Source organism: Lathamus discolor, chromosome 4 (assembly GCF_037157495.1).
Source record: "Lathamus discolor isolate bLatDis1 chromosome 4, bLatDis1.hap1, whole genome shotgun sequence".
NCBI classification, from domain to species: Eukaryota; Metazoa; Chordata; class Aves; order Psittaciformes; family Psittacidae; genus Lathamus; species Lathamus discolor.
In genome coordinates this window covers 125,755,582-125,826,907 of record NC_088887.1, presented here as the reverse complement: position 1 = coordinate 125,826,907, position 71,326 = coordinate 125,755,582, and the positions used below count along the sequence as shown (strand labels likewise).

Below are 71,326 nucleotides of genomic sequence, written 5' to 3'. Positions count from 1 at the left end.
ACAGCATCATAGATTCACAGACTGGTTTGGGTTGGAAGGGACCTGAAAGCTCATAAAGTTCCATCCCCCTGCCATGGGCTGGGACACCTTCCACTAGAGCAGGCTGCTCCAAGCCCCTGTGTCCAACCTGGCCTTGCTACGCCCCCTGCACCCCAAGATACCAGCTTGAACCACTTCGTCCCACAGAAGCATGGAATAGTTTGGATTGGAAATGATCTTCAAAGCTCATTCAGTTCCAACCCCCCTGAAATGAGCAGGAGCATCTTCAACTAGATCAGGTTGCTCAGAATCACACCTCAACCCATCCCCTTTGGTTAAAAGGTCAATTCCAACCAACTCCTATTGCAGTCTTCTTCGCCACACATACTATTTGCCACCCCAAGAGCAAGAAGTGCCCTCTCATTGCTGCATCAAGTGCTCTGTCTCTAACTCCTGCGTGGATGCTTAATGACAGCTTTATCCTCTAGTGCCCATGCTATTATCTTGTACACAATAATTTACTGTAAGTCTGCTCTATGAATGGTATAATGAAGCTCCTGGTGCCCAAGATTATTTCCCTAACATTAAGAACCAACCTCTAAGCCATGCACACACACACAAATACATACATAGACAGGACAACTCTGTCTGGACAAAGCCAACATCTAATTGTGTGCAAAGACTACAACAATGTCATATATTAATGCTTGGATTTGAAACCTGCACAATGCACAAAGGAGTAAGTATGAGCAGGATGGGAGGGATCAGTATGTGTGGATATCCCTGGTTAGAGCCCATCGCACACAGCACTGGCACAGGAGAGGAGGAAAGTGCTGAGCCTTCAGCAAGGCAACTTTAGCACTGGCTGCAGCAAGCTATGAGAAAGGTATGATTAATGTACTGAAAAGGATGAAGTCACTCATTTGGCAGAGCAGAACCATGCTGTGCTCCATTTATTAAAGTTGCTTGAATCAGCAGCCCACAAATCATGGATTTGCACTGCCTGAGGACCATGGAGCATGGCCTTCCAAGGAGGCAGAGTTATTCCACATGCCGTCACACCTCCAATGTCGTAAGTACATGGCTGAAGGTGATGGTGAACACTGCAGAGGGCCAAAGAGCTGAAAAAGCAATGTAGTTGTGGGACAGCAACCCCAAGAGTAACAGCCCTGCCACTGCTCACGTCTCAGCACAGAGGGATAGGGGAGTTGAGGACCATCCGTGCTCCATCCCTGGCAGTGTTCAAGGCCAGGTTGGACAGAGCCTTGGGTGCCATGGTTTAGTGTGAGGTGTCCCTGCCCATGGCAGGGGGTTGGAACTGGATGAGCTTTAAGTTCCCTTCAACCCAAACCAGGCTGTGATTCCATGAATCCATGGCAAGAGGGGAATCTGGTGCAGCGAGAAGTGCTGCCTAAGGATGTGGAAAATGAAGCTTTTTAGGTCAAACGAAGCAATTGCATGTCACAAACTCACAGTGCGATCAGACCTGCAGCAGCAGGGTGGGAAGGGAACATAAAAGCATCACCTCTCATCAACGACAGGCCGAATGGTTACAGAACTGAAGAGCTGCTGCCCAAGGAGATGAAGGCCAGCACATCTCATTGACCTGCTCTGCTTCACAACAGATCTGGTCCAAATTGCTCCATTCACACTGCTGGGGGGGTTCAGGAAGACCATTTACCCTTCTAGTGCTGGGCAGGGATCTGACTTTCCTGGAAGCTCTGGTACTCACGGCCAGCTCCTGTTCTCTAAATCCTGGCCCTTCTCCAAGCTGGGGATGCTTTAGTGGTGCTGCAGTTCAGCTGCATTGGAACTGCAAGGTTTGCCCTTGAGGCAAATGACGGAGATGGGTGGTACTGGCAGATAACAGATAAGATTTTATCTTAATGTGGTCAATGATCATCCAAATCAGGGATGCAGAAGGATGGGTGTCCCCAAAGGAAGGTCAGGCCACAGCTGCTTGACACGAAATAGCTTTTCTGTTGCAGCAATGTTATTTGACTGGCTGTATTTTCTCCTCCCTTCAGGGAATCATCACTTCCCTTCTTTCTGTGTTTCTAATGCAAGTTCATAATCAGCGTGGCTCTTTGCTTTCATTCCTAGTCTGTGCGACAGCGTAACTGCTCATCCTGGCACAGGAGTAGGAACAGATGCAGCAGTAAAGGAGGTAAAGGAGGAAGATGGTGATGCTTAAATAGCAGCTATTGTTTTGCCACTGCGTTAGTCACTTTGGACATTATTATTTGCTCCTTGCTGTAGTAGTTACTATATGACTATACCTGAATATCCTCCCTATGCTGATTGGGCACCAGGTGTCCTGAAGCTTCATTGCACACATGAAAAATGAAGCAATGAGTTAGCCACAGTGAGTTTCACTTCATACATGAAAGTAATTCTGCTGTGGGCTTTAATAGGAGATGTAGTAACCGGATTTCAAAAGGTTTCTATGTCTGAAATGGCAGCAAAGCAAATGTTAGGAAATCACGGATCAGGATCCCCATGACCATTCATGGAGGAAGCATTGAGGAACAACTACATTGACCACTAAGTAGAAGAGAACTAAACCCAGCCCCAGGGCAAAGTTGGTGCCCAGATACGTGGTATTCAAGTTTTCCCTTGCAGTATGCTCCTGACAACCCAGTGCAAAGAAGCTCCTGAATAACCACATTCCTTTTTGTAAGGGCATCACCAGCAGAGACAAAGATATCCCTGTCCCACTCTGCTTGGTGCTGGTCAGGCCACCCCTGGAACACTGTGCTCAGGTTGGGTCCTGCTGTACAAGAAAGATGTGGCCGGACTGGAGAGGGTCCAGAGAAGGGCCACAGCGATGGTCCAAGGGCTGGGCAGCAGTGAGGAAAGGCTGAGAGAGCTGGGACTGTTCAGCTGGAGAAGAGAAGGCTCAGGGAGACCTGATCCGTGTGCCAGGAGGTCAATGTGGCTGCAGAGAAAGTGGAGACTCCCTTTGGACATCAGAAAGCTGAGGGGTGATGGGCACAAGTTACTGCTGGGGAGATTCCAAATGGACACAAGAGGAAAACTTTTCCCAATGAGAACAAGCAGCCACTGGAATAATCTCCCTAAGGAAGCGGTGACTCCCCAGTGTTGGACACTGTTAAGACCGGGCTGCACAGGGTGCTGGGCATCCAGTCCAGGTCATGCTGTGCCTGGAAAGGCTGGAGCAGGTGATCCCTGATGTCCCTTCAACCTGGGATTCTGGGATTCTATGATTTCTTGTGTACATACAGCCTATGCAAGCGAATACATGATTTAACCCCATGGTCTCCTAAGCAGCATCCCCCCTCCACCTTCAATGATCCTGCACAGCTGATGGAGATACTGACGCAAGGTCACAGCTTCAATGGCTGCTCACACCAATGTCTCCCGGATGACTACAGCACAGAGAAGCCTGCAGCTCACCTTAGAGACCCAGCAATGAGGATGGCCTCATTTTCTGTTAGACCACTGAAAGCAGGGTATTGTAACAAGCAGGTATGTCCCAAGTGACCTTACACCTCAACAGCTCAGCCAAAATATTGCCTGAGAAAGCAATGCACACGCATATGCTCAGGCTCCAGAGACACCCGAGTTTATCCTATATTGGTACACAAAGTAAAGCATAGAAAATAGCATAAAACCAAATGTCTTTTATATATATATATATATGCATATATATGCATATGCTTTGGATGCATCTTCTTTTCAGAACAGGAAAGAATTCAAACCCACAACAGTTTATACATCGCAAGGCCTGTCTGAGTGGCATTCCCGCTGCACACAGGTCTGTGCTTTCCCATGGATGGGTGCAGCTCTTTCTTACAAGAACCACTCAGAATCCATCAGCTGGGTACCAGCTCCAGCAGGATGAACAGTTCGCAGCTGCGTTTCTACTGTGCCCCAAGAGTAACAGCCACAGAGCCTCCAATAACGCAATACAGAACACGGATGAATATGGATTAACCCACGTTTAGTCCCATCACTTCTGCTGTGCCTTTGTGTGTGTATTTGAGCTCGTGCTGTTTCTTTACAAGATTTTATATGCATAATGAAGCTAAAGTATTCTTTTAGCATACAAAAGTGACAAGGCAGTTGCTGGCTTTGACAGTGGGCTGAGTCCTGCTTTCCTTTATACACCTTCCCATGCAATGTACCCATTGAATGTTTCTTTAGTCAAAGAAACATTAATTTAGTCAAAATTAAGAGGTCGTAATGCTTTCCCAACTGAAAGAACCACAGCAGAGCTGGGTGGGAACTAAGGAGATGAAAGAAGAGAGCACGGATTATAAGATAAAGGATTACCGAGCAATGAAAGGCAGAGTCGGATTTTCCCCTTTACCCTTAATACAGTCCTATTTCAAGGGCTGCAGAATCAAGATGTAGATTTGATTTGTGCAGTACATGGTAAAGTGCAGAGAATCCTGCTCCAAATCTACGTAGAATGACTGGGGAGGAAATGACACTGAAATTGCCCTGGTTGCTGCGGGAAGGATGCTTTAAAAGCACCATGGACTAAACTGCACTGAGCGGATGGGCACAGTTTAGGGGGAGAACTGGGGGGTAGAAAGGCTTCTTTGGGAAGAGGACAAAGCTTAATATGCCCATGCATCCTTATAGGATACCATAAAACACACTACAAGTGACATGGCTATAACAGGAGTAGAATGAGGTCCATTAAAGCGCATCACTAACAGCGTGATACCCAAAGCCATGCCACTTCCAGTTAGCCCATCTTCCTTTAGAAGCCTGCCTGCAGGAGGCACAAGAATAAATTTAATTGTTGGGAATGAGAAAAATAGCACAGGAAACTCTCTCCATTTCCTCATCCCATCTCTGTGAGCTTGGGAAACCATCAGCTTCACTTGTGCATCCTTAACAGTGTAATGGGGAACGCTTACCCCGGCTCCCCAACAACTGGATTGATCCCGTGATACTGAATCAGTAAATCCTGGGCCCATCAAAGCTGTCTCGAGGGAGTCTGCGAAAGAGACAGCGCAAGGCAGGGGAGCAGATGGCCGCATTGTGAAATCTCCTTCTAATTAGGTGAAATGGGGACCGATGGGAGTGAATGCAGCAATTACTGGTCACTGCTGGTACCACGCTGCCCACACGAAAGCCATCATGAATAAAGGAGGATAAGGAGAATCTGTCAGAAAGCTTTGTATGGGAAATAGTGAGAAAGCAGGTTCTGGAAGGTTACTTTATGATTAATTGGTTGTTTTTCAAGGGCTTCTCCAGTGCTTTTAAGGAGTGGAAAGCCCTGAAAGCAAAGCATAGACCAAATGGGCTCTGGCTTTACAGCAATGGTGCTCGTGTTCAGAGGCTTCACAGTGCGTTTGATCCAAACCATCACCCCAGGCACACTGAAATGAGCAGGGAAACACACCCTGCACTCAGCCCTGTGTTACCAAGGCTGTGCTCTGCTCCAAAGGAGAGGTGTGGAGCTGAAAGAAGCCCCAAAAGTGGAGAATCTGGAACATAAAGGCACGGCACGTGGCAATAAGCAGCTTGCAATGGGTAGGATTTACTCCCTTTGGAGGAGAAAGCTGAGTAGAGACGTGGTTTTCTGCTTCCAGATGCAAGCAGCCTGTGTGTAACATGCTCTGGGGAGCTCAAACCGAGAAGAGATGAAAGAAAACCCCAGTGTATGTGCATGGCTGCCTGGGCCAGCAAAGGAGATTTAGAAATGCTGCATGCAGGGAACAAAGCCTGAAGAGCTGAGACCATTCCCATTTTCAGGAGCATCTTGCATTGATGTAGTTTTGGAAGCCAGTAGGATGTTGCCATCCAGGGGTCTGATGTCCTGGGGTCTTTTGGTACCTCTAGAGCATCAGGAGGAGGTTGCAAAAGGACCGCTTGCTTTGACACAGTGCTGCATGGATGCTCATGGGTCCAGAGACGCACAATCTAGAGGAAAATGTGGCCATAAACAGCCCTAAAAATACATCTGATCGTGGAAACCCACTTCCCAAGCAGCATATTGTTAATGCACGACTGAATAAAAGCATCCCTCTCACTGCACAATCACTGCAAGCATCTGCAATCACAGCCCTACCTGCAACCACAGGGCTGCAATCACAGCCCTACCTGCAACCAAAGGGCTGCAATCACAGCTCTACCTGCAACCAAAGGGCTGCAATCACAGCCCTACCTGCAACCAAAGGGCTGCAATCACAGCCTTACCTGCAACCAAAGGGCTGCAATCACAGCCTTACCTGCAATCACAGGGCTCCAATCACAGCCCTACCTGCCATCACAGGGCTGCAATCACAGCCCTGCCTGCCAAACCCCAACCCCAGCTGCCAGCACACAGAGATGTGCTCTGCAATCCCTTTCCTAAAGCCAAACCAAAAGCTCCCAGGCAATAAATCAAGGGCCTGGAAATTAAAAGCACTGGTTTTATAAGTGTGCTGCGAAGCACTGAGAGGAGGATCTGTTATTACTAAGCACTTCTGTGTGCAGAGCAAATGTTTACAGCCTCCCTGAGCCATGTGTATCTAGTGGGGAAGTAAGATGTATTTAGAAAGGAGACAATCTGCAAATACTTCTTCTTCTGGAGCTGTTCCAAGCTTAATGAAGAAAGAAGACATGCTAGGGACAAACGTATTAAGGTATTTAATCGAGAGAGATGAGGGAAGGAGGCACTGTGCTTGTCTCCCAGGCATAGCATGTTTTAAGCACACTCCTAGATAGGTATTTATTGCAGCTGACAGAGCAGAAAGGCTCAGGAAAAGCATTCCTTCCCCTCCCATCAATAATTCAGCCCTTGCAGCAGCTCATAAAATGTTTATATTAAGTAATAACTAAATATTGCATTACAAAAAGAATAACTCACGTTCCAGCCAAGAGGAAAATCAGCCCAAAGGAGGGTGGGGAAAATGACTGCCTTGAAGCTGGCACATTGGGTTATGTCTGCTGAGAGCAAAGCTAAAGCAGTGAAAAGGGGCTGCACTCAACGCTCTGTTGGATCAAATCCTGGTCCTGCCCCAGTGACAGGGCTTTTTCCATCAATATCCACATGGAACTTGCTCTCGTGTCCATGCATGTTCTCCCCATGCCATGGTTTTCAGCCAGGCAGGGCAGGGGCAGCAGTCCCATATTAACCTCTGGCATCAAGCAGTGATGCTGCTTTTGATTCTGTATCATCAGCGATGTTGGACCTGCTGGAGTGAGGCCAGGAGGCCATGGAGCTGCTGCGAGGGCTGGAGCAGGTCTGCTCTGGAGCCAGGCTGAGAGAGCTGGGCTGGGGCAGCCTGGACAAGAGAAGGCTCCTGAAGGGGAGACCTGAGAGCAGCTCCAGTGCCTAAAGGGGCTGCAGGGAACCTGGAGAGGGGCTTGGGACAAGGGCCTGTAGGGCCAGGCCAAGGGGAATGGCTTGAACCTGCCCGAGGGGAGACTGAGCTGAGCTCTTAGGCAGAAGCTCTTCCCTGTGAGGGTGCTGAGGCACTGGCACAGGGTGCCCAGAGAAGCTGTGGCTGCCCCATCCCTGGCAGTGCTCAAGGCCAAGTTGGACACAGGGGCTTGGAGCAAGCTGCTCCAGTGGAAGGGGTCCCTGCCCGTGGCAGGGGTTGGAACCGGATGAGCTTTAAGGTCCCTTCCAACCCTAACCAGGCTGGGATTCTGTTAGGAGGCTCTGAGCCCACTAAAAGGTTATCGGGTCTCAGTCACAGCACCACACAAGGCCCAACATGGAATAAGTCTCCAAGAGTTGGACCCCAACAGGGGACAAAGGACCAGGAGCACGGTGGAGAGGAGAGGGGGTAGCAGGGTAATGACTGAGGATCAGATGCTATCAAGATGATATAAATCAAACGTCATCCCAGATACACCCAGGCACCTTCTATTAAAACTATAATTGCTCGATCCCACCTGTGCCCTGGGGAGCATAAAGAAAAGCAGCAGCACCAAGGTCACTGCAGACAGAAAATCAATGCAGGGAATGAATGGTAACGACTTTTTTTATCCCCCTACTATGGAGACCTCCTACTGCCATCTCCAGAGATGCACAATATCCCTCGGATCTGCTCCAGCAAAGCACTTTGTACCATTTTAACTCGCACCATCCAAGGCTTGCTCCTCTTGACTGTGACTACAGCAGCCCCGAGCATCCCAATGGACCATTAGATCTCATACGTGCAAAGGCAAGTATCCATTTCTCCGTGTCATCCTGTTCTCTACCCAAAACCATTCAACACTTCCCAGCTTCCTGCAACGACCACATCTCCTGCACTCCTGACCTCTCTAATGGGTGTCCTCAGGACTTTCTCTGCTCCATAGACCAAAGCCAAAACCTGAGTAACAGTCTACCTAAGGCTTTACTAACACGGAACGGTGTCACATCTTACACGTCCAGTTCCTCTCAGCACATTGCTTGTCCAAAAGTACTTTTTCAATGGGTTTGCTGGTTGAGTTTTACTTTAAATGAACTAACATTGCTGACACGTGATTTATGCTTCGCTGCAGAATTGCTCCTGCACCAGCTGCTCCCATCCGCACCGGTGCTGCTGCCGATTCCTACCTCTATGTCATACCCTGTCCTCACCTCTCCTGAACTGCTCCCCATTTATTTCAGGCTGTTTCTCCAATGTATCAAGCTCCCTTTGGATTCCAATTCCAGCATCCAGAAGGATTTAGCCAGACACAAGTGGAGGGCTGCGCACAAGATGACATGGATGAAATACAGCGCTGTACAGATGGGGTGGTCCTAATGCCCCTTACAAATCTCCTACCTGCAATAGGGTTTCAGTTACAACCATGGGATAAAGCAGCGCTGTACATTTAAATTGCCTATGGGATATCAAAGGCAGGTTGCAGCCTGTACAGAAGGGATGAAACAGCTTCTCTTTGCTGTGAGCTTGAGCAGACCTGCTCTAGTGGAAGGTGTCCCTGCCCACGGCAGGGGTTTGGAACTGGATGAGCTTTAAGGTCCCTTTAACCCAAATCATTCCACGATTCCATGATTCCTCCTCCATAGGTAAAAGCCCTTGGCAGCACCATGCAATTGCAGCGGTGTTGGACCAGGTTGCTCCAAGCACACCGACTTTCAATGACAGCATCTCCACGCTCTCCGCACAATGATGCTGCCGAAACCCATCCCATCTCCCCAGAGGGAACACGTGGTTTTCCTCATGTCCTCCCTCTGCCGGGCTGCTTGCCAACACATCCCTCTCCAGGCATCCTCCATGCAAGTTGCCATAGCTACTGGGCAGCACTGCAACAGCCTTATGAGGAGTGGCTGAAGGAACTGGGGTTGTTTAGTCTGGAGAAGAGAAGGCTCAGGGGGGACCTGATGGCTCCCTACAAGTGCCTGCCAGGAGGATGGAGCCAGGAGGGGCTGGGCTCTGCTCCCAAGGAACAAGGGATGGGACAAGAGGAACCGGCCTCAAGCTGCCCCAGGGCAGGTTTAGATGGAGCTGAGGAACAATTCCTGCCCCAGAGGGTGCTCAGGCATTGGAACAGGCTGCTCAGGGCAGGGCTGCAGGACGAGGCCTCAGTGCCATGGGGCAGGGGTGGCCTTGGCAGTGCTGGGAATGGTTGGATTTGATGAACTTAAAGGGCTTTTCCAACCCACCTGATCTGATTCTGTGAGTCTAAGCTCTGCTGCTTGGCTGAGACTGCTGTGCTCATCCTCTGGATGCACAGGGTACCTGGTGGGAGGCTGTCACCCAGCCACGGCACATCAGCCCCATGCAAACCAACCCAGGAATTTCCATACCTCCATAGGGTGTTGCATGGGTAACCTCCAATCCCCCCTTTCTTCCCCACCTCAGACCCTTTGTGCATCCATTCTATATGCAGACAATGACAGTGCAAAGCATGGTCAAAGCCCTGATCCACAACCCAGCATGCTGGCCTCCGAAACTCCAGCAAAGTGGAAAAATTAGAGCTTTGAAGCCAATTCCCCCCTTAGTTTCAGGAACTTCACCAATGGAGTTTGTTCTGTTGCACTGATAGCAAAATGTGACCTAGGCTGCAAGAGCTTACAAGATATTGAGCATCATTTCAACCTCCCATTGGGTCACAGGTTGATGGAGCTCCATAGGAGAGGAGATGGGAAAGGGATACCCTTTGCAGTGAAACAGCACCTGCAGCTTCTCCTTGAACGTCTCAGCCAACAAACCAACCATTGCTGCCCAAATCTGGGAACGGGATCAGTCAGGGTTCACATCCTTGCCTGGTTTTCCAGCCCATTGGAGCGTGATGCACTGATTTCTTTCTGGCCAAGTCGCCTGCCCGAGAGCTGATGCTCAGCCTCCTTCAAGGTGAAAGGCAAAGTGAAGGGCAGGAGGAAGTCTGAAGCTCAGGAACACGGCTGATCCTGAAGAACATCCCTCTCCCGTGTCTGATAACCCCTCCTCTTGCCATTCACCCAGCACCCAGACACAACACTGAGGTTTCTTTACTGCAACCCTCCAGCCTAACCAGCCCCAGCCTTCCCAAAGCCAAGTTTTAAGCTGGTCTGCCTGGGTTTCTGGAAACCCAGACTGTCCAGCTCCCCATAAATGTGTGCTTTCAAAGGTGCCTGCTCATCTTTGCTTTGGAAGAAATAGATTGGATTCCCTACTTTGGGAGACCGAGCTCTCTGCCCATCTTCCCCTCCATCTGTGCGGCCACAATAGCTTCTGTAGGTGGCTTAATGGGAAGGAATGAGGAGAAAAAGGACAGAGTGAAGGAAGATATTAACTAACTCATCTAATGACTCATTTCACATAATCATAATAATGGTCAGCTGGACCTTACACACAGGAATCCCACAAGGAGAACATTGTAAAGATGATGGAACAACTTATTCTTGACTCCATCACTAGGCATATCAAGGATGAGGGGGTCATTAAGAACAGCCAACATGGTTTTATGAGGGGGAAGTCATGTATGACCAACCTTATAGCCTTCTATGAGGAAGTGACTAGGTGGAGGGATGATGGTAGAGCGGTAGATGTAGTTTTTCTTGATTTCAGTAAGGCATTTGATACTGTCTCCCACAGCATCCTCATAGATAAGCTAAGGAAGTGTGGGCTTGATGATCAAGTAGTGAGGTGGATCGAGAACTGGTTGAAAGGAAGAAGGCAGAGAGTTGTGGTCAATGGCGCAGAATCTAGCTGGAGGTCTGTGACTAGTGGAGTTCCTCAGGGGTCGGTGCTGGGACCGGTGCTGTTTAATATTTTCATCAATGACCTGGATGAGGGAACTGAGTGCACCCTCAGCAAGTTTGCTGATGACACAAAACTGGGAGGAGTGGCTGACACACCAGAGGACTGTGCTGCCCTTCAGCGAGACCTGGACAGGCTGGAGAGTTGGGCGGGGAGAAACTTGATGAAATTTAACAAGGGCAAGTGTAGAGTCTTGCATCTGGGGAAGAACAACCCCATGGACCAGTACAGGTTGGGGGTTGACCTGCTGGAAAGTAGTGAAGGGGAAAGGGACCTGGGGGTCCTGGTGGATAGGAGGATGACCATGAGCCAGCAATGTGCTCTTGTGGCCAAGAAGGCAAATGGCATCTTGGGGTGCATTAGAAAGGGAGTGGTTAGTAGGTCAAGAGAGGTTCTCCTCCCCCTCTACTCAGCCTTGGTGAGGCCGCATCTGGAATATTGCGTCCAGTTCTGGGCCCCTCTGTTCAAGAAGGACAGGGAATTGCTTGAAGGAGTCCAGCGCAGAGCCACAAAGATGATTAAGGGAGTGGAACATCTCCCTTATGAGGAGAGGCTGAGGGAGCTGGGTCTCTTTAGCTTGGAGAAGAGGAGACTGAGGGGTGACCTCATCAATGTTTACAAATATGTGAAGGGTAGGTGTCAGGATGATGGAGCTAGGCTTTTTTCAGTGATATCCAGTGATAGGACAAGGGGCAATGGGTGTAAACTGGAGCATAGGAAGTTCCACGTTAACATCAGGAAGAACTTCTTTACTGTAAGAGTGACAGAGCACTGGAACAGGTTGCCCAGGGGGGTTGTGGAGTCTCCTACACTGGAGATATTCAAGGCCCGCCTGGACAAGTTCCTGTGTGATGTACTGTAGGTTACCCTGCTCTTGCAGGGGGGTTGGACTAGATGATCTTTTTAGGTCCCTTCCAACCCTTGGGATTCTGTGATTCTGTGATTCTGTGATTGTCCGTATCTTGCACAAGGGAAGCAAGACTGGGATGAGCACGGAGGAGATCTGAGAGATCTACACCAGGGCATGAGTTTTTAATCCTATGGGAAGGCAAGGATTCCTGCAAGAGGGCATGCTGATCCTGAAGGGTTTTGGGGAGGGAAAGGAAATTGGATCTGGGCTTTGGGCTAGGTTAGTGCCAACACTGTCACTCTTGGGAACCATAGAATCCCAGACTGGTTTGGGATGGAAGGGACCTTAAAGCTCACCCAATTCCAACCCCCTACCATGGGCAGGGACACCTTCCACTAGAGCAGCTTGCTCCAACCCCATTCAACCTGGCTTGAACCCTTCCAGGGAATAGTCCTATAGGATAACCTTGCCATTTGCAATTAATACATAGCTCCACTCCACAAGACCACTGTTTTCTTTAAACACCATTTTCTATCCCCTTTCTGAGCCAGATAAAGCAGAAAAACACTTGCACATCCCCAAACACCTCCACCCCTTTTAAAGAACAAGAAAAGCAGCAGCCAAGCAACGTTAATAGAGCACCAGTGACCTTGCAAAGTGTTTCAGTGAGGAATCTGGCTGCTTCCCAAGCAGGCACCTGCAAGGCTGGGCAGATAAACACCGTGCAAGAGCTAATTGAGATGGGGAGGATGTTGCCATGCAGGAGGAAGCTGCCTGCAGTCAGTGGGAGCCCTATGGATGGATGCGGAGCTGCCAGGAGCCAGCCCACAGCTCCCAACAGCCTGGCTTTCCTTGCCCGCTCAGTGGAGGTGGAACAAGTGATGCTGAAATGGTTCATTTATGGCTCTGTGGTGGTATTCTTAGAGTTAAAACCAGCTCAGTGTAAAGCTTGGCGTTAAGCAACCACGCAGCAGCCAAACGTCAGGGTTTTACAAATCTGCTGGCAGCAAGGAGATGCTTTTATGATCATAAAACAACGAAGATCCCTGCTGGGGATATTACTTTGTGCTCCTGAATTGCAGCCTGAAAGAGAGACCCTGGAGAGTCCCTGCAGATGGGGACGTTGGGTCTTTGAGCTGTACCCCAATTCCAGCCCATCCCTGCATTATCACCACCTCTTGCACTGTCCCCAGCCACGCATCCCAGGATGTGAAGCAGGAATACCTGCTCCCCAGCACAGCAGTGTAAAGTGCTTCCTGAAACAAGCTGCTCTCCCGGTCTCACTCTGAAACCGGGTGAGTTCTCCATTTCAAGGCAGGTTTGTGCAGTGGGATGCCCAAGGGCTGTGTCCTCACCTGCAGGTAGATCTGCTGGTGTCATAGGGGCTGCAGTGGCACTGAAGCCAGCCCCCTGCTTTCCTGCAATGAGGTCCATTATTTCACATCACCTACTCCACTAATTTTTGCATTATTATTACCATTACTATTTTATTATTATATATTATTTTATTATAATTACTAGTTATTATTACTATAATTACTATTACTACTACTAAAACAGCTTCCCCACCTTCCCAGCACCAAACCCCCTGTTCCATACTCAACAGCCCAGCTCACAGCCAGGTCCCCAAAGCAGCAGGACTCTCTCCATACACACACAGTGTTTGCAAAGTGCTGCGGGGTCCCTTCAGATGAAGGCACCACTGGAGCAAAACGAGTTTATTAGTAGAAGGCAAAATGCATTTGCTATGTAACACCTGTGATGTTCGACTTGGGGAGGAGACATGGTTGGAGGTTAAAGCAGTAACTTGGTGAACAACACAGTTTGGGTACACATATATACATACATATATATATGTACATGTCGCATAGCAGTCCTTATCAGTCTTCCAATACCTAAAGGAGCCAACAAGAAAGCTGGAGAGGGGCTTGGGACAAGGGCCTGTAGGGCCAGGCCAAGGGGAATGGCTTGAACCTGCCCGAGGGGAGACTGAGCTGAGCTCTTAGGCAGAAGCTCTTCCCTGGGAGGGTGCTGAGGCGCTGGCACAGGGTGCCCAGAGAAGCTGTGGCTGCCCCATCCCTGGCAGTGCTCAAGGCCAGGTTGGACACAGGGGCTTGGAGCAAGCTGCTCCAGTGGAAGGGGTCCCTGCCCGTGGCAGTGGTTGGAGCTGGAGGAGCTTTAAGGTCCCTTCAACCCAAACCAGGCTGGGATTCCATGATTCTATCATATACATATATATGATAGAATCATATATATGTCCTTCTATATGTATCTATAAAGGACATCAGAAATATACCCAGAATGCCAAGCTATAAATAATGAGAAATACAGCTTCCATCCTATAAAACTTCCCCTAAAACTCCCTTTCCCCTCCTGGCTGGTGATGGTCCTGCTAACAGGAAAGCATCCATGCCATTGCCCTGATGTGACTTAGCTGAAGATACCAGCATTAGTGCTGTGAATACATTCAGCTAAGAGCAAAGAGAAGCAAGATTGATATAGGAGAGAGTGCAGAAGTACTTAGAAAGTGAAGGCTTGTTCAGGCAGCGGGAGACAGGAAAAGCAAAGGTCATGCTCTAAATGTGAGAGAAGGCAAATTTACAATGGCTGTTGGTGATTTATTTGGCAAAGGAAGGACAGCGCCAAGTCCTGCTGTCTAAATTAGCTGATCCCTCTCCTCTTTATTTATTGTTTGGTACAGCAAGAGCTCGAAGTCACTACGTTAAAGTGGAGTTTGACCTACAGCATCTGCTCTGGCATCCAGGAGAAGCTGTGGTCCCAACAGGCACAGCAGTATCCAGAAGGGGAGAAGAAGAGACGTTTGACATGTCCTTTGGTATGATAACAGACTTAGCAGACAAAAGAAACGTGCAAATCCATCTGCTTTCAGTACAGCATTTAATACAGAGCCACGTGGGACATTATTAATTAAACCAGTGAGCATGTACATCAGCAAAACGGGGAACAGGGCAGGGAGATGACATGGATGAGTGCTGGAAAGCTGAGCTGCAGCCTGGAAGGAGGTTAGCAGTGCTTACCATTTTTAAGGTTGACTTTGGCAGTAATAAGTAGGGCAATGTCCTAATGACATGTTGTCGGCAGCACCGGTAAGGAGGAGCAGCAGGGATATCACAGAGGAAGAAAGGGACTGACCTTGATGCCATGGGATGACAATTAGTATTAGATTCTAGGCTCGGTATTAATCACTAACATTTTTTTTTTTGCTATAGGATGGGAGCTCCAAGGCTGTAACAACCTAAGGAGGACAATGACATGGAGGTCCTGGTTATTAAAGGGTGATGGATTCATAAAGCATCTGTGATGCCCAAACGTGACATGAGTGTCTCAGCAGAAATGGGGACCTCATCTCCAAAGGGTAACAGTCTGCATCTGTCTGTAAGAAACAGTGATTTCCTTTAGGAAGAGCTGGAGAGAAATGGTTGATCCAGGGAGTAAAAAAGGAGACCGAAACACTTTGCCTTGCTAGCGACAGAGCCAAAGGATGTGGATGCTGGATGCTGGACTTGGAGACACTGAGCAGTGACCTCCAGATAGGAGAAGTGCACTGAGTGCCAACAAAAGACCAAACCATAACTCATCCACTGACTCAGACTGGATATGGGATGATGGCTGCAAACCATCAGAGACTAAGGACATGATAAGGACCCTTCCAACTGGCAACATGGAACTGAAAATTCCCTATTTCCAAGACAGAGCCTCAAGTGTTCCTCATAGAGACTAAATAACAAACTGGACTTACTGGTTCAGATGGTCCCATCCAGTCTCATGTACCTAAAGGTCTCTGCTGAGGTGACACAGCAGAGCAGGAGCAGAGGAAAAACTGCTCAAATACATTGACTCCATCACCTGAATGCCACCTCCACCTCTTCATCCTGTTCAGCCGCATCCTGAGCACATACACAGCCCAGCTCCAGCTTGCACACAGTTGAAGCAGCAAACTCAGTGTTGCTTACACTGCTGCGCAGTCAGCTCAACCCCCAGTTGACTTTCGGGGCTGGATATTGTCCACCTTAATGTGACTGCAGTGAATATGCAGGCAAATACTGCAACTTGGGAGATACTACCGAGTAGTTGGAGTACAACTACTCCAACTTGGAGATACTACTGAGTAGTTGGAGTACAACTACACCAACTTGGAGATACTACTGAGTAGCTGGAGTACAACTACTGCAACTTGGAGATACTACTGAGTAGTTGGAGTACAACTACACCAACTTGGAGATACTACTGAGTAGCTGGAGTACAACTACTGCAACTTGGAGATACTACTGAGTAGTTGGAGTACAACTACTCCAACTTGGAGATACTACTGAGTAGTTGGAGTACAACTACTCCAACTTGGAGATACTACTGAGTAGTTGGAGTACAACTACTCCAACTTGGAGATACTACTGAGTAGTTGGAGTACAACTACTCCAACTTGGAGATACTACTGAGTAGCTGGAGTACAACTACTGCAACTTGGAGATACTACTGAGTAGTTGGAGTACAACTACTCCAACTTGGAGATACTACTGAGTAGTTGGAGTACAACTACTCCAACTTGGAGATACTACTGAGTAGTTGGAGTACAACTACTCCAACTTGGAGATACTACTAGCCTTTCTGAGTCTGGTGGACTATATCCAGAGGAGATCAAGATGCAGATGAGGGCAGGATAGGTGCCTGTCTCCAAAACCCACCCCATCCTCTTCATGCCTTAGTAAATACAAGGCTTTTCTCCACACACAGTTATTACATACTCATATAACTGGGCCTTGTGGTACGAGCAGACATTGTGTCTCCTCCTGCTGCTAAAGGTAGGTATCAAGTAACTGCTGAGCCAGAGCTCAGCTAAAGCCACCAAACAGCTCTTTGAACAGCCCTTTCTGGATGGAAGGAAACATCCTGCCCCTTCCCTTCCAGCTGAGAGCAAAACTGGATCCATTTGCCTACACAGGTTACCTCACTGACACTGTTTGGAGCTGAAACACTGGGAAATGGTGTCTAACCAGGAATGCTCTCTGGAGCTGAAGTATGGGATACCCTTCACTCACACTATTAAAGTCCTTTAGCTCCCAAATCAAGGTGGTTGCACCCAAACTGCTTGCTGGGATAAGTTCTTGGCTCATACCCATTCCCAAACTCAACTTGGGAAGGGGGCTAGGGACTGTTTGAACAACTGAAGAGTGTTCCCATGCCCAGGAATGCGTCCTGACCCGTTTCATTCACTAATACAGACCCAGCCTATGGATCTGATTGGAAATTTCAGGAAGCATTGGAAAAATCCCCACCAAATCGGACACAGCTGCCAGCATAAGCAGTATTCCAAGTATCTCACCAAGGTGGGACATGTCCTCCACTGGAGATCTGCAGGGATAGGCTAGATAAAATCACCCTGGTGTGGTGTAGATATATGATTCCCTCCCCCACAAATGGGATGTGGCTCACAGGAATCCCTTCCATCCCTATATTTTCACAGTTATAATGATGGAGCATGAATTCCTTGCCTTTCCTTCCTGCTCCAGCCTTTCTTTATACACATCCCTCCCTAAATTCTCTCCTCTGTATCTCAGGAAACCACACAGCAAGTCCCCAGCACTGACTCATTCATCTCTATAGCTACTACAAGTTCTTATTTGCTCCGCATCTTTAGTACCTCCAGGGCTTGAGATGAATGGCAAGAACATTAACAACAGGCAACTAATGCTAGAGGCAGGCCCAAGTTTTCCATCGAAGCCTTTCCTGGTTTGTTTCCTCTGGTAGGAAAGGAGATTGGTGGGGAAAAATAATTGCTTTGGTTAAAAGAAAGCCCATAAAAGACCTTTTTTTCGGGTGAAGAACATGAAACCTTGGCTTTGCAATATTACTTCTCGAGGGGAAATTCATCACCTCCCTACTCACTTTGACACTGCAAAGGGGGTGAAGTTCCCCTTTCCCTTTTATATCTTTTTTCTTCGGGGAATAATATAGCAAAAGGAGAAGAGTGCAAGACAAAGAAAGAGGAGGGGGAAAAAAACATCCGGAAAACACCTAATTCTACCAGTTTTTCCAAAGAAAAATGGGAAATAGTCATTCTTCCTTGCATTCTTTGCCACTTCCAGCAGCAAACGCCACTGTCTGTCCATTTTATCATGGATTCTCTCTGGTCTCAGACCCTCAGAAGGGCTTCATCTCCCTCCATCCTTGCGTGCGAGGGGGAGAAGAGCTCTGCCCATCGCTTCCAGGAGTGCAATCCCAATCACTTGGGAACTGGGGCCACCAGGGCCACCTCTGTGCCCAGATAAAACCCTAAAGGATGCCATCAGATCCTCCTATGGGACATCAAAGAACTGAACACAAAAAGGCTTCATCCAGCAGCAACAGCTTTCCAAGGAGCTGAAAAAACCCCTAGGTTGGGTCCTGAGCCTTATCTAGAGGTCAGGTCAGTCACATAGACCTAGTGTTCCCACTCAGCTTTGTCATTACTTGGTCCATAGGCCACCACGAGGAGCAGGACTGCAGGGTGCCCAGGGAAGCTGTGGCTGCCCCATCCCTGGCAGTGCTCAAGGCCAGGTTGGACACAGGGGCTTGGGCGACACAGAACCATTCTATGATATAAAGAAGTTGGAAAAGGGGATCCCTCTCTTCCGCATGGATTTCCCTGATGACCTTGGGCTAGGGGCTTGCTCTATCCCAATCTCTGTTCCCTCACCTGGAAATAATACTCAGGCGGATAAAGTGAGTTTAAAACCCATTACTGGTGTGCTCTTTGGTTTCACCAAGGAATTGCTTCCCAGCCTTGGAGCATCACATTACACTGATGTGCAGTGGTAACAAAGGACTGTAAGGAAATCCCCCCCATCTCTTCTGCTGGGGAGCCTTCATCCATGCAAAACCCAGCAAAGGCAATGGAGGACAAGCCCCATGTGAGCCATGGAATCCCAGCCTGGTTTGGGTTGAAGGGACCTTAAAGCTCCTCCAGCTCCAACCCCTGCCCCGGGCAGGGACCCCTTCCACTGGAGCAGCTTGCTCCAAGCCCCTGTGTCCAACCTGGCCTTGAGCACTGCCAGGGATGGGGCAGCCACAGCTTCTCTGGGCACCCTGTGCCAGCGCCTCAGCACCCTCCCAGGGAAGAGCTTCTGCCTAAGAGCTCAGCTCAGTCTCCCCTCGGGCAGGTTCAAGCCATTCCCCTTGGCCTGGCCCTACAGGCCCTTGTCCCAAGCCCCTCTCCAGCTTTCCTGTAGGACCCTTCAAGTATTGGAGCCATCCTACATCACTAGGAGACGATTTTGGCTGCTGTTTAGCCTCAAAGGTTGCCCACATGGAGTCTCCCATCCTTGCAGATATTGGAAACCCACGCAGGAGGGACTCCTGCAAGCAGAGGGGTCCTTGATAGTAATAAGGATTTGGAGAATTTGGCTTTTAAGAAGAACCCAAACAACAAACAGCACTTTAAAAGATGCCTCATTTGAACAGAAGATGAGAACAATTAAGCACAACATCACTTCTACATTAATGAAGAGGCGCTTATGCTCTAGGGCTGAGCGTCAGAGCAAACACTTGTCCTCCAATATGCTGCAAGGAAGAATAAGTGGGAGAGCAGATGAGCACCCAAAGGGGAAAGAGAAACCTCAAGGGTGTCCTGACAGCCAAGGGGCAACACAAGGAGGGCTGAATCCTTCTTAGGTTTAAGATCTGAGCTGACCCAACCCCTTTGCTTGGGAACAGCAGGCGTATAAATAGGCTGGAGCAGGTTGGAGGGATGGGAAGGTGAGAAATCCATGTTTAAATCCTCAAGGAAGTGTAATTATCCCTTGCACCAGTATATGAGAGCAACACAACAGCTCTGCAGCTCTAGGACTGCCTCAGTCCTGCCATCACCAGCCCTGAGCCCACACCTTGCAAGGTGATAGGAGGCTGAGATCCCAATGAAAGGACTGTGTCACTGCTGGAAAAAGCCTTTCCTTACACCTTCTATCCCTGAAAAACACAGATCCCGAAAATCCCTGGCTGCTTTCTCACATCCCAGTCACCACCATCACACCTGGACAGAGCTGAGCCCGCAGCAGAACTCACATCCCTGGTAAGAGCCAGAACTGATGCCAAAATGCAGTAAGAAAAGGGCAAAATCTCCCTGTTTAAACCATTTCCCCCCCAGCAGGGACCATGCCCAGCGGGACAGAGGAGCCAAATCGCAGCTTCATCTTAAATCCATATGAATTTAGTACCTGTTTGAGGGCAGGCTGTCACCTCTACCTCTCCCTAGGGAAGAAAATAAACCATTCCAAGGCATAAAACCCCCTTGGAATTCACACGGAGACAGGGACTAAAGGCTGTGATTCCGTTTTTGTCACCACAAACCCCAGCTCTGCTCTCTGCCACCTCCACGGCAGCGGTGGGATCTGCCAAGGAAAGCTCTGGAAAACACAATCACTGCAAACCCTCCTCACACACGTACGTGCAGAGCAGCAACCCCCCCCCCTCCTCCCGGCTCCCATCACTTTTGTTTTGCATTCCCGACACATCCAACCCCTTCAGAAACAACAGCATCACCCAGCGAGGAGTTTCCCCGCTCCGAATTCCTCCAAACGGGGTCTTGTCCTGGGGTGAAATAAGGACACCCCCTTTCTAGCCCCGGATGGGGATAATGGGGGGGGGGGGGGGGAGAGATGTGCCACCCCCCGCCGCGCTGCGTTAAACATGGCAGCATCCAAAGGCTGCCCCACCCAAGCGGCCTAGGACGTGTGTCAACCGCATCCCGCTGCATCCCTGGGATGCTTTGTCTCGGGAATAACACCAGCCTAGGGGGATGCGTGGAACCCTGCCGTGTGTGGGGCACCCCACTCGTGTGGACCCCCAGCTGCCTGTGGGACCACTGGGATGCAGGGATGCTGGTCCCAAGGACCCTTGGGATGCAGAGATGCTGGTCCTTGGGACCCCTGGGATGCAGGTCCTTGAGACCCCCTGGATGCAGGTCCTTGAGACCCCCTGGATGCAGGTCCTTGAGACCCCCTGGATGCAGGTATACTAGTCCTTGGGACTCTTGAGATGCTGGTCCAAGGACCCTCAGGATGCAGGGATGCTGACCCTTGGGACCCTCAGGATGCAGGGATGCTGGCCCTTGGGACTCTTGGGATGCAGGGGTGCTGGTCCTTGAGACCCTTGGGATGCAGGAATGCTGACCCTTGGGATGCTGGTCCTTCAGATCAGCCTCCCCACAACAGCCAGGGATACACTTGGAAAGGACCAGGGTTGACTTGCACATCCCAGAGAGGTGACCCAAACCTTTCCTGCTGAAAGCCAAGCTAGGGCTGCATCTGAATTTTGGGATATGAGAGGGATGGGTGATGGGGAACCTGCTGCAAGCCCACCCGACATAAAGAACCCGTGTATTCAATGCCTGAATAGCAAACAGCACAGCACACACCACCGACACCCAGAGAGGTGGGGAATTTTTAAGGACGTCCCCTGGGTGGGAGATGAGCAAATCCCCCAAAACAGTGTTTGTAAGCTGCATTCACCCAGCTCCCAGGGTGGGATGTCCCTGCTGGAGATGGGCAAGGGGGACTGAAGAAGGGGATGAGGATGAGGATGGAGACGGGGATGAGGATGGGCATAGGGATGGGGACGGGGGAGTCTCACCTGTAGGACGAGCTGACCCCCGCCGCCACCTCCTCCTTGATCTGCCTGTTGAGGGCATCAGCAGCCGCCCTGCCCCTGCCCACCTCCGTCTCCTCCACCTTCTTCCGAGCCTTGTCCCTGCCATCCCCGGCCCGCACCGCTTTGGGATGCTCATCCTCCGCCTCTCCATCCTCCTCCTTCCTCTCGGCACCGGGCAGCACCTTCCTCCGCTTCTCCTGAGCCGGTTTCTCTGGGGACCCACGGTCCAGGGCGAGCACTGGGGAAGGTCCCGGTTTAGGGATCCAGGGATGATCTCCCCGCTTGGGAATGGGCCAAGCGCGGAAATCCTTCTGGTACTGCGTCTCCTTCTCGAAGGGCGTATCCGAGGGCTGGTACTCGCTCTTGGGCTTGCAGCTCGGCTCCGGCCGCTGCACCTTCCACGGCTTGTAGTCGTGCCGCATCACCGAGTCAGCCGGGGGGGACCCGTGAGGGGCCGGGCCGGGCCGAGCCGCACCGGGGGCCGCTTCCCCACCCCCGGCACCACCAGCACCGGCACCTCCGGCCGCCGCCTCAGCGCCGGGCTGGGTGTCGATGGGGGCGGCGGGGACCGGGCGGGCCGCGGGGTGCTCGGTGGCCTCGGAGTACTTGGTGAAGACGAGCGGGACGGCGATGTCCGCCTTGTCCAGCTGGCTCCAGAAGCGGGCGATGCAGCAGGCGCGGCTGATGCAGGGCCACGCCATGGCGGCCCCGCGCCGCCGGCTCCCCGCACGGCAGCCGAGAACCGGGACCGCCGGGCGGGATGCGGGATGCGGGATGCGGGATGCGGGATGCGGGATGCGGGGTAGGGGGGGACCGGGCACGGCACGCACAGAGCACGGCCGCGACGTAACGGGAGATGGGCGGGGCTTAAGCGGAGTGGGCGGGGCTTGGGTGGGGTCGGGGGAGCGGAGGGGAACACGTGTGTGGGTGCATGTGCAACGCGTGTTCATGCACACGTGTGCACGGTGACTCGCCTCTGTGTGCATATACATGTACAAGGCACGCACGCCTGTGAGACGCGTGCACACGGCCGCACACGCATGCACAAGCACGCACCTGCATGCACACCTGCATGCATGAACACATGCACAGTCACACATACATGTAAGACACACCCATGTATGTACACCCACATATGCATGCACGCGTAGCTGCATGCCTGTGTACAAGGTATGTTCATGCACATGTGTGCACACACTAATGCGCGTATATGTACACACGCATGAACAATCACACACCTGCACACACACAGGTGAAACACATCCATGCACGTATGTGCAGTGTCACACACCTGCTTACACGTGTTCAAGACACACACATACATGCATGCACACACATGCACAGTTACATCGCTTTACACACACGAGATGCACCCATGCATGCATGAACACATGCACAATCACACATAGTGACACATACATGTAAAACATGCACACATATGCACACATGTACATACACACATACATGTGCAAAATACACCCATGCACGTGTGCACAATAACACACTAAGGCACAAACATGTGCAGGACGCCCAAGGATGAATGCTGACACACACGTATACACATGCGAGACATGCCCATGCATGCACACACACACACATCCACCCACATGCGATGTGAACACACATGTACCTAAGTGCACACTTACACTCACATACATGGATGCACACATGCAGACCTGCACAGATGCAGACCTACACACATGCATACAAATGCATGCAGCACACATGGACACATGTGGGCAACGCATACACATGCAAACACATTTACAGGCATGAGCACACAGTGTGTGCACATTGCTCTGCGCACATGCATGCATACATACCTGCACAAATACGCATGAATGTGGTCACCCACATACCTGCACATAGATACGCAGTACCCATGCAGACATTTGTGAGCATATATGCATGCATGTACGTGCACAGCATACATACATGCATGCACACTGATATCTGCACATACATGTGCATACATATGTATGCAAATACATATGCAATACATTTGTGTGCAAACACCTGCACACATATATGTGCACATGAACACACGTGTACTCACACAGGATGTACACCACACATGCACGCACATGCACTTGCACATAGACACATGCACATACACACACACAAACTCATGTTCACACATGTATGCGCTCATGGAAGTGTGCACACACATTCACGCTCACTCCTGCACACAGAAATGCACATATATGTGTGCACACACATCCATGCACATGCAAACACACGCATGCACACTCACACCTGTACACACATGCACTAATGCATGCACATGAACAACCATAAAAACTCTCCCATACGCACACACACATGCATGACATCTTGTCATGGGTTCAGCTGAGTGCCCTTAGCTGCACATACATAAACATGAACACACATGTAGAGGGACACACACAGAATCATAGAAACACAGACGTGTTTGGGTTGGAAGCTCATCCGCCACGCACAGATACACACACATGGGTACACACGTGCGCACCCGTTCTTCCATGCGTTTTGATGCCTACACATACACACGTGCACACACATACATACATGTGCACAGCCACACATACACACACAAACACGTACATCTATGCCAACACACGCACACACGGACCCAGGCATCCCAAAACACACACGTATGCACAAACGCACATAGACACCTTTAGTGAGCAGTTGCAGCATCACCCTGCTGAACTCATTTCCTCTCCCTACTGGGGTTTTAAGGACAAAGCCACACACGTGTTTTAGGGATAAAGCCACACACATGCCATTATTTGATTTATTATTACTAGTTTATTATTCTATTTTCTCTGTTTTCCCCCTATTTCATGTTTTAACAGATATTTTTTCTCCCTTTTTGATAAGAAAGGCCATGGATGAAGCTGCTCCGGGAGGTTTTGCAGCGTCAGGAGCCTCCTCACTGCAGACCTGGATGGAGTTAGAAGCTGCGGAATGGGAGATCAATGGCTGAACGCTGATACCGGGTGATACGAATCCTGATGCTTGCTCACTTTCAGGAACTGGCTATGGAATAGGCAAGACAAGCGGAATCCATCAGTTCCCATCAGCGAAATTGATTCGCTGGCTGCAAACCTCCGAGGGAGGATGGGAGGAGAACGGACACAAGTGTTTAAATAACCACCATGGTGGAAAGCAGGAAGAGATTCCTCCTTCTCCAGCTTCTTCTGGGAAAAGGCCATAGCTGAGCACGATGCTGCACGGTGAAGGGTCTGGGGTCATGGAAATGGCTGAGGGACCTAGGGGGTTCAGATGGAGAAGAGAAGGCTCAGGGGGGACCTGATGGCTCCCTACAAGTGCCTGCCAGGAGGATGGAGCCAGGAGGGGCTGGGCTCTGCTCCCAAGGAACAAGGGATGGGACAAGAGGAAGCGGCCTCAAGCTGCCCCAGGGCAGGTTTAGATGGAGCTGAGGAACAATTCCTGCCCCAGAGGGTGCTCAGGCATTGGAACAGGCTGCCCAGGGCAGGGCTGCAGGCACCGGCCCTGCAAGGGTTCACAGCCCGTGGAGACGAGGCCTCAGTGCCATGGGGCAGGGGTGGCCTTGGCAGTGCTGGGAATGGGGTGGATTTGATGAACTTAAAGAGCTTTTCCAACCTAAATGATTCCATGATTCTGTGGTGGGACTTTGGTCTTGGGGACGGCCAAGGACATGGGTGTCACCTGTATCAGACTGTAGCATCCTGGAGTACAGCCCTGCCCAAAAGGTTCATGATGCCAAGGTGGGGTGTGAGCCAGAGCCAGCCCCATGTTTCACAGCCCCCAAAATCAACACTGACTTTGGGGAGACCCCCAGGCAATGGTTCCATGCCGCATCTGTGCTGGGATCTGGAATAGCTCTGAGCATCCCTCATGCAATGATAACCAGGAGTTGATTAACAGGGGACCTGGTGAATCTCCTTCTGACATCCTCAGCTGAAGCCAGGATGTTTTGCAGTCAAGCTTAAGCTGCTGGAGACCATCCTGAGGCAGGTTTAATGGTCATTCCTGCATCTCATGACACAACGAAGAGCACGCTCACCAGCCAAACAATGAGAACTGATGCTGCCGCCGTAAGAGCTTGCCCAGATTTATGTCTTTCTCTGCTGGGTCTTGGACAACAAGAAGGATCAGCTTGTTTTCACATCCCACCAACTGACATCTCATCATAGGCTGTCGTTGCATGCTCTCCCCCTTGCCCTGGACACATGCAACCACCAATTGTGGTAAGAAATAATGTTATGGTCTTGTAGGAACCGAGTGGCAAATCTCAGTGCAAGACCCTATAGGAAGGGAAGGTGGCTTGGAGCGAGCTGCTCTCATGGAAGTTGTCCCTACCCATGGCAGGGGTTGGAATTGGATGAGCTTTAAGGTCCCTTCCAACCCAAACCAGTCTGGGATTCAATGATTCTGATACTATGAATGACTGAAAGGCTTTAGGGGAAAAAAAGTGGGTTATCTATGATTAGAAGAGAGGAACAGTGATTCTGAGAGAGCTTATATCTCTGCTGGGACATCGAGTCCCATAGGGTCTGCATGTGGTGGGACTTCAATGAGGACCCATGACCAGCTTCCTCTGACAGGGAAAGCAGGACAGATATAAGGAAGAAATCCTTTCCTGTGAGGGTGCTGAGGCACTGGAATGGGTTGCCCAGGGAGGTTGTGAGTGCTCCATCCCTGGCAATGCTCAAGGCCAGGTTGGACAGAGCCTTGGGTGCCATGGTTTAGTGTGAGGTGTCCCTGCCCATGGCAGGGGGTTGGAACTGGATGATCTTAAGGTCCTTTCCAACCCAAGAACCTATGGTTCTATGGTTCTATGCCTTGTCCTGGCTTCCTGTACATGCCATTGCATTGCCCCTTACATGCATCCCTTCAGGTCCTCCGTGTTAGGCTTTCTTAGCTCCTATCCTGGAGCATGGCCAGGTTTCCATGTGCGTCCTGCTCCACTCATGAAGTCTCATGGGCACATCCCACTGTGCTGCATTGCAAAGCTCGGTGACTTGCAGAAGCCAAGAGCTGTGTGACTCAGGGCTTTATGGGCTCCTCCTTGGACTCAGAGATGGACATTGATCCATTGGTCCGAAGGCCAGTGATAAAGGGCTTACAGAGAACGACCTATTGAGGGATTAAAGGAACTTAATGTTCCAGGCTAAATGCAAGCAAAAGAAATTGGATAAATGACTCTAAGTACTTGCAAAGGGAAAAGCCAGGGAGGATGGAGTTGGAGCCACATCAGGGGCCACGTGTATGTGAGTGGATATTAGGACATAAGGGGAAATGGTGAGAAAATTACAGATAATGAGGTTTAAAAGCCATAGAGGTGAGAATTAAGCAATGGGGGTAAATTAAACAGCAGCAAAGTTTCCTAGGAGGTGCTAACATGGGATTGTAGGGATCACTAGTGATCATGGCTGGTCCCAGGGGTCCCTTCCATCCCTGCAGTCACAGCTCAGTCATGATCTACTGAACACTGTTAAGACTGGGATGCACAGGGTGCTGGGCATCCAGTCTAGGTCATGCTTTGCCTGGAAAGGTTGGAGCAGATGATCCTTGAGGTCCCTTCCAATTTGGGATTCCATGATTCTATGATCTGCCTCTGATGCTGCCATGGGGACCATCCACCCTCGTCCTATCCACAACTGAAACCCAAGTCAGCAAAGAGAACAAGAGAAGGAGAATGTAAGTGACCAGAGAAACATGTGGCTATAGGAGAAGTTGGATGGGCCTTTTGGTGGATAGGTCCTGCCATGGAGAGGTTCATCTAAGTGAGGTTTTCTCCACTGTTATCATTCCTTTCAAATTGCAAATCATCACCCATGTACAGACATGGGCTTGCTGAAAATTACACAGAAAGCCTGGGAATAAATCCTTATCTTCTCACTTCCCAGTAGAAACCTTTCTTATCCCATATAATCACTTCCCCCAGAGCACGGAAGATGGGGATTGGGGTATTACAAGGACAGATGCGATATAAGGTTATACCATGGCATGGCTCCCTTCTAGGACACTCAGAAGTGTGGTGGTCCCCACAGACACAGCAGATGACTCTTCCCCTCTCCATTTCCAGCCCAGACCCATATCAAGTCACTGTAACGCTAAACTCCTTCCTATTTTGACCTGATAGGTTTATACTGGTCTATTCCATAAGGTTGGTTTTGGGGTTTGGTTCTATTGCCTTCCAGTCCTCTAAGATGATCCTATGACTACGGGGTTGTGAAGGATGTTCCAACAGTAGCAACACCCGTTAGTAGGGATGGGGTTGATGACAACGAGGACAGGACCTACCTGTAAAGCAGTGCCAGAGCTGATGGCACCCTTTTTGACTATCATCCCACATCTGCAGTTCCCCTGCCACAATATGGACAGTGACAGGAGGAGAAAGCAAGAGGAAAGGAGCAGAGCAGGACAATGTGACTGGCAAAGAGCAAGGTGAGACCTTCAGGGATGGGCTCCTGCAGAGAAATCAGTGCCTTGGCTCTAGTCTGAGGTGCTAAACTGGGCCGGAGCACCCAGAGCTCAGGTATGACCATTTGCACTGGAGTAAACCAGAAGAGCTCCCTGCCAAGGCTTGGGATCAACCAGGACTTCAGGATGGAAAACACCTTGAAGCATCACCTCTGGACCAGGGTTGTCCCCTCCTTGGACACACCATGAACCCCCTTGACACAGTTTAGTGTGAGGTGTCCCTGCCCATGGCAGGGGGTTGGAACTGGATGGTCTTAAGGTCCTTTCCAACCCAAACCATTCTATGATTCTATGATTGTACTGGGGGTTGCACAGCTCAGGAACATGAAGAGCTCTGGACCTGCAGATCTGCCCACAGCATTGCCTGCTGTTCCTCATAGGAAACATCTCATCTGCAAGCAACAGAGCTGATTAAAAGCCTCTTTGCTTTCAGAGCAGAGGGGTCCTGACATTTGCAGCAGAAGACAAAGGATGGGGAGAGATTCAAGCAAAACCTAAGCCACTTTCAGCTCAGTTAAAGCAATTGGTGTCTTTAGGAAGAGAGTCTTTGGGGTTACACCAGAGCCTTGTTGCTTGCAGTGGCTCCAGAAATGAAGTCCAGCAGACGTAAGTTGCTCATATCCTGACAAAAACAAGGGGTTATTTTCCACCTAACACCTCTGCTTTGCTTTTGTTCTGCAATTCCTGGTGGTGGGGAGGTTTGGGGATCTGAAATGCCCCTTGGCCCAGTGAATGACAGACTCATAGAATCATAGAATAGTTTGGGATGGAAAGGACCTTCAGATCATCCAGTTCCAACCCCCCTGCCATGGGCAGGGGCACCTCACACTAAACCATCCCACCCAAGGCTCTGTCCAACCTGGCCTTGAACACTGCCAGGGATGGAGCATTCACAGCTTCCTTGGGCAACCCATTCCAGTGCCTCAGCACCCTCACAGTAAAGAACTTCTTCCTTATCTCCAACCTGAACTTCCCCTGTTTCAGTCTGAACCCATCACCCCTTGTCCTGTCACTACAGTCCCTGATGAAGAGTCCCTCCCCAGCATCCTTGTAGCCCCCTTCAGACACTGGAAGCTGCTCTGAGGTCCCCACGCAGCTTCTCTTCTCCAGGCTGAACAGCCCCAACTTCCTCAGCCTGTCTTCATACGGGAGCTGCTCCAGCCCCTGATCATCCTCGTGGCCTCCTCTGGACTTGTTCCAGCAGTTCCATGTCCTTTTTATGTTGAGGACACCAGAACTGCACACAATGCTCCAGGTGAGGTCTCACAAGAGCAGAGCAGAGGGGCAGGATCACCTCCTTCGCCCTGCTGGTCACGCTCCTTTGGATGCAGCCCAGGATACGGTTGGTTTCTGGGCTGCGAGCGCACACTGCAGCCAGCTCATGTTCAGTTTCTCATCGATGCCTTTGTATGCTTGACGGTGCTCTAGCAGTGGGCTGGTTCATTGTTCAGTTCAGCCTGTTAGCAGCGTTCTGCTGTATCCTGGTTACCACCAGACCCTTGGTTTTCCCAGGCCTCACACAAGATGGTTTCTGTGTTTACCTGAGCAGTTTCTCTGTTCCATGAGGATTTTTTTCCCCTAAATTTCTGAATTACAGTTTTTCCATTCAGTAAATCACCGCTCTTTGCATGTGCCTCGCCTGAGGCTCAGATTGCATTCCCTTCCTCATGAACCACATAAACATGGGCATGGATACTTGTCTGCCCCATCCATCCATTCATCCATCCATGTCTTGTCAGAGGTGTGATGTTGCTCATGTACCCCTGCCCTCAGTGAAACACCTTTGTGTTGTTTCCCCACCTCCTTGGCTGAGATTGAAATCCCTTCACCCCATAGCACTTGCAAATACACTTGAACTGCCCATGCTTGTCCCTTCCTGCCGTGCACAGGGTGGACCCCTTCCACTGGAGCAGCTTGCTCCAAGCCCCTGTGTCCAGCCTGGCCTTGAGCACTGCCAGGGATGGGGCAGCCACAACCTCCTTGGGAGCCAGTTCCAATGCCTCATATTCAACCTGAACTTCCCCTGTTTCAGTCTGAACCCATCACCCCTTGTCCTATCACTGCAGTCCCTGATGAAGAGTCCCTCCCCAGCATCCTTGCAGCCCCCTTCACACACTGGGAGCTGCTCTGAGGTCTCCACGCAGCTTCTCCAGGCTCAACAGCCCCAATGTTCTCAGCCTGGCTCCATACAGGAGCTGCTCCAGCCCCTGAGCATCCTCATGGCCTCCTCTGGACTTGCTCTGAATGCTTCATCCTGTCCATGAACATCCAAATCCTGAAGAATTTGGACATTCGAAGACACAATCGGGTCCAGAAAGGAGTTTATTTCCCAGGTTTGAGTGGCAAAGCAGGAGCTCCTCACCATCTAACCGCATGCTGAGTCACATTGGCACAAAGCGGGTTACACCTCCCGGCAGCCTCCTTCTCCTCCCCATGCGGGAGGGTGGCTGCAGGTGATACGGGGTTAATAAATGTACAAGGGAACAATACAGGGGATTGTATAAGAGAGTTAGAAGAATCCCTTGCTTACACAAAAGTATTGTCTGTTGTAAACACCTATCATGCTTACTAAACAGAACAAGGCACAAACTACTGATAAGGGGAGGAGACAGAGGCTTGGTTCTACTGATAAGCAACTATTGACAAAGAAATGCGAATGTCTGGGTCTATTGATAAGGGGGAGAAGCTGATGATTTATGGCTGAGATACCGACCAAACCCTAAAGCCATGCGCGAACATTAAAAGGTGAAAAGTTTAAGAAGAGGAAGACTCATTTACTTCATCTTGAAGACCCCTGCCCACAGGAGGAAGACTCATTTACTTCATCTTGAGACCCCTGCCCGTGACCAGAGCGGGGCACTGCGAAGGCGCAAAGGACCTTCTAGCTCATTATAATACGAAGCGGGGACAGATACTAAATATGTATAGGCATATCAGTAATCTAATGTATATGTATGCCTTAAGGGAATAAACGTAAAGGAAAAACGACCCTGGGTGTGCATGCTTTGGAGGAACGATCCCCATGCACCTCAGCGCTGAATAAAGCATACCTACTTTACAACTTTAACAAGTTGTGGAGTCAATCCGCGTATCACAGGCAGCCACCACCACCAGCACTGTACATTGCCCAATCCCCTCTCCTGTAAGGCTGGATAAATATTGACTTTGCACTTTGCATTCACCCACTGCGGAGCTCCCTTCTCCTCCTGAGTCGTGGGTGCAGAGCCCGAGATGAAGATTGAGTTCGCTCCCCTCTCCGTGCCACTGCACAGGAGGCTTCAGACGGCATCGGTGGTTCAATGGGTCTTCAGCTTCCTAGCTCTAGGTAAGAGAAATCTTCTCCTCTGAGGGGCCACAATAGCTTTACCCCAACTCCTTCCCTCCCCGGCCCCAGGTACATATGGGTACAAAGGTCTGGAATGGAAGGAAAGTGGCATTAAAGGTGTCTTCTGGGAGCCTGCAGTGAATCCCAGGCCATGTTAGGACAAGAGATTAGGAGTAGCCATTGCACTTGCACATCTCTGTTTGTCTCACTGTATGAAGAGGAGGATGGGAGGCTTGTTCTCATTGGGTTAGTTATCTTTTGCCCCCTTTTCTGGGTTGTTTTGCTGTTTCTGAGCACGGTGGCACTAGGGAAGCGCATGGGAGCACCTGCACGTCTTACACAGCACCTAAACCCATGTAGTTCCAGCTTCTCCTGCCCCATAAGTTCAGTTTTCCTGGTCTAAAAGTGCTGCCCTGCTCAGGGTCTGTCCTCAGGAATGGCATTGCCATGCTTGAGGGTGGGACGATGGGAGGAGCATGGAGGACTCTGCTTTGCAAGCCTGGGAACAGGCACTTTGCTTTATACCCGTGCTCATCCCAAAAGGGAGCTCTTCCAGGGAAACCCGAGCAGGCTCGGGAAGAGACATCAGCAAACTGGGACCCAGACAAACTGCTGTGTGGAAGGCATCAGGTGCTGATGGAAAGGAGAGACAGGCGGTTTTGGGTAGGATGCATTGGGAAGTAAGGAGATGGGAGACCCAGAGGTAAGCTATGGAGGGTGCAAACAGTCGGAGGCCATTTACAGCCCATCAGGAGCCCAGCTGGAAGGTGACATCCCAGAGTTTCCCATTGTCACGTAAATCCTTAATCTCAGATGGGATCTGTGTGAAGCTTTTGCTTTGTTGTGGCAGGAGAGGTTTTGAATACCCCAGTACTTAGAGGCAGCAGATCTTTGTCTATGTATGGGTCCAAAACAATACCTGCAAAGAGGCATAGGCTCTGCTTCAGAGCCTCCATAAGGTTCTGAGACAGCTCCATGCAAAGATGTGCAGCTGAATGGTCAGCTTTGTACCAGTACCTGATGGACTGGAGCACTGGGCCATACTGGTCCTGATGGCATAGGTGTTTGAATGCTTCATGGCATAGATTTAGCCCATGCTAAGTAATGCTTTCCAAACTATATGTGATCCTATGCTGGCACACTTTGGGCAATGGCAGAGGGTAGGGACCATTGCTGGTACCTGGGATGGATGAGGCGGTCCCTACTGGAAGAGCATTAGCAACATGGGCATGACTGGGCAGTGCTGTTCACCCACTGGCTCAGCAAGACATGGAATTCCAGGATGGTTTGGGTTGGAAGGGCCCTTAAAGCTCATCCAGCTCCAACCCCTGCCACGGGCAGGGACCCCTTCCACTGGAGCAGCTTGCTCCAAGCCCCTGTGTCCAACCTGGCCTTGAGCACTGCCAGGGATGGGGCAGCCACAGCTTCTCTGGGCACCCTGTGCCAGCGCCTCAGCACCCTCACAGGGAAGAGCTTCCTATGGCTCGGATGAGTTGCTTTGTAGAGGTGTAACCAGTGTGTCCCCTTGGGCTGCTCTGGGACAGTGCTGACAGCATCCCTCTCTAGGTGGAGGGGAAACCCCACTGACACAGCCAGCTGAGCTGCCCCAAAGGAGTTATGGCATGGCAGAGTGCAGGGCATTTGGTGTCATCCTGGGCCTGCATTATAGACTCTGGAGCTCTTCCAGTGCAGAACTGATCACAGAATCATAGAATCATAGAATAGTTAGGGTTGGAAAGGACCTCAAGATCATCCAGTTCCAACCCCCCTGCCATGGGCAGGGACACCTCACACTAAACCATCCCACACAAGGCTTCATCCACCCTGGCCTTGAACACTGCCAGGGATGGAGCACTCACAACCTCCCTGGGCAACCCATTCCAGCGCCTCAGCACCCTAACAGGAAAGAATTTCCTCCTTAGATCCAATCTAAACTTCCCCTGTTTCAGTCTGAACCCATCACCCCTTGTCCTGTCACTGCAGTCCCTGATGAAGAGTCCCTCCCCAGCATCTTTGTAGCTCCCTTCAGACACTGGAAGCTGCTCTGAGGTCTCCACGCAGCTTCTCTTCTCCAGGCTGAACAGCCCCAACTTCCTCAGCCTATGTATTCAACCCACCGGAGAACACCTTGCAGTAGGGGACATGGGTGTTGTTAACAGCACAGGTGAGATCTGACCAAAGCCATGCAGCCTTGGATCCAAGCCTCCATACTGGGACATTCTGGGGTGCTCTGGAGCTCCCTCTGCCCCTGCACTCAGATCTCCTTCCATGGTGCCTGGGTGGGATGGGATGCAGTAGAGATGCTGCCGCACTGTTAACAAGGGATGCAGCAAAACATCCCCGCTCCCAGCACAGATGCAGCTGGGCCTTACAGAGCTTTTACAGTGTTTTCCAGCAAAACAACTTGTCCTTCAGGTTTTTCCCTTCTTGGTGTTGCGAACAAGCTGTGGCTTGAGTTTTCAGTGCTCGAAATCACTTCTGAGCCAGCAGAAATACAGGAAATGATCAGGAGGGAGGAATGAAAAGGTAACACGGAGATGCTCAAAACACAGGCTCTGCACCTTGCAGCCTGCTCTGAATGAGGGTGTGCCCCAAACCCACAGCTCCTCCATGGCTGCACTTCCAGACATAACTATCATCTCTGGAACAGTTTTACTTTGATTTTAGGTGGGTTTTGTCATACTGAAGCCAAAGCAGTTAGGAAATGCCCTATGAAAGGCTTTAGAGATGTGATAACCAAACCCTACCGAGAGATTCCAGCTGGTTTGGTCCATTTCATTAAGTTTCTTTAAGCCTGGAGCTTTTCTTCCAAAAGCTCCTGGTTTAGCAACAATAGAAGCTCAATCCTATGGGATACCCTTAATGTCATCCCATGAGCTGCCAAACACCATGTTATAACCCTCAGGTGCAGAGATCAGACCTTACATGGTCAGGATTTGGCCTCTGGCTTCACCTTTATCCTCATACAGGCTTATGGCATCTGCTGCTACAACAGGGCTCGTGAAAGCACTCATTAGAGTGAAGGCAGAGCTTTGCAGAGCCCTTTGGCTGGGGATCCAGCAGCACTGCTTGCAGGCTGCTGTTGCTATGGTTGTGCTAATGCAGCCCCTGAGAAGCTAAGAGCAGAGTAAGGGGCTCATTCATTATCCACAGGGTGCTGGATGACTGGAGCAGCTTGACCCCGGTGCTGGCAGGGAGCAGCAGCTCACAACAGGCAACAGGCATTGTCCCTGCAGCTGGTTTCCTCGAGGATGCTCCTAGTAAAGGGCACAGAGACAAAAGGAGACGTTCGCTTCAGATGCCAGCAGCTGATTGGAGGAGAGTGCACAGTGAAAGGATGGGATGCAGGGCATGGAGTGGGGACCACATCGCCTTCCCGCTGCAGGATCCTAGTACTGACAAGTGCCCCTCCTAATGCAGTGGAGCCAGGCTTCTAACACCTAAAGGATTCCAGTGTCTAAAGGGACCCACAAGAAACCTGGAGAGGGGCTTGGGACAAGGGCCTGTAGGGCCAGGCCAAGGGGAATGGCTTGAACCTGCCCGAGGGGAGACTGAGCTGAGCTCTTAGGCAGAAGCTCTTCCCTGGGAGGGTGCTGAGGCGCTGGCACAGGGTGCCCAGAGAAGCTGTGGCTGCCCCATCCCTGGCAGTGCTCAAGGCCAGGTTGGACACAGGGGCTTGGAGCAAGCTGCTCCAGTGGAAGGGGTCCCTGCCCGGGGCAGGGATTGGGGCTGGAGGAGCTTTGAGGTCCCTTCAACACAAACCAGGCTGGGATTTGGTGATTCTATGACTCTACAAGGCACCGAAATCAGCCGGTGATGCCCAAACCTCCTACACTGCTTCCCATTGCCTCTCATTCCCAGCCTCCATGGACTTGGGCAAGAGCATCCCTCCAGACGCACCATGCAGAAGCATTAGTGTGCGGCTGAACCCCTGCAGACAAACCCAGCGCAGAGGCAGGAGACCCGCTCATGTCGCCTCTGCAGATCCAGTGTACAGCACCCAGCCTTTGGACCCTGTCAGTCAGCAGGGCTGGCTCAAAGGGCACATGGTGCCAGCAGGAGTGAAGCTCCTTGAAGGCTGAGTGTAGTCCATAGCCTGGGACGGCCTCTGTGCAGGCTGTCGCTGCCAGGGCTGGCGCTGGGGACCTCAGCAATGTGCATCTTGGAAACCCTTCTGACAAGTGCAATAAGGACCTGACTCACTCTGGGGCTGCTGTGACGCCAAAAAAGCTCTCTCCATAGGCTGCTCTTTTCCCTGTTTCGGGCTGAATGAGCAAATGCTGGGTAAGCAGCAATGCTGGGCCCAGCAGCAGTTGGATGGGACATGAATCCTGTTTGGATTTGGCTAGGGAAGTCTTCCAGGTGCTTTGTAGCCTGTGGCTCACTTGGAGCTTGTGGCATATACATAAAACCACAGAATCCCAAACTGGTTTGGGATGAAGGCATCTTAAAGCTCATCCAGTTCCACCCCTTGCCATGGGCAGGGACCCCTTCCACTGGAGCAGCTTGCTCCAAGCCCCTGTGTCCAACCTGGCCTTGAGCACTTCCCATGGCAGGGGGTTGGAAATGAAGGTCTTTTCCAACCGAACCATTCCATGATTCTATAATTATGGGGGCAGAAAAGCGGAAGGCAGATATTATACTGATGCTGTGGCTGAATTCTAAAGGTTATTCTCCCACCTGTCCCCTAAAGAATACCTCAAAGGCAGCAAGGCAGAGCCACGTCGTAACCACATCTCATTGCCATTTGTGTGCTTGATATTTCCATCCTCACCAACGAACTTGTTCCCATGACCAAACTGGGGCTGGAACTGGATGATCTTTAAAGTCCCTTCCAACCCAAAGTATTCCATGATGCTAAGCTGGAGCATTTGTCTGGCTCTGCAGAGCCCCGGCAGCTGACAGGCTTCAAGGATGGGCTTCTAATGCATGACTTGCAGACCTCCGCCATCCCCATCCTGACACAGGCTGCCGTCCCTTCCAGCATCATTTCCGAGATCCAACCGCCCTTTGCGGGCACACAGGCTGGGCTTTGCCCCCAGGGGGGAGATGTCTGCTGAGGTTCCCTGGCCAGGAGCCCAATGCCATGCTCAAGATATCCCTTAAAGTGTTTGCTGGCAGCCAGCCCCCAAAATGACGAGTGGTGTGCAGGAAAGCAGATGCTGAGGAAACGTGGCTCTCATCCAGGCTGCTCTGAATGGACCCCAGCCATGAAGGGACAGGCAAGAAGCCCTCTTTTGCCTCTTGGGGTTACACGCAAAGGGAAGAAAGCAACGATTGTGGGGAACGTAGAATCACGGAATGGTTTGGGTTGGAAGGGATCTTAAAGCTCACCCAGCGCCAGCCCCTGCCACGGGCAGGGACCCCTTCCACTGGAGCAGCTTGCTCCAAGCCCCTGTGTCCAACCTGGCCTTGAGCACTGCCAGGGATGGGGCAGCCACAGCTTCTCTGGGCACCCTGTGCCAGCGCCTCAGCACCCTCACAGGGGAGAGCTTGTGCCTTAGATCTAACCTGAACTTCCCCCGTTGCAGTCTGAACCCATCACCCCTTGTCCTATCGCTGCAGTCCCTCTCCAGCATCCTTGTAGTATTTCATAGGCATAGAAAGCAAAATAAACTGAATATTGAGGGAAGGTCTCTGTGCGCAAATTCTGCCCTCAAATAAGACAAAAGTTGAGTTGCTTATGGAGGGAGAAATGGATAATTCTATCATTGCAAGATAAAGCCTCACTTGGGTGATAAGCGCTTCATTCTGCAGAGCGCTCTTTGAGCTTTGCACGGTACAGTAAAGAGGGAATAGAGTATTAGCCACTTCTGCAGCAGACCTGATGACCCGGCTCCCATGTGCAGTAAAACTGCAACCACTGCATTGCTCCTCAAGCAGAGTTCATGTCTTCTGTGGACCCAGGAGCCAGGTTTCATGCTCTGGGCTGTTTTCCTCAAGGGTTATAAAGATGGTGTCTACGGCATTTGAAAAGAGCGGCACCAGGCATGAGCAGTGATTTGTTCTGACCTGGGAGGTGCATTGTGGGTTGGACTTGTTGCTCTATTGCACTGATTCCCCATGCTCTGTGCTAGTGCTGACCCAGGCACAGTGTCTCTACCTACATGAGGACACCAGATCCCATTTCAGCTTTAAGGAGATTTGAGGCTCCAAGGAGACCTTAGAGCAGCTCCAGTGCCTAAAGGGGATGTGGGAAAGCTGGAGAGGGGCTTGGGACAAGGGCCTGTAGGGCCAGGCCAAGGGGAATGGCTTGAACCTGCCCGAGGGGAGACTGAGCTGAGCTCTTAGGCAGAAGCTCTTCCCTGTGAGGGTGCTGAGGCGCTGGCACAGGGTGCCCAGAGAAGCTGTGGCTGCCCCATCCCTGGCAGTGCTCAAGGCCAGGTTGGACACAGGGGCTTGGAGCAAGCTGCTCCAGTGGAAGGGGTCCCTGTCCGTGGCAGGGGTTGGGGCTGGAGGAGCTTTAAGCCATTCAAAACCAGTCTGATTCTATGCTCCCCATGATCATGCCAGGGTTTTAGAAAGGGGCAGGGATTTAGTTTTACATGCAAAGCTCTGGGACAAAGGGACTTGTCACCAAAACCAAGACTGAAAAATAGACCTCCTAACTTATCCTAAGTAAAAGTAAACAGGAAGTACAAGGATATCTTACATGAGAGCATCGTAAACCTTTTCCCTCATAGGCCTGAGCTGAGATGAGCTGGAGAGGGCAGGAGTCAGATGGCTCCCAAAGATAACAATCCAGGTCTCAGAGGATGAGGGCATGGATGCATCTACCTAAACCTTAAGCTGAACAGGGCATCTCCATCCTCACATCCTTCAGCCCAGAGTGCTGGGTCTATGATGAAGACCCAGAGGAGAGCATTATAAAGAACCCACCACGCATGGTGTAACCCATGAGCTGGGGATGGCAAAGGGCTTGGATCAATGGGGTATCTTAGTCTACAGCACCAGGTCTTCCAGAGGAGCTGATGGAGAGGACACAGCTCTTCCCAGGCACTTCTTAGGGTATCTGCTTTACTAAGTAGGCATTGGGTGGCCAGCAGCTATTCCCCATCACTGCGGACTTTGGTGGGCTTTGATGCACCAAGTGATTCCTGCTTGCACGCACTTTTCTTCTCTTGTTCCCATGCCAAAACAGGGCATGAAGGAGATGGGAGGTGGAGGGAAAAGCTGAGGACTGACTGGAAGCAGCTCAGAAAAGTCTTTAATGACTTGGGAAGGTCCCAAATCATTAATGTCTTAAGGAATGAAATAAATCATTCTTCTAAAAATCAGTGATGACACAGAACTGAAACGGCTGAAAATCCTCTAGAGGCCAGGGTTAGAACTGAGAGTGAACCCAAGGAGTGGAGGAAAAGGTCCAAAATCAATAAGAAATAACTCAATAAAGGGTAAAATCTTATATATGGGCAGATAAGACATTAAAAATGAAAGACAATTAAAATGGTGACTCATTAGCTCAGGACAAAGCTGTTGGGGACTGTACAGACAGGGCACAGTGGCCTGTTCTGCTGCCACTGCAAGATGCTGGGTGTCATCAGAGTGTATTAACAGGAGGTTTGGGGTAAAACAGGGACATTGTCATTGCAGAGATCTGTCTGACTTCAGAGAAAGGCCAGACAGCAAAGGGATAGAGCTCTGATCCGCAAGGAAAAGTGAGGTTCCTGGGGGCAAAGGAAGACATGGTGGGCTTTGAGAAATAGGTGGCTGCTGCAAGGATGGTGCTTGGTTCCTCTCCAGGGTCTAGATAGGAAAGAAACCTCTGCATCAAAGATGCCTTCACATTGATAAAGTAACCCAGCAGCAAGCCCAGGGATGGGCTCCATCCCAGCACCGGAGTCCCTTCAAGTGCACAGAATCACAGAATCACAGAATGGTTTGGGTTGGAAAGGACCTCAAGATCATCCAGTTCCAACCCCCTGCCACGGGCAGGGACACCTCACACTAAACCATCCCACCCAAGGCTTCATCCAACCTGGCCTTGAACACTGCCAGGGATGGAGCACTCACAGCTTCCCTGGGCAACCCATTCCAGTGCCTCAGCACCCTCACAGTAAAGAACTTCTTCCTTATATCCAATCTAAACTGCCCCTGTTTCAGTTTGAACCCGTTACCCCTTGTCCTGTCACTACAGTCCCTGATGAAGAGTCCCTCCCCAGCATCCCTATAGGCCAAATAGGCCTCACTAGGCAATCAATTAGGCGTCATTAGAGAGGGACTCTTCATCAGGGACTGTAGGGATAGGACAAGGGGTGATGGGTTCAGACTGAAACAGGGCAAGTTCAGGTTGGAGATAAGGCAGAAGCTCTTCCCTGTGAGGGTGCTGAGGCGCTGGCACAGGGTGCCCAGAGAAGCTGTGGCTGCCCCATCCCTGGCAGTGCTCAAGGCCAGGTTGGACACAGGGGCTTGGAGCAAGCTGCTCCAGTGGAAGGGGTCCCTGCCCGGGGCAGGGATTGGGGCTGGAGGAGCTTTAAGGTCCCTTCCAACACAAACCAGTCTGGGATTCTATGATCGTTCCTCTCCCAAAGCCCACCTGATCCAGCTGCCGCCTCACCGCTGGCTTTTCCCTCAGCACAGTGCTGCACAGCTGCCTTCATCGCCCTCTTCTTCACCCGTTTTTGGCTGCTCTGTGTCCTCTATGCCGTGTGGTGGTTCAAAGACAGGGAGAAGCCCAGCAAGGGTGGGAGGCGGATCCATGCCGTCCGGAACAGCGTCGTCTGGAGGTACATGAGGGACTATTTCCCCATCACGGTAAGTGTTGCTGATTCCAGAAGCACTGATTCCATAAGGACCACCTTTGTCTTTGGTGTTTAGAGGCAGTTTGGGGCAAGAACTTGTGACATGGGGTTCTGGGAGGTCAGTGTTGAAGGATCATCTGTCCATCATTTTCTATTCAGTATCTGAAGAGGGCTACAAGGATGTTGGAGAGCAACTCTTCATCAGGGACTGTGGCAATAGGACAAGGGGTGATGGGTCTGAACTGAAACAGAGGAAGTTTAGACTGGATCTAAGGAGGAAATTCTTTCCTGTTAGGGTGCTGAGGCACTGGAATGGGTTGCCCAGGGAGGTTGTGAGTGCTCCATCCCTGGCAGTGTTCAAGGCCAGGTTGGACAGAGCTTGGGTGGGATGGTTTAGTGTGAGGTGTCCCTGCCCATGGCAGGGGGTTGGAACTGGATGATCTTGAGGTCCTTTCCAACCCTAACTGTTGTACGATTCTATAGTTCTATGATTCTATCATCTTCCCAGGTCCCAGATAACTGCAAGACCAAGTATAAAAGAAGACCACCATTTTCACAGTCACATACTTTAATTGTCTGCCATCGGGTTTCTTTGCTCTTTGCAAGGCAGAAAGTGATGCTGAGGACCTGCTGTGGGTTATATATGGCACATCTCTAAGATTAACTCTAAATATGATTTGAGGAATGGCTGAGGGACCTGGGGGGTTCAGATGGAGAAGAGAAGGCTCAGGGGGGACCTGATGGCTCCCTACAAGGGCCTGCCAGGAGGATGGAGCCAGGAGGGGCTGGGCTCTGCTCCCAAGGAACAAGGGATGGGACAAGAGGAAGCGGCCTCAAGCTGCCCCAGGGCAGGTTTAGATGGAGCTGAGGAACAATTCCTGCCCCAGAGGGTGCTCAGGCATTGGAACAGGCTGCCCAGGGCAGGGCTGCAGGCACCGGCCCTGCAAGGGTTCACACCCCGTGGAGACGAGGCCTCAGTGCCATGGGGCAGGGGTGGCCTTGGCACTGATGGGAATGGTTGGACTGGATGAGCTGAAAGGGCTTTTCCAACCTGGCTGATTCCATGATTCTGTGATTTAAGGGCTTCCGGATGAGCTTCAAAGCCCCCAAAAGGTTTATCGTAACTTTATGGGGAGGAATGGGAACACATCCCAGGAAAGCTTGTGGGGAATTTTGTCATAAGGGACAGGTTATATTGTATGACATTTAATAGGAAACACAAAATGGGTTCCTCATAAATTATTCTCAAGCTTGCCTTAGAAGATGCTAGAATCCGTGAGCTATTTCTGTGGCTGTAATGATTATGCGCAATAGAGACTCAGTAAATTATTCCTGGCCATAAGCTGCTGCTTGGGCAGCGTCCAGCCAACCTCTCTGCTAAATCTTGGCTGCCCACTCAGCCCGGCATCATTTCTTCTCCCATCCCTCTGTAAGGACATGGAAACCCCTTATGAACGCCACGGTGCAGTGTCCGTCCTTCCTTTCCTGGGTGCAGGACTGTAAGACCAATAAGACCTTTACCAGTAAGCCCAATAGAGGCGGTGTGGTTACTGGGATAGAAGGCCAGGAAGGTTCCCTGGAGCCTTTCTTATGGCTGGGATGGGAGAAGTTAGAGGAGGGTGCACAAAAGGACATCAGAAACCAAACTATGATGACAAGAGTATTACAACCAAGGAATCACATAATGCTATTTCCCAAAGACAGCTTCTCAGTCTTCTGCACTTCCTAAGCCAGAATAAAAGATTTAGCAGCCCATTCTGAATGCATTTGCCACTATATCATTTGGCATCCCCAGCATCGTGCAGCAAGGAGCTCCCCTTGTGAAGCACACAATGTGAAGACCTCCCTGCTCCCTGCTTGTTTCACTCGAAACTCCCTGGTTAGCCCATGCAAATCCTGCCCCACATACCCAGGCCATTCCTGGTTTTATACTCTGTTATATCCCACATGTGCCAGCTTTTTTCCCAGTTGAAAGCCCAAATGTGTTTGCTCCCTTGCAGGGGAAGGATTTCATTTCCTACCATTGAGCATGAGCTGATTTGTGCCGAGCTGGGCGGAAGTTAGGCATTTGAAATATTGCTGTAACCATCCTGTACACTGCTGTCACGGTGAACTGAGCTGAGCTTTTGGGCTGAACGTGCACTGCTGGACCTCTCCTTTAGAATCAGTGACTCCCAGCCTGGTTTGGGTTGGAAGGGACCTCAAAGCTCCTCCAGCTCCAACCCCTGCCACGGGCAGGGACCCTTTCCACTGGAGCAGCTTGCTCCAAGCCCCTGTGTCCAACCTGGCCTTGAGCACTGCCAGGGATGGGGCAGCCACAGCTTCTCTGGGCACCCTGTGCCAGCGCCTCAGCACCCTCCCAGGGAAGAGCTTCTGCCTAAGAGCTCAGCTCAGTCTCCCCTCGGGCAGGTTCAAGCCATTCCCCTTGGCCTGGCCCTACAGGCCCTTGTCCCAAGCCCCTCTCCAGGTTCCCTGCAGCCCCTTTAGGCACTGGAGCTGCTCTCAGGTCTCCCCTTCAGGAGCCTTCTCTTCTCCAGGCTGAACAGCCCCACTTCCCAAATCCCCATCCAGCACAGGGGCGCAAGGGGAGTGGGATTTGGGGACATGGACCCGGGTGGGCACCCCCCTCCCTGGGCTGTGTTTGTGCACAGATTGAGTTTGTTCAGCCCTGGAGAATCCGTCATCCAGGGAAGATGCAATGTGTGTCCTAATCCTCCAGGTCCCAGCAGCACACTCAGCCTGGCCGAGCACCGGTGACTGAAGGCAGGAGGAGCTGCCTGTTTTATTGTAGGAAGTGGCTTTAAATGCTGCCTGTAAAGGATCCCTGGGCACGTTTGGAGTCGTGGAAGCAGAGAGACTTTGGGATGAGCATCTGTTCTCTGGGGATCTGAGCAGCACGGATTCGCACAGGGCTGCAGTGTCTGGCACATGGGATTGGGCAGGCTCTGAGCAGAGTGTGTGCAAGCAGCACCCTCTGCTGATACCATCCTTGCACAAGTACCGCTGCTGCTTGGGTTATTCCACTTGGAGATGGGCGGCTTTTAGTCAGGGGTTTGCTATAGGATCAGGCAGGATCTGAATAAGTGTGAGTGGTTTTGAAAGGTAAAGGACAAGAAAGCAGTGAGAATTCCAAGTGAAGCCCAGTGCATTGCCCAGGAAAGTTGTCTTTGCTTCATCCCCCTATATTTTTGATAGAATCATGAGATGGCTTAGGTTGAAGGGACCTTAAAGCTCATCCAGGTCAACCCCCTTATGTTTATTTACATGGCTCCTTCATGCTAATTCATCAGCGCATCTTTATTAGGGAGGATGCACTCAGCATTACAGTGAAAACAAACTTCTCCATCTCGCGGCCATGGGAATGCACATCTTCACTGCTGCTTCTTCCCATCTCCGCCATCTCCTGATACTGTGAAACCCCTGTCACCAGCCTCCCTCACACGGCCAGGGTGTTTTGGTACCCTCAGCTGAGGAGAGCCATGGATGTGCAGAAGATGAGGACGAGGGTGAAATGGGGAAAGCATAACCTTGACAAGATCCATCTCTACTGTAGTCCCCAAGCAGAAGCCACCATCCTTTTGCTGGCTATAAGTTGGAGTTGGGTGCTTGGTTTAGACAAGACATTTCACCGTTACACTGCACAACCTGGATTACCGTTTAAATCTATTATCTGGAAGCTAAAATTAAGGTCTTAGAGGGACAAATTCTGTCTTTGGCTGCTGTCATCGTTCAGAGCAACCCCAGTAGGCACCATCTTAGCAGCCTTATTCAGTGCAGCCTGAAAAGTGCCTTTTATGTGGCCAAGGTCCCTGTGGCCTTCACTGCACTGTTTTTCCCCTTCTGAAGAGCCACAAGACACATTTCACCAGCCTTGGGGTTATCTAAGTGTCAGTTGGACCTTACTATCTATAGCAACTGGCAGAGTCCCAACCTGTGTCATTGTGCCTGGGGACAGGCTACATTGGGCTTCTTTGTTAGCATAACTAAAATGAGTTATTAGAGAACTAGTTGAACCCTAGGAGCTGTGATTTGGGATGGCTCCATCCCATAACTCATTCATTCTCATAACTGCATAAACCATGACGGGGGTTGTTTGAGGGTATATTGTGCTTCTGGGGAGGTACAAGGCATTGCAAGAGGGGGAAGAGCTCCACTTCATGTGAACCCAGCCCGACCAGGAATGTTTTCCTTCTTTTCATAGAAGAATGGTGCTATTTGTGACTGGGGGTTTTGTGTCACGGCCCATGATGTTAAATAGCACTGCTGGTCTTTGCTTCCTTCTGTTGGCTGAAGGAGAGATGAGAGGTCCTTAGGGCAAAAGCAAGACATGGCCAAATGGCCCAGAGCCACCTCTTTGTCCTTCCTGAGCAACTCTTCTGTCCTGCTCTTGACCCTCTATTCTCTGACCTTAAGTAAGAGAGAGGCCATGGCTGAGGTCAGGTCCACCAGAGGACTGTGTCCTACCATAAGGATAAGGATACAGGAGGTCCTGCAAGACCGCCAAAAGCAGCATTGCACAAGAGCAAGAGAACACTTGGGCTTTTTGGAGCTGCCATCCTTAAGCAGAACTGGGAATGAGGGTGGTGAAGTCCCATCCAAACTGGACCCCTTCCACTGGAGCAGCTTGCTCCAAGCCCCTGTGTCCACCCTGCCCTTGAGCACTGCCAGGGATGGGGCAGCCACAGCTTCTCTGGGCACCCTGTGCCAGCGCCTCAGCACCCTCACAGGGAAGAGCTTCTGCCTAAGAGCTCAGCTCAGTCTCCCCTCGGGCAGGTTCAAGCCATTCCCCTTGGCCTGGCCCTACAGGCCCTTGTCCCAAGCCCCTCTCCAGCTTTCCTGCAGCCCCTTTAGGCACTGGAGCTGCTCCCAGGTCTCCCCTTCAGGAGCCTTCTCTTGTCCCGGCTGCCCCAGCCCAGCTCTCTCAGCCTGGCTCCAGAGCAGAGGTACACGTTAATGTGGCATCTTGAGATGAGAAACTGCCCTTGTCTCACCAAGGAAACTTTGGCTCAACCACTTGTTTGCTCACGGACCAGCCTGGCCGGACCCTTGAGTCCTTTGACAATGATTAAAGCTTCAACTCACCCAGAAAGCCTGAAGCAGCAAATGCCACCCGGTGGGTGAGGAGATGCCAACGCACCCAAGGCAGGAGGGAGGAGATTCACACCCCTCTGCACCTCAACCCCGTCCCCATCGAGCTCTTCAGTGCAGGAGTTGGGTTGTCTGGTGTCGAGCATTAACTTCACTGGCTGTCTGGGAACAGAAGCTGACCTCTGGCATGAAGGCAGGGAAGAAGTGAACCAGCACTGGGAACAACACGTGGGAGGATCGAGCTTCTGCGTTAAACAGTTTCCAGAGGGAGAATTTCCAGGCTTAGAGTCCAGGGGCTTGACCAAAGTCGAGACCAAAGCCTCTCCTCTGCTACAGATCATAGAATCATAGAATGGTTTGGGTCAAAGGGACCTTTAAAGCTCATCTAATCCAACCCCCTGCAATGAGCAGGGACAGCTTCAAATACGTCAGATTTCCTCGTACAAGCTCTTTGGTTTCTTTTTAAGTCTTGCCCGTGTCATCCAAATGGGAGCAGACACTAAGACAAAATGAGGACCTTCTCTCCCATCCTTTCCTTATGCCTGGAAGGAGCCCAGTTTACAAACCTAATAGAGGCAAATAATTCAACTTGGTCACTAAGATGTGGTCAGAGCTATTGCAGGGACAACTGTTGCGTTATCATGCAGGAAACATTAACCAGAGCCCCAGCACGTTGGGATGTCTCCTCGGGAGGGTTTTTAAGGTGTCTTGTCCCAGGTGAACTCCCATTGAAGCAGTTTGCACAGCTCAGTGGGTACCCTGAGTTCAACTCTTCATTATGAAGGAGGATGCTGTGACCTTGGGTTACATCCGGGCACTGAGCCTGCTGTCATCCTCTCTTCTATGCCGCACACATACAGCATGTTTCCAACACACCCGAGCATCTCAGCTCCCTCCTATAAATCACACAGAGATGAAGGGCTGTTTGGGAGCAGAAGACGGATGCAGGAATCATTGATGTAAGCTAAAATGACTCAAAAAGGAGGCAGGGGCCCCAGGCACTCAGTAACTCAGCCATCTGCCCCTCTTCCTGCTTAGGTACCTCTGCACTGGCCAGCAGTGGAACTCTTGTTTGTCCATTCCTCTCATTAGGAGCAGGCGCTTGAATGGGCACATGTGTACAGTCAACAGAGCCTTAGGACAGAGGGGAAATTAGCCATGATGTAAGAAAGTAAAATGCACCCTCGTGATTAACCTGTGCTTCTGGCTGCTTCTAGGAAAACACATGCACCACGAGCTGCTCCCGAGGGAGGTTGGGACCGGGGTGCTGGAGGGGTGATGTGGTGAAAGGCGCCGGGCTTTGTTGAGCACGGGGGCTGTTGAGTTGAATGGAAATTCATGGTGGCTCTGTCAGGGTTAACCTTGGGAGGGTTCATCCTTCCCTGGTGCTGTGAGCATCCTCGGCACCCACAGGAACCATTCAGTTTTGACCGCTTCTGTTGGGTTACACACGCGCTGGCTGGTGCTGGCATGGCAGGGTCTTCTCAGCAGCATAGCTGCAGGGTGGGTTTGTCACAGCAGCCCCTCTCCTCTGGGAAGTCCATAGCGAGTGTAACCCACAGGGTCCAAATCCTGCTTGTGCCTTATGTCCCTTTAATCCTCCCCTCCTCTGCTGTCCCATGTAGGATCTCCCAGGCTTCAAACTCAGTGGCAGATTGGATGAGTGTTTAATATAGCTGCTTTGGTAGCCTTCAAGGGCTGCGCCTGCAATCCATGGTGTTCATCCCTATACACTGGACACAGGCATTCCACATTCCCTCTTCCCGATAAGACTGCAGCAACCTTGGGCAGACATCCAATCATAGAACTGCAGAATCCCAGGTTGAAGGGACCTCAGGGATCATCTGCTCCAACCTTTCCAGGCACAGCATGACCTAGACTGGATGCCCAGCACCCTGTGCAGCCCCATCTTAACGGTGTCCAACACTGGGGAGTCACCGCTTCCCTGGGGAGATTATTCCAGTGGTGGTTGTTACCACTGGAAACATTTCCCTCTTGTGTCCATTTGGAATCTCCCCAGCAGTCACTTGTGCCCATCACCCCTTGGCTTTCCCATGGGATTCCTTGTCAAAAGAGAGTCTCCATCTTCTTTGTAGCCACCCTGGCACATGGGGATCAGGTCTCCCTGAGCCTTCTCTTCTCCAGCTGAACAGTCCCAGCTCTCTCACTGCTGCCCAGCCCTTGGACCATCACTGTGGCCCTTCTCTGGACCTTCTCCAGCCCATCCACATCTTGTTTGTACAGCAGGAACAAAACTATGCCATGGACCCCCCTTCAGGAATCCCCCATCTGCTCTCCATAGCCAATACTCCATCCCCATAAGGCAACAGCACTAACTCATGGCCCCTTTTTGCTCCCATCTGGTGTGCAGCTGGTGAAGACGGTGGACCTGGACCCTAGGCAGAACTACGTGATGGGATTTCACCCCCATGGGGTCCTGGCAACAGGAGCCTTTCTCAATTTCTGCACGGAGGCATCGGGCTTTTCCACGCTCTTCCCGGGCATCACCCCGCACCTGATGATGCTCTCCACGTGGTTTCGCATCCCCTTCTTCAGGGACTACCTGATGAGTGGAGGTAAGCAGGGAAACAGCACAAGCCAACCCCTCCTGCAAGTGGTGGGATGGGTGGGGGAGCAGGGGATGAAGACACAAGGGGAAGAGGAGTCAAGGGTCTGTTTGTCCCTATCTATGCCGATGGATCCCATGTACCTTGTGGATTCCATTGCGAAGAATGTGGGAAGACATTAACTTGCTGTGTTTGCTAAAAAACTCCTGCAGCATTTATTGATGTACTTGAAAAGGTAAATACACCGTCAGAAAAGTCCTGTATTCGAAGCAACACTTGCTCATGGTAAAATCACAGAACCCCAGACCGGTTTGGCTTGGAAGGCACCTTAAAGCCCATCCAGTTCCAACTCCCTGCCACAGGCAGGGCCACCTTCCACTAGAGCAGCTTGCTCCAAGCCCCCTCCAACCTTCAACCCGTACAAACTCTTGGCTTATTTTTAAGATACTAAATAGTCTTTGTGCCACGAATGGGCTGAAAATGGGTTTCTTGTGGATTTCTTGGAGCTTCTCTCTCCTATGGTTAGATTTGTCTGATCTACTTAATACGTCATGTGCTAAGTGAGGGCTTGAACTGTGGGGAGTGAAAAACATTGATTCTCTGCTGGTGGCCTGTGATTTGCAAACCATGTTATGGGGAGGAGAAGTGTCAAACTGTATTGCTGCATTTCATACAAATATGGGTTTAGATTTCATTCAGCACTGAAAATTGCTGCCATGCCTTTTAATTTTGGCTCTGAACAAGAGGCAACAGGCATAAACCATAGAAAGGTCCACCCGAACGTGAAGAACTTCTTTACTGTGAGGGTGACTGAGCATTGGAATAGAATCACAGAATCATAGAATCAATCAGGTTGGAAAAGCCCCTTAAGCCCATCCAGTCCAACCGTTCTCCAGCACTGCCAAGGCCACCCCTGCCCCATGGCACTGAGGCCTCGTCTCCACAGGGTGTGAACCCTTGCAGGGCCGGTGCCTGCAGCCCTGCCCTGGGCAGCCTGTTCCAATGCCTGAGCACCCTCTGGGGCAGGAATTGTTCCTCAGCTCCATCTAAACCTGCCCTGGGGCAGCTTGAGGCCGCTTCCTCTTGTCCCATCCCTTGTTCCTTGGGAGCAGAGCCCAGCCCCTCCTGGCTCCATCCTCCTGGCAGGCACTTGTAGGGAGCCATCAGGTCCCCCCTGAGCCTTCTCTGCTCCATCTGAACCCCTCACGTCCCTCAGCCGTTCCCCATCACACTTGGGCTCCAGGCCCTCCGCTAGCTGCATTGCCCTTCTCCAAACCTACTCCAGCAGCTCACATAGCTTGCTCAGAAAGGTTGTGGAGTCTCCTTCCCTGGAGATATTTAGGAGCTCTATGGACACAATCCTGAGCAATGTGCTGTGGGTGACCTTGACTGAGGTTAGACTAGATAACATTCAGTGGTCCCTTCCAATCCCGGCCATTCTGTGAGTGTACAAGAGAGGATGCAAACAGCAGCTCACACTGTTGCAAAACCACATGGCAGGAGGGGAAGCAGAAATGAAAAGGAATAGGGGAAAAGTAGATGGAGAGAAGGGGAAAGGAGCGTGGAGAGATTTAAGGACACCAAGAAGAGATGATCTCAGCCTCTAACCTGTGAGCTTGGGAAACAGCCCCTTCTGCAGCTCAATGGGCTCATCCTGTGTGTGGGATTCAATAGACTAAACACAGGCATCCAGCTCCTCCTGAGATACCCCGGGGCTGTCATCACCCTGTTTTCCACATAAACTCTGGCTCCTGCTGTTGGAAAATATTTACATGGAGAGCAAGGAATCATAACAGTGAGATATGGGAGAGATCTGGCCCAGGCGAGGGACGGTTTAATCACTGTAATGTGGGAGCTGGGTGCAGAGCTCATTTTCAGGTCCATTGAATCCGTTTGACAAAGAGGTTTTAAATTGCTCCTGAAACAAGAGCTTCTTTAAAGAATCAAACCCACATTGCTCTGTCATTTCCAAATGAAAGATTTGAGATTTTGCTAGGAAATAACATCCAGGGACCAAATTCTGCACCAAATTCCACTTTAAATCCATAGAGTCATAGAATGGTTTGGGTTGGAAAGGACATTAAAGCTCATCCAGTTCCAACCCCTCACCATGGGCAGGGACACCTTCCACTAGAGCAGGTTGCTCCAAGCCACATCCAGCAGCATCCACTGAAATCTGTGCATCTTTTGACCTAAAGCAAATGTTTTGCTGACTTTAGAATCATAGAATCACAGAATGGTTTGGGTTGGAAGGGACCTCAAGATCATCCAGTTCCAGCCCCCCTGCCATGGGCAGGGACACCTCACACTAAACCATGGCACCCAAGGCTTCATCCAACCTGGCCTTGAACACTGCCAGGGATGGAGCACTCACAGCCTCCCTGGGCAACCCATTCCAGTGCCTCAGCACCCTCACAGGAAAGAATTTCCTCCTTAGATCCAACTTGAACTTCCTCTGTTTCAGTCTGAACCCATCACCCCTTGTCCTGTCACTACAGTCCCTGATGAAGAGTCCCTCCCCAGCATCCCTATAGGCCCCCTTCAGACACTGGAAGCTGCTCTGAGGTCTCCACGCAGCTTCTCTTCTCCAGGCTGAACAGCCTAGACCTGGTCAGGATTGAACTCAGTTTCATGTGACAACAAAGCAAAGCGGGTTTTCCCTGGGGATTGTGAGCACTTAGTTCTCAGTTTACTTTTCCCCTGATTTTTCCCTGTTTCTCACTCCTGGGCCAGACAGCAAAGGGATAACTGCATGTTCATGCCAGTCTTGGGTGCCATGGTTGAGTGTGAGTTGTCCCTGCCCATGGCAGGGGTTTGGAACTGGATGCTCTTAAGGTCCTTTCCAACTCAAACCATTCTATCATTCCATGAATCCAGCATCCCTGAGGGCAGCTGGGCTGAGATTGCCAAAGTGTAGGAAACCTCTGACAATAAAGTGTCTAGCACCCCTTTGGAGCTGGATAATGGGGGCAAAAGGCACAGAGCAAACCACAGTCGTGTGGGTTTTACAGATACTGATGCTTTCTTCCTCTCTGCCCCTCAGGCCTTGTCTCCTCAGATAAGGAGAGCGCATCCTATGTGCTGAAGAACCCAGAGGGTGGGAATGTGCTGGCCATTATCGTCGGTGGAGCACAGGAGGCGCTGGATGCTCGGCCGGGATCCTGCACCTTGCTGCTGAAGAACAGGAAGGGATTTGTCCGCCTGGCTATCGAGCACGGGTGATGCAGGGGATGGGCTCAAGGGGCCCTTGGGGAGGGATGTGGCTGCTTCATGGGGATGTTCCTGCTGGTTTTAGAGTCATAGAATCATGGAATGGTTTGGGTTGGAAAGGACCTTGCTATCATTTAGTACCAACCCCCTGTGGAAGAACTATTTGAGAAGGGGGAAGGTGTTTTGGGGTGGGCTTTGCTAATTTTCATGCACTCACATTGGGTTCAAATCCTCGCAGCACCCCCCTGGTCCCCGTCTTTTCCTTTGGGGAGAATGACCTCTTTGAGCAAGTGAGAAACCCCCAGGGCTCCTGGCTGCGGAGGATCCAGCACCGGCTCCAGAAGATCATGGGCATCTCCCTTCCCCTCTTCCATGCAAGAGGCATCTTCCAGTACAGCTTCGGGCTGGTACCCTACCGTCGGCCTGTCTACACTGTGGGTAAGCCCTTCCTTGGCCAACACAATACAGCTACACTCAGCCTGGCCAGTGGGGGGACCAGGGACATCCCCTGGGTTGTGTTCTTGTCCTGGATGGAGATGCCAAGCTGGAGCATCACGCTGTGGTGGGCTAGAAGCATGCTGGCAATGAAGCATCCTCAACTGCTCATGTGTCACACTGATTTGGATCTCTGGCTTGGTCTTAAGACAAAGCCCAGGTCATCTATGCATCAAAGCAAAGCCCCACAGCATACACATCCATCCCATTATCTGCGTGGGATGCAGCCAAACCCAGCACAGCCCAGTAATAAAAACCAGTGCAATAACATTGAGTTAAACTCCTTTCAAGCCGATTTTACAAGCATGAATAGGGCAACACCTATGCAGTTTGCAGGTTTGCTCAGTGTCCTATGCAGACACAGCTGCAACCTGCAACCTATTTGCGTGGCAAGATGTTTCCAGCAGAGATCATGCCCATAGAAGACCAAATTCAAAGCAAGTCTTTGGTTTTGAAGCACTTCTGCCTGGGTTCATCAACTCCATCCTTGCCCCACGGAGCTGTTGGAACCCATCAGCGCGGCTGATGCTGTGCGAAGTAGCCTGATGAAAGAGGCGGTTTGGAAAGATCAGATCTCACCCCACTGATGAGGTTTGACAGCCAGCAATTACTTCTAATTGCTTTACAACCTGTTTGGATTGTCTCAAGGGGTTTATGAGCTGTGCAGTATCACAAGGGCTCTTCATTAACCTGAGGAGGAGCAGCCTTACACAACGATGAAACCCTCCCGCGCTTGACAAACACAGTTTGAGTAAGAGACCAGAGCAAGAGAGGCATCACATGGACTTCATGTCCCTTGCAGGTGCCTGGTCCTGCTGCTGGTGGCTCTGGGAGATGGGAAGGAGCTTATTCTATTGACAGGAATCAAATGAATTAGATTTACCCTTTGAAAAAGCATGATTTCATAGAGATATAAGGGCACTAATAAAAATCAGATGTTTCACAGAAGCTTTAATCTGAGTAAAGTGGAAGCATCCCGATCACTAGTGTATTTAAGTGGTCTTGGGCTCCCCAGTGCCTCAGTGTCCCCATTTGCCATGGAGATTCCCAAATGCTTGGAAGAAACCCCAACATCATTAAGATGATGCTGTCTTTATGTGCAGCACATCTGAGATGCTAGGCTGGAGGGATCGCATTGGGATGCAGCACTTTCTACTTCATAATGCTACACAGAGGGTCTTTGGCATTACGCAGCTTTGCAGAAACTGAGGCAACGATAGGTGAGACCTTTGAGACCAACATCAGAGCCCGTATCTGAACCTCCATCTCCTTACCTCCTTGGTTGTGCTACCCCCCAGACTCCAGGATATGACTGGTCGTATCAATCCATCCAGTGCATCCTTGGAGACCCCAGCTCCGTGCTAAGATGTGCACACTCTACAGAGGGACCTGACACTGCCTTCTCCTAATGCCTGTGTTTGTTTTCCAGTTGGGAAACCAATTCCCGTGCAGAGGAACCACAAACCCTCTGAGGAAGAGGTGGATCGAGTCCATGAGAAATACCTAAACGAATTGAGCAAGCTCTTTGAGGAGCACAAAGCTAAATACAACATCCCAGAAGACAGACACCTGGAATTCATATAGAGCTCCTCAAGCAAGATGAAACCATGGAGATCAAGCTCCAAGTTTTCCCTCACTTCCAGAACAACCTCAGCTTCGTCACAGTTAACATATGGTCTGTACAGTGTAGGGAGAAAGACTTGATTTTCGCATCACTTGCATGGGTGTAGGGAAAGAGTTTCCATCTTTCCTCCCTATAGGACATAAAAGACATAAAGAAGAAGGAATCCCATCTGTGGCCAGCACTACTCAAACACCCCAGCAGAAAACTCCCACTTCCAGTATGGTTTGGATACCAGTTTCTCAAGAGATTTCCAGGGAAATAGGAATTCCCGAAGGTTTCACTTCCATTATATGCAGTTGGAAATGGAACGATGAGCCATAATTTCTGCTGAGTACATCTGTCTTTTTAAATACAGTTTGTCTACATCAACAAATGCTCATTGCTTGCTTGTGTTCTTCACGTCTTCAGTTGCTCTGGGCTCTTCTCCCATCGCCTAAAACACAGTTATCGCAAAGCTCATACTTGTAGCATGGTGCTGGGTACCCACAAGCAGCATCACGATGCTGTACCCCACCAGGGCAAAAGAAATAAAGCACTTATAAAGGGCAAAGGCTCATCCAGAGGGTTTTTCCTAAGTGGGCTCCACTATTCCTGCTTCTCTTTTAACCCCAGACACCTCTTCATGGGAACACCTTGGACTAGCCACCAGTGATGGAAGTGCCGTCTCTCTTATTCGCTAAGGAGGGAGCATGGCCAGGAGACGGGAGAAGGGAGAAGTGATTTGGGGCAGGAAATACAGCTCATAAAGCCACGTCTGACAGAGGATCAAGGCTTTAAGCAGCTGCTGCTTCTTGGTATCCAGAACTTTACTAAACTCCGTGCTTAATGGGATTTCACAACATGGAAGTTTTAGAGCCTTTTTGCCATCACCTTTTCCCTCTCCATTCCTTTCTCTTCCCAAATCCCAATATCCTGCAGAACACACGCTCTTCCTTGGCTTTATTTACCCCAAGAACTGCATCTAACAAGGAAACCACACAGAGCTGTTTCTCCACTGGCAATACCCCATTGTGACAATACTCCCCCACTGTGCTTCATTCCTTTTTCCCTTTCCTCCTGCCCTCATCAAATCACTCCACTGGATTCTTAATCTGAATGACCTGCTGCAAATCCCCGCTATTCCCCGAAAGCAAGGGAACAACAAGGAGGAATTTGACGGAGCCCTTATCGACATTTCCAAACGCTGCTGTAATCCCACACTTAATCCAGTCAAATAAAGCAGGTCACCTGCTATGGTTTCTTCTTGCTTTCTATTAATAGACTTTTTCTTTTGTCTTTAAGGATGGAGGTGCTTAAGGAGGAGGAAGATGTATGCACCAGGGATGTAATTCTCTCACACCCTTTTCATTTTGGTGCTCATCACATTCCAAGCTTTATCCTGATGCGAGCTGCTTTTTCCTACCCTTTCCTCTGCCTTGCCTGCTATTTGCCACCCACAGATCCCAGGAATTCTGCCGCGACCTTCTACAAACATCCTGATAGGAGTCAGTGCTGGAGGGGAGTGATGGGGATGTCCCCAGGGACACAGTGCAGGGTGCTCTGGGGATGCTGAGATCTTGATGCAATGGGAAGCAGAGCAAAGGTGCTGCTGTTGGGGTGGAAATCAGCAGTGCAAGAGGGACATGATTTGGGGGGGACATCAGATAGGCGGATGGATGCAGTGATATTGTGGGGATGTAGAAAATGGCGAGGGAGGAGGATGCAGGGTCCAGTGCATAGAATGGGCAAGGGTAGCGAGTACTGGTACAGACCATAGGGGTTGGATCTGTAGGAGTGACAGCACTGTCCCAGCCTCATGGAGAAGCTGCATTTGAGCAAGCTGTTCCAGTGGAAGGTGTCCCTGCCCGTGGCAGGGGTTGGAACTGGATGGGCTTTAAGGTCCCTTCAACCCAAACCACTCTGGGATTCCGTGATTGGAAGATGTGCTCCCCAATTGCCCACAGAGGCCAAGGGCATGCAAGACCTGAGGCGAAAGAAGACCGCAGCACTGGAGAAGAGGGGTCAGGGGAGAGTGTTGCCTATATATAACAGGCTTCATTCAAGGTCATTTTTGTTCCCCAGGCTGGAACATGTCCCCGATCCCTCAGGGGTCCCTATAACACAGGAGAGGTCAATGCTCAGAGAGGTTTGTGGTCAATATAACATCACATATAATAATTCATAGGCATCCCTGCAGCTATTCAGGGGGCTCAGGGCAATGAAAGGTCTCATCTTCTTGAGAGGCCAGAGCTGAAACACTGTAAGACAAGAAGCTTTTGTGCTATTTCAGCCTCACACCGAGCTGTCCAGAGGATTAAAACTCCTCCAACGCCACACAGGGCAGGAGAAACCTTAATAGAGGAGGAGCGCCCTGATCCAAGTTACGTTTGGATGTGGACTCTCCAGCTTGGAACTGGTTCAGTTGGAGGCAAAAACGATAGGAGCGGAGGATGTCCAAGCTTTCACCTCAAATAAGGACCATTTAAAGCTAACGCAACGCAGTGTGTTGGCTTCCAGCATGTCCACTGTGACTGGCTTTGATCTGAGAAACAAGCCCAAGGAGGAAAGGTCAATTCATTGCACCTCTGGCAGAAATCCCAAACTTCAGCCTTTTTTTGGGGCCTTCAGTGGAAATTCCAAATGGGAAAATGCCATAAATCCTGCCTGTCTCTTCCTCCAGCTGCTCCCCTCATGATCTCTCCTGTATTCCTGTTGTGAGAGGCTCTAATCTGGATTTGCCTTACTTAGCGGGTGCAGATCATGAGGCTCAGAAGGAAACCTCCGTTGACTGATGAATACAAAGCCCTAATTCCCCAAGAGGAGGAAAGCCAGGCAAAATGCCTGATTTTTGCCTTTCTGTAGCTCTAGTCCTGCGGGATCGTCTTCCTGCCCTGGGAATGGGGTTAAAAGGTTGTTTGCAACTAGAAAAATGTGTGGTTTTTCTATTCAGGGAAATATTTGCTCCTTCTAATTCAATAAAGGCCCTAAACGTGGTATGTTAAACATCCCTCCCTCGCACCGCAGGGCCTTTGCCTTTTCAAGAAGGGATATGGAATTGCCGATGCATCTGAAACCCATCACTCGGCTTTCAAAAGCATGGAAAGCATCTAAAAAAACACAGATTTGCCCAGGAATATGGACACTTGTTTATGGTGATCTTTTAGTTCTGTGTGGTTCGAGCCCAATGTGCTGCTTCCCTGCATCTTCCATCACCTCTTGATACAGTCTTTCTGTGAGGAACCATCTGATAGAGGGCTTTGGTACCAAACCCCACCAGCAGAGAAATAGCCTTCAGTGTCAAGGTGCTGCATGAGGCAGGAGGGTATATATTGGGTTTAAGGAAATATAGGGTATGTTTGGGCACATCAGCCCTCGAAGTCACCACATCGCTGGGGTATGGAGGGGTCTCATGTGCTACAGACAGCACAAGACCTTCAACATGCAGCATGATTTATCAGGAGGGGAAATGCCTGTAAAACTGGGTGGTGATGAGGCAGCATTTTAAATGACAGGGTACAACATAATGTTTGTGAGCTAAATGGATTCATGGTTTATTAGATTGCAAGAGGCCAATGAAAAGCAGCCCAAATACGCTTTCAGAGAGGAGCTCAAGATGCACTGAAAATTGCATGCAGAAAAAGCTGTGGAAATGATCTGAAACCACTTGGGTTTATTAAATGCTTACAAAAATGCATGTACAGAAAAAGCCATAGCATCAGAAACACAGAATCACCAAATCCCAGCCTGGTTTGGGTTGAAGGGACCTTAAAGCTCATCCAGCTCCAACCCCTGCCACGGGCAGGGACCCCTTCCACTGGAGCAGCTTGCTCCAAGCCCCTGTGTCCAACCTGGCCTTGAGCACTGCCAGGGATGGGGCAGCCACAGCTTCTCTGGGCACCCTGTGCCAGCGCCTCAGCACCCTCCCAGGGAAGAGCTTCTGCCTAAGAGCTCAGCTCAGTCTCCCCTCGGGCAGGTTCAAGCCATTCCCCTTGGCCTGTCCCTACAGGTCCTTGTCCCAAGCCCCTCTCCAGCTTTCCTGCAGCCCCTTTAGGCCCTGGAAGGACGTATGGACATAAGCATTCTATACATATGCACAGCAAAAATAATGCACAGAAGAAAAAGCAAGCCTAATTATTGTGGCAGACAGTTTATGCGCTACTAATCTCTTCTGATCACCTAAAACTGACGGGGAACGAATGCAAGCAAGCAGTGCCTTTATCTTCACCTCTGTCAGCAAGCCCACAGCTTGGTTCCTTATTGCAGACACATGATTCACAGCCAAGGGTACTTGTAGATGCTGGAGGATTTCACCTCCACATCAGAGAGTACTTTGGACAGGGAGAACAACTCTGCGCTGCCAGAACACGTAATCACTGCCATAGGATTCTTACACCAAGGGGGTACCATAGGGCCAGGGGTTTCAGAACTGTTGACAGAGTGCTCATCTGCTGCCTTCTGAAAGGAGATCCTTTAAGCTGCTGCCACTTGGGATCTCCTGGCGAATGTAAGCACCTCCTTTTATTCATCAGCAACTCCGTATCTTGGCCTGAGAGCTTCAGCATCACTCTCAGAGTCACAGCGTGTCCCTCACGTGAGGGAATGAGCTGGGTTAGGGTTTTTTCCGTGCTGTGTTTTATATCACAGCCATGACATTACCTACAAATCCCACATCATGCCTTGTTTCCAAGAGCTGCCAAGCACTTGGTAAGTAAATACAATCCATAATCCCTGGAGAGATGGAGCGGGAGCTCCTTTAACCCCTCTGTTGATGCTGGGCTGCTGTCAGCCTGAGACCACGAGTGTCACAGGGACCCAGAGCAAGAATAAGCATGCCCCTGTGTCCAAAATCCCCAGTGCATCCAGACGCAACTGATTTGCCGTGGGTCAGAAATCTATAACAAAGCTGAGACCTGAATACCCCATCCCGTGTCCTGGGGTCTTACCCACAGCACTGCCTTTTAGTTAAGCCCTGAAGATAAGACTGGGGGCAGATATCTGACCCAACTCAACCATCTTTTGCAACCAATGCATCCTTTTAAACGCCCTGTGCTTGATGCTGCTCCTGCCCAAGCTCTGTGTTGAGGTCTCATCCCAGGGGGACAGCCTGGATCCCATCATGGATGGGAAGGGTACCCAACTGCAAAGCCCTGGCAAATAAACCAGAGGGGTGGGACAAACACTCTTCCAGATCCTCTGCATCTCGGAGTCTAGGGAGCCATGAAAGAGACAGAGAGAGGTTTTCTCTTCCGAGCACTCAAGCAAGTGATGCTGTGCGCTAGCACCAGTCACACCAGCACCACCTCCTCCTCCTCCAGCTATTAATCACCCATGGCCAGTGCCAGTTAATATCCTACATATCTGTAGATGAGTAACCCCTAACGACAGCGTTAGCTGATTGAATCAGAGGAGCTTCTCCCTCTGTACTTGCCCTTAGGACCCAAGTGCACAACGCACACTTCTGCTCTATCTCCGAACAGTGATTGCGTCAGCAAGAAGGAGCCTTTGCATAATACGGACCAAACATGGAGCATTTTATATGGGAACATAGAAAATGTCTTGCGTCTTCTGAAGTTATTATCCTGTGGCTCTACAGGCCACGCAGTGTGGGTAAAGATGGGATGGACATTTAGACCTAATGCCTACAGGCATTTATGCAAGTCCTATATAAAGGCAAGCTCCTGGGTGTAAAGCTGAGTAGAGCAGGATCAGCAAATCCCCCTTTCCCCACAGGAACAGCCCTGTCCTTTGAAGATGTCTTTGCTCTGCACATGGGGACGGCTATTCTGGCCCAGCTGCACTTGACTGACCCAAGGACATGCCCATAGAGGCAGGGCTGGAGGCAGGGGATATGCAGTCATATTCAGCCCAGAAAGCCAACCGCATAGCCCAGAAAGCAACCATATCCTGGGCTGCATCAAAAGGAGCGTGACCAGCAGGGCGAAGGAGGTGATCCTGCCCCTCTGCTCTGCTCTTGTGAGACCTCACCTGGAGCACTGTGTGCAGTTCTGGTGTCCTCAACATAAAAAGGACATGGAACTGCTGGAACAAGTCCAGAGGAGGCCACGAGGATGAGCAGGGACTGGAGCACCTCCTGTATGAAGACAGGCTGAGGGAGTTGGGGCTGTTCAGCCTGGAGCAGAGAAGCTGCGTGGAGACCTCAGAGCAGCTTCCAGTGTCTGAAGGGGGCCTATAGGGGTGCTGGGAGGGACTCTTCATCAGGGACTGCAGTGACAGGACAAGGGGTAATGGGTTAAAACTGAAACAGGAGAAGTTTAGATTGGATCTAAGGAGGAAATTCTTCCCTGTTAGGGTGCTGAGGCACTGGAATGGGTTGCCCAGGGAGGCTGTGAGTGCTCCATCCCTGGAGGTGTTCAAGGCCAGGTTGGACAGAGCCTTGTGTGGGATGGTTTAGTGTGAGGTGTCCCTGCCCATGGCAGGGGGGTTGGAACTGGATGACCTTGAGGTCCTTTCCAACCCAAACTGTTCTATGATTCTATGATTTCATTGCAGTTTGCAGCAAGTGGGGCCTGATGTTCTCCCTGGGTCGCTCTGGTGCTTCAGGGCTTGATGTCCTCTCCTGGTCCTGTTCACTGCCTCATTTTATCACTGATGTCAGTTTTCTTCTGCTTTAGATGCCCATTGCTAGTCTCAGCTTGAGTCCTCCTTCAAGTCTTGGCTACAGGACTCTAACCATTGAGCCAGATGGCCATCCAGCCCCAAGATAGTAAGAAATCAAGCAAGATGAGCTCCTTCCATAAGCACAACAGAGTGTTGTGTTCACCCAGAGCTTGTTCAGCCCTGGAAAGTCTGGGTTAACTCATCACCTCTCATCTACAGACCCAGAGGATGCTCCTGATACTGCCCTTGGGACAATCAGCTGCTGCATTATAAATCCTCCAAGGATAAAGATCATCCTACTGGAAAATCGAGGGGCTGCACATGTTATTGACTAAATGTGACCATAATCATAGAACCCCAGCCTAGTTTGGGTTGAAGGGACCTTAAAGCTCATCCAGCTCCAACCCCTGCCATGGACAGGGACACCTTCCACTGGAGCAGCTTGCTCTGAGCCCCATCCAACCTGGGTTTTCACTCCAAGGGAGCCAGGATGAGGGGTAGTTTATGGTAATCTGATGAATAATGGGTCTCTGCTTGTAGCAGGTTGTCCCTGAGGTGGCAAACACTCCCAGTAGGAGCATCCTGTGCTCCACTGCTTCTCTTCCCCAGCCCTGGAGGAGACACTGGGAGAACAGGATGGAAATCAGAGCAACTTCAGGGCTGCTTTAAGTGAGGATGGGGATGGATTTGGCTCAGAAACACATATGAAGGAAAGAAGCAGAAAGATACCTTGTGTGTGTGCCCTGATGATCCTTTCCTCATCACTTCCTGCATCTGCCATCTTCATTTTCACGTTGCAGGTCTTTCCAGTGCCACATGAGGCATTTCTTGCCCAAAATGGACCAGTGTTTTGGGGATGCCTAAGAACAGAGCAACAACTTTGGGGGTACAAATGGGAAGAGGGGAGATATCCCTTTTACTGTCCAATTTCCAACAGCTCTTTCATGTTGGAAACACCTTCAGACTGGTGGCAGACCTGATAAACCCATGTTGTCCAAGTCTAGAAGTTGAGATGATCACCAAAATATACATACGTGCACACACGTGTATATGCGAACACACAAGCACATGTGTGCTCATACATAATGATAATATATAATAATGTAGTTTTATATATCCTAATATAGATGGTTGTGGAGGTTTTGCTGGATCCAGCCAAAGAAGCTAACATGGAATTGCCTGCAGAACTATGGATTGAGAAGACACGATACATGAAGACATAAAGACAGATACAGAGAAGGGAATAATCTTGTTTCATGCCCACACTCCAGTATTCCAGCATGGGAAAAGAACAATGGGCTAAACTGCAGCCAGGATTTGGGCTAGGAATAGATTAGCTGGAAAGATTGTGCCATCCTCATCATAGACAGTCTTGAGAAGCACGTTAACACTGCGTCTGCCCAGCCACACATGACGTGGATGGACTTGATCCTCCCTTGACATGAAGGGCATGGCCTTGTTGACCTCTTAATAGCCCTTCCCAGCCCTGTTTCTCTCTCACTGCAGTGCTGGGAATGGTAATATCATCCCCATTCTCACCTCCACTGCTCTAAGAGGATTCCCCACAGGATGTGCCTTAGCTAATAGGCTTCAGTAGACCTTTTACGAGGTCAGCTTTAGCATGAGCTGCTAGGAGGTGATCAATACTTTTTCCTTCTTACTGACACCAGTGTCCAATGGTTTTTGTCCTTACTGGGTTTCATTGCTTCATGTGCTGGTCAATAGAAAGGGAAGTGATGTGGTAGGAGGCCTTCTTACCGAAATAAACCTTTCAATGAATATTAAAAGCTTATTTGTGGACTGAGGACCAGAATCCAGGTTTTCAGCGTAGGAGGTAAAGGCAGCTGGCTTTGAGGACTTACTGCTCTCTTCATTTCTCCACAGAATAGTTCGGGTTGGAAAGGACCTCAAGATCATCCACTTCCAACCCCACTGCCATGGGCAGGGACACCTCACACTAAACCATCCCACCCAAGGCTCTGTCCAACCTGGCCTTGAACACCGTGCTTGACTCTTGAGCTCAACCATGCTTCTCTCTTAGGGCTTTCAAACTTATGCAATGGCATTTATCAATCTGAAGACTACAGAGCATGTGTCTGGAGTCCAAATCTCTCTTTCCTCTCCTCACTGATTAGGTTTGGGTAGGGCACATTGATTCAGATGCTATTTCTCCAGCACACTCAAAGCATTTCCAGCTTCAACTCTGTCCTCGTGTATCTCCTCCCAGCCACATGTTCAGAAGATAGAACAGTTTTACTGGTTCAGAGCAAAGGTCCAACTTCAGTTGCATTGAGCTGGGTAAGGGAAGAGTGATTGCCATCATGAACCTGGACTTGTACAAAGCATTTGGCACTGTCCCGTGTGATATCTTTGTCTCTAAACTGGAGAGATATGGATCTGATGGAGGGACCACCCGGTGGATAAGGAGTGGGCTGAATGGCTGCACTCAGAGAGCTACAGTCAAAAGCTCAATGTCCAGCTGGAGACCAGTGATGAGTGCTGTCCCTCAGGGTTCGTCCTGGGACAAGGGGTAACGGCTTTAAACTGCAGGAGGGGAGATTCAGATTAGATGCCACAGGTGTAGATGAGCTCTTAGGCAGAAGCTCTTCCCTGTGAGGGTGCTGAGGCGCTGGCTCAGGGTGCCCAGAGAAGCTGTGGCTGCCCCATCCCTGGCAGTGCTCAAGGCCAGGTTGGACACAGGGGCTTGGAGCAAGCTGCTCCAGTGGAAGGGGTCCCTGCCTGTGGCAGGGGTTGGAGCTGGATGAGCTTTGAGGTCCCTTCCAACCCAAACCAGGCTGAGATCCATGACTCTATTAAACCTTTTCTAGACACTCCAGCATCACAGGATGAGGTGAAGGAGCTGTTTAGAGGCTCTGTAGAGAGTAAAGACAGCCTAAGTTGTCCAGATCAGGCTTCTTCCTTCAGTTTGCGGATGCCATCAACAAGTACCACTCTTATACTGCATTTCCTGGCCTGATCCTGGTTATGGGGCTCACAGAGAGCACTTGCAGAAGCAGCCAACGTGACTCCCATGGTGAGTAAAGGGTTGCAAGATTGGGTCTAGCCGGTGCCAACTGCTCGCAGGCATCTGTGCAACAGCTCCACTGGGAGCCGTAGGAGTGGTGAAACAAGGCTGATACCTTTCCCCTGCACTGTTTGTTCATTCTGAGTGGTTCTATATTTGGCTATGATGCCAAAAATAACATGATGTCCCCTAAGTTTAACACCATGGTGACCTCTAGTCCATTGATCCCACTGGGAGCTGGACTAAATGACCTTTAAAGAACCCTTCCAACCCAAACTATTCCATGATTCAATGACCCATCATACGTGATTTCTACATAGAGCTCTGTAATTGCACGACTGTAAAAGAGATTGCAGAAATGGTGTGCTTTTCATAGCACATAAATTGCAAGCTATTCTAACAATGCTTCACCTCATATGGCCCCATATGGGAAGGCTCAGGCTATCTCTCAGGTTGGGCAGGCCAGGAGCAATCAAAAGACAAGTGCATGTGAGATGCACACAAGCCCTTTCTGCTCTATAGCTTGCAGAGTGCTGTAGGGATGGCTTGTTACCTGATTTCCTTGACACGCTTGTGAGGTGGGCTGATGCCAACCTCATGAAGTTCAACCACGACAAGTGCAAGGTCCTACACCTGGGTCGGAGCAATCCCAGGCACAGCTACAGGCTGGGCAGAGAAGAGATTCAGAGCAGCCCTGCGGAGAAGGACTTGGGGGTGCTGGTCGATGAGAAAATGAACATGAGCCGGCTGCAGTGTGCGCTCGCAGCCCAGAAAGCAACCGTATCCTGGGCTGCATCCAAAGGAGCGTGACCAGCAGGTCGAAGGAGGTGATCCTGCCCCTCTGCTCTGCTCTGGTGAGACCTCACCTGGAGCATTGTGTGCAGTTCTGGTGTCCTCAACATAAAAAGGACATGGAACTGCTGGAACAAGTCCAGAGGAGGCCACGAGGATGATCAGGGGCTGGAGCACCTCCCGTATGAAGACAGGCTGAGGAAGTTGGGGCTGTTCAGGCTGGAGAAGAGAAGCTGCGTGGAGACCTCAGAGCAGCTTCCAGTGTCTGAAGGGGGCCTATAGGGATGCTGGGGAGGGACTCTTCATCAGGGACTGCAGTGACAGGACAAGGGGTAACGGGTTCAAACTGAAACAGGGGAAGTTTAGATTGGATCTAAGGAGGAAATTCTTTCCTGTGAGGGTGCTGAGGCACTGGAATGGGTTGCCCAGGGAGGTTGTGAGTGCTCCATCCCTGGTGGTGTTCAAGGCCAGGTTGGACAGAGCCTTGGGTGCCATGGTTTAGTGAGAGGTGTCCCTGCCCAGGCAGGGGGGTTGGAACTGGATGATCTTGAGGTCCTTTCCAACCCGAACCATTCTATGATTCCAAAGGGAATTTCTATTCTATTCTTTGCTCCATCCCTGGCAGTGCTCAAGGACAGGTTGGATGGAGCCTTGGGAGACATGGTCTAGTGTGTGGTATCACTGAGCATTGCAGGGGATTGGAACTGGATGATCTTAAGGTCCTTTCCAACCCAAACCATTCTATGATTCTAGGATTCTATTCCCAGCTCTTTCTTCACTCACCAGGGAGAGGCATTCCCAACCCTGCATGGATTCTGGAGATGGGCTGTGAAATTTAAGAGCCAATATAAAATATCAAAGCACACAGGAGAGTCAAGCTCCCAGAGACACTCAACAGCAGAGCCCTACCAAGCAGGCTCTTCTGCTTTCTTAGTAGCCGATGCCCAGGTAGAAACCCCCGTAGCAGGTACAGCATGAGGAGGAATGCCAGGTAGGGCCCAGGTCCCTGCTCGGGTGGTTTTATGCTTTTCTCTTTGCAGCTGCACTTCCAGTTCTGTCATTGAGAGCTGAATCCTTTTCCTCCCTGCAGTAACCCTCAGTTTGATGGGTGTTACCCCCATAAAGCTGATGGCTCTGAGCACGCCTGCCAGCTGAAGCAATAACAAGGGCCTGTTGGGATAAGAAAAAGGGGGAATGGCTTGAACCTGCCAGAGGAGAGGCTGAGATGAGCTCTTAGGCAGAAGCTCTTCCCTGTGAGGGTGCTGAGGCGCTGGCCCAGGGTGCCCAGAGAAGCTGTGGCTGCCCCATCCCTGGCAGTGCTCAAGGCCAGGTTGGACACAGGGGCTTGGAGCAAGCTGCTCCAGTGGAAGGGGTCCCTGCCCGTGGCAGGGGTTGGAGCTGGATGAGCTTTAAGGTCCCTTCAGCCCAAACCAGGCTGGGATTCTAGGAAATGACCCCTAAATCTTCTCTTCAGCTATTTCTGTAGCACAGAGAAGAGAAAACTTCAGCCATGGATTCATCCAGTGTGAGAGCTGGGATGGAGGCAGGAAGTGAGGAGGAGCTTTGGTTTCATCCCAAATGCATGGTCTAGGTTTACATGGTCACACTTCCAAGCTTCATGCCTCAGTTTCCCCACTGCGATTGGAGGCTGGTGCTGTCTCAGGGCTGTCTGGTTGCAAACACAGAGGTTTGAGGAGCTCGCATGAGGAAAAGGCACTCTTCATCATGGGTGAGGACAGAAAATGCTCCTTTTTGAGAAGTATAACGAGATTAACATGATGTTTCCTAAAACAACATGGAAGTCTCACACCTTCCAATAAGGAAAAGCTTCTTTTTTTCCCTATTATATATATCCAGTTCCCCACGTCTCATTCTCCACACCCTTAACGAAGGAATTGAGGAAACCCCTCCAACCACCTCTTTTTCCCCTTTTCCTACCTTTGTTTTGCAACCCCCTTACTATTGGAGTACAAGAGGAGCGGGTTAACCGTCTACCACTGATTCCCCAGGGCTCATTCAGCGCAGGGACCAAAGTTCTTCAGCCTTACAGTTAATTTTTAGGCGCTCTAATTTTAGCCTGTAGCTAAGCAGCTATACCCTGCCTTGCTGCCAGCAGCCAAAATCTGGCTTGGCTCAGTGCCTTGCTTAAATCTTCCTATCTGTGGGGTGGGTGAAAGTGAGGATGGAGGTTTTCCTTGGTAAAATGCATTTAAAAGGTCGCATTTTGGGTTTCAAGCCCTCGGCACGAAGCTCGCTCCGAAGCTTCTCTCGCATTCTTGGCCTGAACTTTGCTTCCCCTTGTGAAGAAAGGAGGTGTAAGTGCAGCTGAAAAGGAGGAGAAATGGCTTCATTTCAAGACCTCTGTAATGTGAAATAACTTTTAACTCCAGGAACAGAAAAGCAAGTGTCGTGGAAATGGCTGAGTCAGGCTTTGGGCTCCATAGTGGTTGCACTGTTCACCAGTGTGTTGCAGAAGACATATACTTTGTCCCAGTGCTACCAAAAGTAGTGGTTGTGTCTACATTGAACATCAGATGGAGCTTGGCAGCACAGGTTTTCCTACCCCAGAGTGCATCTGTACTATGGGGTAGCCATCGGAAAGGATACAGGACCAGCATCCTACAGGTAGGCGGAAGATGCCTATTGGGGTTTGAGCCTCTGCTCTTCCCTTCCCTGCACTGATGGGCTGCTCTTATCAGCTTTGCTTTTACCATGGTCAGGATGAATGCAAGCTGAATGCTTGCTTTTCCTTAGTTTCTTTCCTGGGGTTATCCAGATGGAAAAGTCCCAGGGATGTGTTGATGCATGCCTGAGGTGTTCATGCTACCTGCAGAAATCCCTCTGGACAAAAGGCTCTGCCTTGCAAACACGCCCTTCCTAAGCAAATTCCTTGAAGGACAAACCTGATAAATACCTATGAGATAACAGCTTGGTGTGACAAGGTCTGGAGAGGGTGTAAAGCACGATTGGCAGTAAATCAAGGCATGGGATAAGGGCTGGACAAGTCCTTGGCCACCTGAGGTGGATCCAGCTCTAGATGCAGAAGCTAACCAGTGCTCCCTGCTCACTCATTTCTTTCTGGGTCTGGATATGGTGCCGGATGTCTTTACACATTGGGAAAACAATGTCACTGGACCGTGCAGATGGCCTTGCCCAGAGTGCCTTTATGCATCGGTAACACGTTGTCCTGTTATGCTCCAGTTAGGAAGCATAGGAGCCGTGGTGGTTGTTTATGCAAAGAGGGATGGGCCATGAAGAGAGTTTGTTGATGGGTTCGGAGATATCCCGGTCAACACTTACCCTGCAGGTCTGAAAGGCGGCTGGTTCCTGCCCGTGAGGAACAAACCTCTCTGGGTACGGAGCACTGGAAAGGACCAATGAAATCAAAACACCTCACTCAAAAGCATGGGCAGAAAAGAGAGTCCGGGCTCTGCTGTGCTGGTGTGACAAAACATGTCCCCCCCCTCCATTAAGGAACAGGACCTGCAGGATTCCACCCTGAAGCCACAGCAGGAAGCAGGAGACACCAAGGGGAGCTTTGAAGCTGATGAATTAAAGACTAAGGAAAGGGGTGAAGGACCAAGCATGAAATTCCTCCAACCACCTAAACCCACAATGACAGATACAGCCGCTTAGATCCCAGCAAGCTTGTGCCTCAGTTTCCTTCTCCATAGCTGGGGTTTACACAGCTTTGGGGCTTATTTGAAGCTCTGTGGGGGAGAAGGTGATGCATGGGGGTGTGGAAACACACCTCTTCTCCCTTAGCTCGGCATTTAGGTCCATCGCTCAGGTGATACATGAGCCAACAGCACATTTCCATAAATATTACCTGGAATGTGAACCGATCTCATCAAGGCAGGAAAAAAAGATGGAAGGACAGAGGACTTTCCATTGCCTCTGTACCAAAGCTAAAAATACCCTTGGGGAGGTGATGGATGGGGAGGTGATGGACGGGGAGGTGACGGATGGACCTTCATCAAAGCGGGCGCAGATGACCAAGCAAGGTTTTGCCAACATCACTGCTTGTGAGTGCCTCCAAATGGCACTTTGAGACTCAGGTTACCTTTCTGGCCTATGTGAGCAGATCCTGTGCTTCCATGGCTGAATTCACTGGCAGAGGAAGAGGACACAAGGCCTCGGAGGGGAAGCAGAGAGTACCATAGGCGATGTGCAATGCAATGTAAGCACAAAGTCAGGTAGCAAAGTAACCACAGCAGGAGTGGGAAAGGGACTTGTTGCTGCGTTCTGCCTCTTGGCAGTTCCACAAAGCAAACCTTGCTGGTTGGCTGCTTCGAGTTCAAACTCCTCCTTCAATCACAGCTCTTATCATCTGGTTGGTCATTTACATCACTGATGATAAGGCTTCCACCCCTCCCAGCCCAAGGATGATTGCGGCTCCGAGGGATGATACAGGAATGAAAGCAGAAGTGATGCGGATGGATGTCCCTGTGCTCTGGTGGGAGCTCTTCAGTGGAGCACAGTTTGGCAGCACCAGCTTTCTGTGCTTCCAAAGTCCTCCTGCTCAACACAGGGCTTTCCCTTTCCGTGAGGATGCTTCTCAGGCACCATAAGTAGTCTGCAACGATAGGAGACCTTATTCCCAGCCTGAATTCATCACACTGCAGACAGCAGAAGAAATACACTGTGGACCCGATTGTGGTACCCAAGCTGTGGTCTCTACCGTAGAGATGGACCCATCATGTTTGCAGTGGTCTCAGGAGGAGAAATAGGGGAGAAAAGGGTCTTTTCAGATGCTGTGATCTGCATAGGTGACTGGATTAATGGGCAACCCTGCTAGCTGTAAAACCTCTGTTTTTAACACTTATATTAGCCCTAGAAACAAAAAGCAACTAAAAATACTGCTGCCTGGAATAAAGAGGCTTCAAAATCCATAAGCAGAGGGTTAACCACAGGCAAGGAAATGACTCCGTGTTTTTAAGTCAAAGAAGGAGAATTACAAAGGCAGATAAGCCCAACGTAAGTACATGCGTCCCAACACGCTAAATACAGGCAGATTCATACATACATCCAAACACCTACCTCTGGGTGAAGACACTGAACACTGACGCTTTGAAAACAGGGTGTTTTCTGCTGCTATATCATAGAATCATGGTTTGGGTTAGAAAGGACCTGAAAGATTATCTGGTTCCAACAATGAATAACCATAAAGGAGCAAAGCTACAGAGCTGTGCACCAGCAGCTGCCTCAAAGCACTGCAAACCTGTTCCACACTTTACAAGCAGCTCTCAAGTCCCCGAATAGGAGCAGGAAGAGGAAAAGAAATGTGTCTTTAAGAGCTGTATTTAATAGGGATTGCCCTAAAAGTTCATTATAGAATCATAGAATAGTTAGGGTTGGAAAGGAGCTCAAGATCATCCAGTTCCAACCCCCTGCCATGGGCACGGACACCTCACACTAAACCATGGCACCCAAGGCTTCATCCAACCCGGCCTTGAACACCGCCAGGGATGGAGCACTCACAACCTCCCTGGGCAACCCATTCCAGTGCCTCAGCACCCTCACAGGAAAGAATTTCCTCCTTAGATCCAATCTAAACTTCCCCTGTTTAAGTTTTAACCCATTACCCCTAGTCCTGTCACTACAGTCAACCCCCCAATGTAACTGCGTAAGGGCACATTGCTGCTTTGCTGTAGATTTGGTTACTGCTAAAGAGCAGAAATCAAGGGTAAAACTATCGTGCATTGCTCTTGGCTGCAGAGAGCTGTACGACTGCCTCCTGCCCACGTTCCTCTGTCCACGATCGATGTTTTTGAGGCTCAGGTGAAGTAATAGTAGGGTATTTGGAAGGACGCTGTTGTTCAGGGATGATCGTGCCAGAGACAGGGGTTAATAATAGACAGGGTTGTGTATCTCTTGCGTCAATGCAAGCACCGAGGGAAACAAACCCGTTCCAAACCTATCTATCAATGCGTGCGTTTTAGGTGGGCAGAAACACCCTTGTAGGGAGCAGAGCCAAGCTCCTGCTAATCCATTCTTTGGGGCCGTTTTCTCGTTTTCAGAGAGCCGAATGGGAGAAGGAAGCAAAAATGCTGCAGGACAAGTACTGGTAGAACAAGTGAGCCGGGAGCTGGGTTGCAGCCAGGTCCCTGGCGCTGTGCGATGGGGTGAAGGCCGAGGCTGTCCCAGGGCTCTGTGTGTTGTCACGGATCCAGGCTTGACTTTTCCTTCCTCCCAAGAAAGGCGGTGTCGTGATTGGAACCTGCAGGTTCTGGAAGCTGCTGCCCAGGCTGGGGCTGTGGGGTTTGTGCTGTTACTCCTGCAAGGTGTAGAATCGTAGGGTCACAGAGTGGTCTGAGCAAGCCAGATACCATCCTTTGTGCCTATTGCCATTGCATAGCATCCCTAAACCCACTCTTAGTGTGGATTCCTTAATGCAAACGTTGCTGTCTAATAACCTTAATTGTAGATTCGCAGACTGGTTTGTACTGGAAAGGACATTAAAGCTCATCCAGCTCCGCCATGGGCAGGGACACCTTCCATTAGACCCGTGTCAAAAGGCCTCTCCTTTAGATATTGTAATACTCCATTAAGCACTGAGGGGCTTCTATTGCCATTATTATAATAATAATATCAAATACAATAAAAAGAAAATGAAATATAGTAATTATAATTAATAATAAAAATTTATTTGATTACTATATCCTTCAAGGCTGGGCCCTTCTGCAGCACATGGAGCAAGAGGATGATCAGGATTCAGAACCTTTGAATCATAAAACCATAGAATAACAGAATAGTTTGAGTTCGAAGGAACCGTCAAAGCGCATCTACTCCAATTGCACCCAAAATACATGAGAAGCTGGGTATGCATCAATAGAAAGATGATGGATCTGGGCAGAAGATGGTCCCAGCACGCTAAGATCTTTCTATCTGTTATCTCATACTGTCAATAAATAAATTTATTCAAGTTTTTATTCTGCTTATGATAAGGAAAGCTACTTCAGGCCTTACATTGACTTGCAGATAACTCTACTTAAGCCAACAGGGGACGCAGGCAGGGAGGAGGCCATTCCCCTTTCACTCAGCAGTGCTGCAGCAGTGATTTATCTCTGCTCTAAGCTCCCTTTTGGAGGTCTCATCCAAGAGCTGTTGGGCAAGACCCTTCCTTCAGACAAGCTCTTGCAATTTTCCACTTCCATACGTATTTCAACAGGCCACTACAACAGTTGGAACCCGGCCCCAGGGCCAAATGGGGAGCGAACAAGTCCCGGTGCCAGTCTGACTCAAAAAGATGGCTATGGGAATGCCTCAGGGGATTGGGAAGGAAAACAGATCCCTCTTTCACTTCTGAATCCCGGATTTAAGCTCTCCCCAGCTGGAAATACAACATTTTTTTTTGCGTAACACACTGGTAGACACATGTCCCTGCGCCAAAGAGTGGATGCAGCAGCAGCAGCCCCAGGAGCAACAGGGGAAAATGCTGGTTCAGCAAGTTCTGATCCTGCTCCCACCTGGAAAAACAGCTGAAAGTTGAAGCAGTTTTGGGGGTGCTTTGGTTTGATTGCTACCTACCTTCCACGTGTGGCAAATACACGCTTGGTGCTTTCAATGGGCTTTGCCTCGAGGGATGTCAAAGTGCTTCAGAAAGGCAGATCCTTGTTGCTTTCTCCAAATTCCAGCAGGTTAAACTGGGATTAGGAAAGGGACAGAGCCCTGATCCTTTGTCCAGGGGTGTAGCAAAATGCTCCCTAGAACAGGGCCAGACATGAGCCTGCCATAAAGTTATCTGGTTTAATGCCATGGAAGCTGGGACAGACCCCTCTGTACGAATCT

General features: G+C 50.4%; 2 protein-coding genes and 1 long non-coding RNA gene across 3 annotated transcripts in view; 2 read left to right on the top strand and 1 right to left on the bottom strand.

Moving 5' to 3' along the window:
• MAP6 (microtubule associated protein 6) overlaps positions 1-22,419 on the bottom strand; it is a 34,732-nt gene extending 12,313 nt beyond the window's left edge. Inside the window, exon 1 of the mRNA XM_065675901.1 lies at positions 21,598-22,419. Coding sequence (XP_065531973.1) covers positions 21,598-22,316 — 719 coding nt within the window. The 5' untranslated portion in view covers positions 22,317-22,419. The remainder of the gene's footprint in view (positions 1-21,597) is intronic.
• An 8,841-nt stretch (positions 22,420-31,260) lies between these two features.
• On the top strand, positions 31,261-53,494 carry MOGAT2 (monoacylglycerol O-acyltransferase 2). Its single transcript, XM_065675899.1, has 6 exons — positions 31,261-31,396; positions 39,972-40,150; positions 47,597-47,801; positions 50,836-51,010; positions 51,241-51,440; positions 52,927-53,494. Exons 1-6 carry the CDS (start codon positions 31,303-31,305, stop codon positions 53,079-53,081), a joined length of 1,008 nt encoding a protein of 335 aa, XP_065531971.1. The 5' UTR covers positions 31,261-31,302; the 3' UTR covers positions 53,082-53,494.
• Positions 53,495-65,821: 12,327 nt separating this feature from the next.
• On the top strand, positions 65,822-70,460 carry LOC136012861 (uncharacterized). Its single transcript, XR_010611995.1, has 2 exons — positions 65,822-66,160; positions 70,206-70,460. It is a non-coding gene; the product is annotated as an uncharacterized LOC136012861 (long non-coding RNA).
• The last annotated feature ends 866 nt before the right edge of the window (positions 70,461-71,326 follow it).

Bases quoted from the DNA above. Each gene is read 5' to 3' on its own strand.
- MOGAT2 (XM_065675899.1), top strand. From the start codon at position 31,303: ATGAAGATTGAGTTCGCTCCCCTCTCCGTGCCACTGCACAGGAGGCTT. The intron at 47,802-50,835 runs GTAAGCAGGGAA...TCTGCCCCTCAG, and splicing joins GGACTACCTGATGAGTGGAG to GCCTTGTCTCCTCAGATAAG. The intron at 51,011-51,240 runs GTGATGCAGGGG...AAATCCTCGCAG, and splicing joins CGCCTGGCTATCGAGCACGG to CACCCCCCTGGTCCCCGTCT.